A 72,089-nucleotide genomic window follows, 5' to 3' on the forward strand; every position below is an offset into this window, starting at 1 on the left:
GAGGCCTCGGAGGAGTGGTTACACTCCTTCGAGGTCTTAATGCCTTGCGTAATGCTTCGGCTGGTCTGGTCGTTCCCTCATGCGAACTGGCCGTAGCCCGGGTGCACGGTCGGGGCCCAAGTTCTCGGGCTGGTATGTTGACGCTGTCAACGGTTTGGCCGGAGCCGGGTTTGCGAGAGCAGCCCCCGAGCCTCTGCACAGGGCGAGAGGACGATCAGGGATAGACTCAGCTTTTTTACATACGCCCCTATGTCGCCTTTCCGCAAGGAGGAGGGGGGGAGAGCGCCATGTTACCCTCGATGGGCACCGAACATGGTGTCTCCGGTGAGCTGCAAGCGGGTAATCCGAGTGGACGTCCGTGCCCCGTTCGTTGGGGTCGGCTAGGGGCCCAGAGGCACGCCCAAAAGTACCTGCGGGTGATTTGCCGGACCCGGACCCCTGGCGACGGGGTCCGAGGGCTCGATGCCTCCCTCCGATGGGATTCCGTTACAAGATCGTTCCCGCTGGTCTCGGAAATGTCCTAGGGTACCTCGGGAGCGCAGTCCGAGCCTCGGTTATGTATCGAACGTACCCCTGGTCATCCCTCGCTCGGCGTCTGAGGCGACTGTGAACCCTTCGGGGGCCAGCCTTCGAACCCCTGATCAGTAATGGGCACGGAGCCCGAGCGGCCTGAGGCGGCCATGGAGCCCTTCGGGGGGCTGGCCTTCGAACCCCTGACCAGTAGTGGGTGTCGGGCCCACGCGATCTGAGGCGACTGTCGAAACCCCTCGGGGGGCCAGCCTTCGAACCTCTGATCAGTAGGGGGGCTCGGAGCCCAGTTCCTTCACAGAGAAGGATCCTTTTCGGGGTATCCCCCTTTCCCGGTCCCTGTTGCAAGAGATAGAGAAAGAGGACGAAGGAAAAGGATACGAAATCGAACGACGTGGCGTACCTCTTTTGACGCGGTTATTACGGCGAAGGCGAAGCGTCGTCCGCTTCTCCTGCCAGAGGCGCCGCCTGTCCCGCCGCGGAGTTAATGCGACGGGGCGAGTGGTTGGCGGGGCGGCCGTTACGCGTGCGCGAGCCGTTCGAGGAACGGATCACGGGTGCACCGTCTTCACGCCGTGGGAGGAGGCTCTCTTGCTGTCCCAGGATGGGACGTGAGCCTGGCTGACGACGTGACTGCTGCGCCCGCCCGCCTGCCACCGCCATTACTGCCGGCCCACTTTCGGCCGCTTTGACCAACGCGCCAGGCTGGCGCTGCTGGGTCGTGCGCTGGGTCGCCTCGAGTCGCGGCATAGGCTCCGCAACCGAAGAGGTGCGACGGTGGCACAAGTGGCGGTGCGGTTGCTTGCATGCAGCAACTGGCGCGCTGGTTGTGCGACGCGTGGGCCTGGGCCTCCAAGCCGGCGCGTCAGAAGTCGGAGAAGCGCGTCCACCTGGCGCGGTTGCATGCCGCCTGCATGGCTGCCCGCCCCTCCTGCCCGTTGGTCTGGGCAAAAGTGGGGGGTTGCTTGTAACCGCTGGGCGGTTGTGCGCACCACGCGCGGCGGTTTGGCTTCTTCTGCTCTGAGCTGGTTTGCATGACATGCGGGACCCAGCCCCCGAGTCGCAGGGGAGGGCCTTGGAGCGTGTTGGAAGATGCTTGGCCGAGGCCCCAGGGGTAACTGGCCGAGCCGCCTGCTCGGGCCGGATTCCCGGAGGAGTCCCTGGACCGCGTCGCCGTCCGAGGCTGGGTCGGACCTTGCTGAAGGCATCGTTGATGCCGAGGGTGCTACAGCCCCCTTCAGCGTGAAGACCCGAGCCTGCAGGATCAGATTGTCTTGTAGCGTGTGCCTTCTGCGGCCGCCGAGGCCAGAAAACACACCCTCGCTTCGTTGTAAAGCCGCGGCTCCTTTTCCTCTTATTTCGAGCATCTGGACTTTCCGTCGGTAACAGGGATGTTTGTGTGGGCGAGAGTTGCTTCTCGCGGAAGGTGATGAGTGAGGTATCCGTATCCCAGAGGCGTGGGAGTCCCTCGGCTCGGTCGGCCTTGCCGCTTACGCGTACTTTCGCCCGTCCATGAGGCCCTGTCACCGATTCAGTCGAGAAGGCTTGAAGGACTGTCTTGGCAGAAGAGCTTCCGAACGTGAAGACTTGTTCGGTCCGCGGAATCACTTTATCCGAACGCGAGTTACTTATCGCAGAAGGTGATGAGTGAGGTATCCGTATCCCGGAGGCGTAGGAGTCCCTCGGCTCGGTCGGCCTTGGCTGCTTACGTGTACTCCGTCGTTTCCAGGATCCGTTTTTCGAAGTAGTCAAAAAGCACGAAAGAAATTCTGCTAAAAAGAGATCCTTTTTCGAGGAAAAATTCGACGCAGAGGGGGTCTCCCCCCTTTTAGCCCCCGAGGGAGGGTCGGGCTTTGCCGAGGCTAGGCCGACCCTTCCTTGATGACTAAACTTTGCGTGGGTGCGAGGTATATGAACAACTTGAAAACATCTTAAGGGTAGAAGCGACGTAGCTGTTTGATGTTCCAAGCGTTGCCGTAGATCTCGCCTTGGTTGTTGGCCAGCTTGTATGTTCCGGGCTTCAGAACTTTGGCAATGACGAATGGCCCCTCCCAGGGGGGCGTGAGCTTGTGCCTCCCTCGGGCGTCTTGCCGCAGCCGAAGCACCAGATCGCCCACCCGGAGGTCTCGGGACCGGACCCCTCGGGCGTGGTAGCGTCGCAGGGACTGCTGGTACCGCGCCGAGTGTAGTAAGGCCCTGTCTCGAGCCTCTTCCAGCTGGTCCAGCGATTCTTCTCGGCTAGCTTGGTTGCTTTGATCGTTGTAGGCCCTCGTCCTCGGGGAGCCGTATTCCAGGTCGGTGGGCAAGATGGCCTCGGCCCCGTAGACCAGGAAGAACGGCGTGAAACCCGTGGCACGACTCGGCGTCGTCCTTAGGCTCCAGACCACCGAGGGGAGCTCCTTCATCCATCGCTTGCCGAACTTGTTGAGGCCGTTGTAGATCCGAGGCTTGAGCCCTTGTAGAATCATGCCGTTGGCACGCTCTACTTGCCCATTCGACATGGGATGAGCCACGGCGGCCCAGTCCACCCGGATGTGGTGATCCTCGCAAAAATCCAAGAATTTTTTGCCAGTGAACTAGGTACCGTTGTCGGTGATGATGGAGTTTGGGACCCCGAAGCGATGGATGATGTTGGTGAAGAACGCCACCGCCTGCTCGGACCTGATGCTGTTCAGGGGTCGGACCTCGATCCATTTGGAGAATTTGTCGATGGCGACCAGTAGGTGCGTGTAGCCCCCGGGTGCCTTCTGCAATGGACCGACGAGGTCCAGACCCCATACAGCGAAGGGCCAGGTGATGGGAATGGTCTGCAGAGCCTGAGCGGGCAGGTGGGTCTGCTTCGCATAGAATTGGCACCCTTCGCAGGTGCGGACAATTCTAGTGGCGTCAGCCACCGCCGTTGGCCAGTAGAAGCCTTGCCGGAAAGCATTCCCGACAAGGGCTCGGGGCGCCGCGTGATGGCCGCAAGCCCCCGAGTGTATTTCTTGCAGTAGTTCCTGTCCTTCGGCGATGGAGATGCATCGCTGGAGGATGCCCGAGGGGCTGCGATGGTAGAGCTCCTCTTCATCGCCCAGCAAGACGAACGACTTCGCGCGTCGCGCTACCCGCCGAGCCTCGGCTTGGTCGGGGGGTAGCTCTCCTCGGCTGAGATATTGCAGGTACGGGGCCTGCCAATCTCGATCAGGCGTGGCCCCGCTCTGCTCCTCCTCGACGTCCAGTACCTCGGCCTCGGGGGCCGAGGGTACCTCGGGCTGAGCCGAGGGTACCTCGGGCCGAGCCGAGGGTGCCTCGGGCCGAGCCGAGGGTGCCTCGGGCTCGGGCGCGTCGTCGATCTTGACAGAGGGTCGATGCAGATCCCGGGAGAAGACGTCCGGGGGGACCGTCGTTCGCCCCGAGGCTATTTTAGCCAGCTCATCTGCGGTTTCGTTGTAGCGCCGAGCGATGTGGTTGAGCTCGAGCCCGAAGAACTTGTCTTCCAGGCGCCGAACCTCATCGCAGTAGGCCTCCATCTTCGGGTCGCGGCAGTGGGAGTTCTTCATGACTTGGTCGATGACGAGCTGCGAATCACCGCGAGCGTCGAGGCGTCTGACCCCCAGCTCGATGGCGATCCGCAACCCGTTGACCAGAGCCTCGTACTCAGCCACATTGTTGGATGCCGGAAAATGGAGGCGTAGCACGTAGCGCAGGTGCTTCCCGAGGGGCGAGATGAAGAGCAGGCCCGCGCCGGCTCCCGTCTTCATCAGCGACCCGTCGAAAAACATGGTCCAGAGCTCCGGTTGGATCGGAGCCGTCGGCAGCTGGGTGTCGACCCATTCGGCCACAAAGTCCGCCAACACCTGGGACTTGATGGCCTTCCGAGGGGCGAACGAGATTGTTTCGCCCATGATTTCCACCGCCCAGTTTGCGATCCTGCCGGAGGCCTCCCGGCACTGGATGATCTCCCCCAGGGGGAAGGATGACACCACAGTTACCGGATGAGACTCGAAGTAGTGTCGTAACTTCCGCCTTGTCAGGATCACAGCATACAGCAGCTTCTGAACTTGTGGGTAGCGGATCTTGGTCTCGGATAGTACCTCGCTGATGAAGTAGACTGGCCTCTGAACGGGCAGTGCATGCCCTTCCTCTTGCCTCTCGACCACAATCGCGGCGCTAACCACCTGAGTGGTGGCGGCGACGTAGACCAAGAGGGCTTCTCCATCAGCTGGGGGCACCAAGACAGGCGCCTTCGTAAGGAGCGCCTTCAGGTTCTCGAGGGCTTCCTCGGCTTCAGGGGTCCAAGCGAAACACTCAGTCTTCCTTAAGAGGCGGTACAGAGGCAGACCTCTTTCGCCGAGGCGTGAGATGAAGCGGCTCAGGGCCGCGAGGCATCCCATGACCCTCTGTACGCCTTTTAAGTCCTTGATGGGTCCCATGCTGGTGATGGCCGCGATCTTCTCCGGGTTGGCTTCGATGCCTCGCTCGGAGACGATGAACCCCAGGAGCATGCTCCGGGGCACCCCGAAGACACACTTCTCAGGATTGAGCTTGACTCCTTTCGCCTTGAGACATCGGAGTGTCGCTTCAAGGTCGGAGAGGAGGTCAGAGGCCTTCCTTGTCTTGACTACGATGTCATCGACGTAGGCCTCGACCGTGCGTCCGATGTGTTCGCCGAACACATGGTTCATGCACCGCTGGTACGTCGCGCCCGCATTCCTCAAACCGAACGGCATGGTGACATAGCAGTACATGCCGAACGGCGTGATGAAAGAAGTCGCGAGCTGGTCAGACTCTTTCATCCGGATTTGGTGATACCCTGAGTAGGCATCGAGGAAGGACAGGGTTTCGCACCCAGCAGTGGAATCCACGATTTGATCGGTGCGAGGCAGAGGGTAGGGAACCTTCGGACATGCTTTGTTGAGACCAGTGTAGTCTACGCACATCCGCCATTTCCCCCCTTTCTTCCTCACAAGCATAGGGTTGGCAAGCCATTCGGGATGGAATACCTCTTTGATGAACCCTGCCGCCATTAGCTTGTGGATCTCTTCGCCAATCACTCTGCGCTTCTCCTCGTCGAATCGGCGCAGAGGCTGCCTGACGGGTCGGGCTCCGGCCCGGATATCCAGCGAGTGCTCGGCGACATCCCTCGGTATGCCGGGCATGTCCGAGGGACTCCACGCAAAGACGTCGGCGTTTGCGCGGAGAAAGTCGACGAGCACTGCTTCCTATTTGGGGTCGAGCCCGGAACCGATCCGGATCTGCTTGGAGGTGTCGCGCACTGGGGTCGAGTGGGACGGCCTTAACCGTCTCCTCTGGCTCGAAGTTGCCGGCATGGCGCTTCACATCTGGCACCTCCTTGGAGAGGTTTTCCAGGTCGGCGATGAGGGCCTCGGACTCAGCGAGGGCCTCGGCGTACTCCACGCACTCCACGTCGCATTCGAACGCGTGTTTGTACGTGGGGCCGACGGTGATGACCCCGTTGGGGCCCGGCATCTTGAGCTTCAGGTAGGTGTAGTTGGGGACGGCCATGAACTTCGCGTAGCATGGCCTCCCCAGTACAGCGTGGTAAGTTCCTCGGAACCCGACCACCTCGAACGTCAAGGTCTCCCTTCGGAAGTTGGAGGGCGTCCCGAAGCAGACGGGGAGGTCGAGTCGTCCGAGGGGCTGGACGCGCTTCCCAAGGATGATCCCGTGGAAGGGCGCAGCGCCTGCTCGGACGGAGGACAGATCGACGCGCAGGAGCTTGAGGGTCTCGGCGTAGATGATGTTGAGGCAGCTGCCCCCATCCATCAGGACCTTGGTGAGCCTGACGTTGCCGACGACGGGGTCGACGACGAGCGGGTATTTTCCCGGGCTCGGCACATGGTCGGGGTGGTCGGCCTGGTCGAAGGTGATGGGCTTGTCGGACCAGTCTAGGTAGACTGGCGCCGCCACCTTCACCGAGCAGACCTCCCGGCGCTCTTGCTTGCGGTGCCGAGCCGAGGCATTCGCCGCATGCCCTCCATAGATCATGAAGCAGTCGCGGACCTCGGGGAACTCTCCTGCTTGGCGATCCTCGTTCTTGTCGTCGTCGCGGGCCCTGCCACCCTCGGCGGGTGGCCCGGCCCTGTGGAAGTGGCGCCGAAGCATGACGCACTCCTCGAGAGTGTGCTTGACGGGCCCCTGATGGTAGGGGCACGACTCCTTGAGCATCTTGTCGAAGAGGTTAGCACCTCCGGGGGGCTTCCGAGGGTTCTTGTACTCGGCGGCGGTGACAAGGTCCGCGTCAGCGGCGTCGCGTTTCGATTGCGACTTCTTCTTGCCTTTCTTCTTGGCGCCGCGCGGAGTAGACGCCTCGGGAGCCTCTTCCGACGGGCGGCCCTGGGGCCGCCTGTCCTTTCGGAAGATAGCCTCGACCGCCTCCTGGCCAGAGGCGAACTTGGTGGCGATGTCCATCAGCTCGCTCGCCCTGGTGGGGGTCTTGCGACCCAGCTTGCTCACCAGGTCGCGGCAAGTGGTGCCGGCGAGGAACGCGCCGATGACATCCGAGTCGGTGATGTTGGGCAGCTCGGTGCGCTGCTTCGAGAATCGCCGGATGTAGTCCCGGAGAGACTCTCCCGGCTGTTGCCGGCAGCTTCGAAGGTCCCAGGAATTCCCGGGGCGCACGTATGTGCCCTGGAAATTGCCAGCGAAGGCTTGGACCAAGTCGTCCCAGTTGGAGATCTGCCCCGGAGGCAGGTGCTCCAACCAGGCGCGAGCAGTGTCGGAGAGGAACAAGGGGAGGTTACGGATGATGAGGTTGTCGTCGTCCGTCCCACCCAGTTGGCAGGCAAGGCGGTAGTCCGCGAGCCATAGTTCCGGTCTCGTTTCCCCCGAGTACTTCGTGATAGTAGTCGGGGGTCGGAACCGGGTCGGGAATGGCGCCCGTCGGATGGCCCGACTGAAGGCCTGCGGACCGGGTGGTTCGGGCGAGGGACTCCGATCCTCCCCGCTGTCGTAGCGCCCCCCACGCCTGGGGTGGTAGCCTCAGCGCACCCTTTCGTCGAGGTGGGCCCGACGGTCACGTCGATGGTGCTCGTTGCCGAGGTGGCCCGGGGCCGCAGGCGCGGTGTTGCGCGTGCGCCCGGTGTAGACCGAGGCTTCCCGCATGAATCGGGAAGTCGCGGCATGAGGTTCCGAGGGATATCCCTGCCTTTGGGAGGCAGTGCTCTCGGCCCGTCGGGCCGCAGCGCCTTCCAGAAGATTCTTGAGCTCTCCCTGGATTCGCCGACCCTCGGTGGTTGATGGCTCCGGCATCGCGCGGAGGAGCATCGCTGCGGCTGCCAGGTTCTGACCAACCCCGCTGGATGCGGGCGGCGGCCTGACCCTGACATCGTCGGCGACGTGGCGCTGGAGACCTTGGGGGAGGTGACGTATTTCTCCGGCCGGGGGTTGGCCCGCCCATGCCTGCCCGGCGTCCCGATGGATCGGCTCAAGCGCTCCTGTTCCCTCGTTGAGCCTGGCCTGCGCCTCGCGGACTTGCTCGAGTTGTGGGTCGTAACCCCCCGCCGGAACGGGGACCACAGCTAGCTCCCGCGGGATGTCGGCGCGAGGCACCGGCCTAGGAAGATCACCGTCCTCCGGCATGCCGAGATGGTTGCCTTCGGAGGGATCCCCTAGCTCGATGTGGAAACATTCGCGGCTTGGGCCGCAGCCCTCGTCGTCAAGGCTGCGGCTTCCGTCGGAACAGTCGGAGAGGCAATAGTCACATGCGGTCATGAAGTCCCGCATGGCACCGGGGTTGCCAAGTCCAGAGAAATCCCAACAGGTGCTGGGATCGTCATCTTCCTCGGACCCAGAGGGCCCGTAGGTTGAGACGTCCGTCAACCGGTCCCAAGGCGACCGCATACGAAACCCCAGTGGGGTTGCACTCGCCTCAATGAGAGCGCCCGCCAAAGCGAGGTCGCTTGGCGGGTCGAGGCCGAGTCGAAATGACATAAGATGGGAGTTAGTCGGTACCTTTTGGTCGACGAGGAGCGACGTAATCACATCGGGGACTGGTTGCACCGTCATCTCAGGTACGAGGGCGACGTCCTGCAGGCTTTCCGCGAGCGCGCTGGCGTTGTCTTCTTGCTCGGGATCAGCGTGTCGCGGGGGGACGGCGCCTGCCTCCGTCTCGAACGCGAGGTCGACGCCCGGCGTGCCTTCCGTCGGGGCGCTGGGGACGTCGATTCGCTCGACAGCCGACGAAGCGCGGCCTCCCGCTTGGCCTTGGTTGCCTCGCCTCCTCCTCCGTTGGCGGGGGAGAGGACAGAGCGAGCTCGAATGTTGTTCTTCCGCCACGCGGGGAAGATGTCGCCGATTCCGCCGCCGGCGGGCGGGTTGTCGGCCGCCATTGTCGTTGTCGCGCGGCGGTGGAAGAAGTATCATGTCGTAGCTGCCGTCGAAGGACATGAACTCAAGACTCCCAAAACGAAGCACCGTCCCGGGCTGGAGAGGTTGCTGGAGACTGCCCATCTGGAGCTTGACGGGGAGCTGTTCGTCAGCACGCAGCAGGCCCCTACCTGGCGCGCCAACTGTCGGCGTTTCGAGACCGGGGGGTCCCCGAGCCGATGAGTGAGTGTGCTGCGTGCCCCAGCCCAGATGGGTCGAGCGCGTGGGCGAGCGCGAAGGGGGGAAGAGGCGAGGTGGCCGGAGACGGGCGTGAGAGAGGTGGAGATCCCGCGGCCTTCGTGTTCGTCCCGCGCCCAGGTCGGGTGCGCTTGCAGTAGGGGGGTTACAAGCGTCCACGCGGGTGAGGGAAGCGAGCGGCCCCAAGAGAGCGCCTGTCTCGTCCTCGTCCCCGCGCGGCCAACCCTCTCTAAGAAGGCCCTGGTCCTTCCTTTTATAGTCGTAAGGAGAGGATCCAGGTGTACAATGGGGGGTGTAGCAGAGTGCTACGTGTCTAGCGGTGGAAGAGCTAGCGCCCTAGGTACATGCCAATGTGGCAGCCGGAGAGGTCTTGGCACCTTGCTGGCGTGATGTCGTGGCTGTCGGAGGAGCGACGGAGCCTGTCGGAGGGACAGCTGTTGGAGCGGTCGAGTCCTTGCTGACGTCGCCCTGCTTCCGTAAGAGAGCTGAGAGCCGCCGTCGTCACAGAGCTTGTGGGGCGCCATCATTGTCCATCTGGCGGAGCTGGCCAGATGGGACGCCGGTCTTGTTCTCCGTGACCCGAGTCGGCTCGGGGTAGGATGATGATGGCGCTTCTTGTTGACGTGGCGGGCCTGTGCCCTAGGTCGGGCGACGTGGGGGCTCCTCCGAAGCCGAGGTTGAGTCTGTCTTCTGTTGCCGAGGCCGAGTCCGAGCCCTGGGGTCGGGCGAGGCGGAGATCGTTCGGCCGAGGCCTGGGCGGAGTCCGAGCCCTGGGTCGGGCGAGGTGGAGTTCGTCGTCTTCCGGGGCTGAGCCCGAGTCCGAGCCCTGGGGTCGGGCGGAGCGGAGTTCGCCGTCTTCCGGGTCTTAGCCCGAGTCCGAGCCCTGGGGTCGGGCGGAGCGGAGTTCGCCGTCTTCCGGGTCTTAGCCCGAGTCCGAGCCCTGGGGTCGGGCGGAGCAGAGTTCGCCGTCTTCCGGGTCTTAGCCCGAGTCCGAGCCCTGGGGTCGGGCGGAGCGGAGTTCGCCGTCTTCCGGGTCTTAGCCCGAGTCCGAGCCCTGGGGTCGGGCGGAGCGGAGTTCGCCGTCTTCCGGGTCTTAGCCCGAGTCCGAGCCCTGGGGTCGGGCGGAGCGGAGTTCGCCGTCTTCCGGGTCTTAGCCCGAGTCCGAGCCCTGGGGTCGGGCGGAGCGGAGTTCGCTATGGCGCCTTTGGCAAGGCCTGACTGCCTGTTAGACTCACTCTGTCAAGTGGCACTGCAGTCGGAGTGGCGCAGGCGGCGCTGTCCTTCTGTCAGACTGGTCAGTAGAGCGGTGAGTGACGGCGGTCACTTCGGCTCTGCCGGGGGGCGCGTGTCAGGATAAAGGTGTCAGGCCACCTTTGCGTTAAATGCTCCTGCAACCTAGTCAGTCGGCACGGCGATTTTAGTCAGGGTTGCTTCTAAGCGAAGCCAGGGCCTCGGGCGAGCCGGATGTGTGTCCGCCGTTAAAAGGGGGGCCTCGGGCGAGACGGAAGTCTCTCGAGGTCGGCTGCCCTTGGCCGAGGCTAGGCTCGGGCGAAGCGTGATCGAGTCACTCGTGTGGACTGATCCCTGACTTAATCGTACCCATCAGGCCTTTGCAGCTTTATGCTGATGGGGGTTACCAGCTGAGAATTAGGCGTCTTGAGGGTACCCCTAATTATGGTCCCCGACAGTAACCAACGAGAATTTCACATAGCATAAATAGATGGAGCCCATGAGAGTATGGCTCAGAAAATAAGAATGTGACCGGAGTTGAAGCAGAGATTGCTGGCAAAAGAGCATCACATGATAATTTCTTTAACTCAGAGAACTATTTTATGATCATCACGGGGATTATCAGCCAAAGATTGATACGATATTTAATATGAGGATGAACCAACCATGAGATCGAGATTGATAATATTTTAGAGACATGAGAGATCCAAAGATATCAGCAACATCCATTGAACTAAATGGATACGCCGTTTAAAGGTAAAATTGATAAAACAACGTCATGATCCTCGGAGAAGGGGGTATGAGATTGTCCAGAAATGAGAGATTTATGCAGATCAACATCCGATGCTTGAGAACGGGATACAACAAATAACCAGATAATAGGGCAGAATCATTAAAGGATCCAGAGATTCGGATGATTGAGCCACCACATGATTCACAAGGAAAAGATCACCAGATACATGTGAAAGGAGAGGTAGGCAACAAGATCAGTTGGATGATCAACATGAATGCTATGAAGTTTTAGGGGCAATGATTTTATGGAAAGAAACATAGCTTCCATATGGTTTGCGCAACTAGACACAAAAAAAAAATTTGACACGACAAGTGCACAAGGAGACTTGGGTTGATCTAGCGGTCAAGCTATGGGTGTCTATAAGTTGTGCAGGTGCAATTTCAAGTGTAAAACACACAAGGGCTAGAAACACCAAAACAAGCATGTGATTTGATTTTTTTTAGAGTTTCACTCGGGAACCACTAGATTATTTGGGGAAAGGGGGGGTCTTCTTTTATGAACAGAACAAGCAACAAATGTTTTTTTTGCAAAAAGGGTTGAACATTTACAATACCACCTAGATAGCAAGGCAAGAGAAACACATAACACGACCTAACAAGACTTACCAATCTGACACGAGGTAAGGCATTTCTAACATAGCAGTACATCACATTACTCACAAGTTCTTTTCATTGGAATAAAGGTGAGAGAAGCATGTTGATGCACAAAAGACAATTATAATGCGACAATCATGATGCATGCTCATTCTAGTCGTCTCCTCAGACCTAACTAATTTTTCGGGTGCTTATGCAGCATCCTTATTAATAGTAATAGTAGCCTTTATGGCCTAAATAACTAGCCACCTAGCTACCCATCTATTTCCTAAGGCTTCACGTACTAGGTCTATCCTTATCGTCCTGACGATCTATCCAACATTGGTTTCTAGCAAGTTTTACTTTTAGAAAAGGTTGGTAATCATGACTTATTGACTTCTCTGTGATGGTATTCGCTCCGATACCAGCTGTGGCGGAACCGCCCGAATTATTCCAGCTTAAGTGCCCAAGTCGCACCCATAAGGGCAGCAACACACTTAAACAGGAATAACCCATCAGTCCCTCGGATCTAGTCCGATAAAGCCACTTACCAGGATCGAATACCACTAGCTCACACGAAGGTGAGGCCCAGAGAAATACAATAAACATAATACCACAAATTTAATAAGTATCATTAGTGATTACATTATCGGAGTTTCAAAAATAATAACCATAAATTTTAATGCAGCGGAAATAACTAACGAAGAAGAACCGAGTAACATGGCGAAGCCTGGCCACGCTACTCCTCCTGGTCCTCTCCTGCGAAAGCAGTAACCCACTCGACCATCTATCCCGGCGGCAGGGATGGAGGTCAAGTCACACCAGCAACAAATCAACCTAAGAAGTACCTGCAAAAATTATGCCACAAGCAAGGCTGAGTATACTAATACTCAGCTAGACTTACCCGGTGTGAGGAGTCTACTCCTCTACCTCTAGACATGCAGCTGTTTGGCTGAGGGGTTTGGTTTGCCAAAAGCACTAGCTGAGTCTAAAAATCAAGTTTTTAGCTTTTCAAGTTTTAGTATGATCCTTTTAAACTAGATGTGTACCTAGCTAGTCATACATGGTATCAAACATTTTATCAATCAACATCTTTTGCCAGTCAACTCATTTCCACTTATTACTCAAAGTAGCAGCATGGATCAAGCAGTCTCATTAGCTGCGAGAAGCAGACGATTCGAATCGAGTTTTTAAACCTTGCAAGGTAAACCTAAACACACGACATGCAGGGGCACTTAATCCTTATTTCTCGGCATGTGCTTAGTACGTTCAAACGCTTGACTCACGGTACCACACCTTAATCCTTATTCCATTTTCCATCTCGTAAACAATCAATCCCCATGGATTGTTGTCCACCAACTAGTATCATGACAGTGTGAAAGTGGGTACAATCAATTTCCTGATCTCGCGCGAGTGCTAGAAAAATCACTCGTCTTCTACCGAGATCCTAATTAAATAAAGCAACTACTCGACCTGGCATACTAGTATTCATTTCAAAAGGATTCCTGAGATCATGCAACTAGGGTTTCAAACAATTCCTACACTTAAGTGCACAATCAATCCTACAATCATTAAGTGAAGTAAAATAGCATAAATAACAGGTTATGCATAAAACCGGGGCTTGCCTTTAATTTAACACTTAGACAGTGTTTGCTGGGTGGCACTCGCTTGGCGAGCATCCACTGGTCAAGTCCATCCTTCTCTGGGTCGTCCACCAACTGCATCTTGTGGTTGACACCACATCACTTGCACGATCATCATCTCTCGGTCCTAAATGAGATGCAGGATGCATATGTATGAATATGATGAAATATATCACAAGACAATCCCAAAATAGATGGTAGCAAACTAAACATTAAATCGTAAGACACCGTAAACAATCACACACTAGCACTAGTTATCCACACGTCATCGTGCCTACGTAATCAATACCATTAAAAAGACGACAATTACTTTCTAGAATTAACTAGCGCAACACGGCATCACACGTGCAAGCATTTATCACATTCGCTCAAATTTTTCATTAGTTCCTTCATTATTATACTAGTTAAGTACACATAAATTTGCCATGGCTTCTATATAGATAAACTTAGTTAAAAAGGAATAGTCACTTAATCGGGTTTTACAATTGTTCGCAATACTCTAATGCAAGCATACATCCAAGGACACACAAGAAAGTGATAGCCTAATCACACTACTTATTATACTAATCTACTGAGGTTGGTTATTTAGTAGTACTCAGATTAGCAGCACAATTATTAGAAATGGTAACATCTCATTAATTTTGTTTCTCGTCCATAGAGTGACACTTGCTAAACTGACGTTGATCGAAGCTAATTTCTTACTAGACGTCAACCATTTAATTTACTACTGCACTAGTTACTTGTATATCTTCAATTATATAGTCTTCTAATATAGGGATCATGAGATAACACTATCAATCATACTCAAGTAAGACAAGAGAGTAGAGCAATCAACCATAATCAACAAGGTTAGGATAGCAGCACAACATTTACTTGTTTCAGTCGTAACTCACAAGATATTCATCTAAAAATAGTGATCAAATACTTTTGGAAAGTCTAAGAAGTTCTCTACAACTTTGGTATTATCATCTCAAGGTGATTAGACACTTAATAAGGTTAAATAGTGATAAACGATAGCTTTATTCAGATTTGGACAGATTCAGACTTATGCCTTCAAAAATTCATAACTAGAGACTCAGACATCCAAATCATTTGATCTTAAACTTTCTGGAAATATAATTAAATTGTCTACAAATCAATTATAAACAACTCAGGTTGATTTAAAATGTATCGTGGTTAAAAGACACTAGGAAGGCTTTGCTGTCCAGATTTGGACAGATTCAGACTTCACACTTCAAACGCCTATAACTTAATCTTTAGACCACCAAAAAGGGTGATTCAAGACTTTTTGGAAAGATTGGAAAACTTACTACATAACTTTTATAAACACCAAGAAGTGATTCTATATTTAACTAAATCAAACAATACAGTTTTCTAAATCTGTTCTGACAGTGGATAGAATACGGCAATCCTCTTATAAAATTCATAACTCTCAAACTATCAGGTTTATTGTCATGACAATTTAACACAAGTAAGATAAGAATATTATCTACAACTTTCTTATAATTGATAAGGACTGATTCTAAACTGAACTTAAGCAAACAATGCGACCTCCGAAATCTGTACAGGAATTGGACAGATTCAGTTACTAAACTTGCGAAAAGCATAACTTCTAAACGATCAGACTTATGGCTGTCAAATTTTAACACAAGAAAGTTAATAAAGTTATCTACAACTTTCTTGTGACCACCAATAACTGATTTCAACATTAAATTAAGCAACCATTGCAATCTCTGAAATCTGTTCAGAAATTGGACAGATTCAGTTACTGAACTTGTGAAAAGTATAGCTTCTAAACAATCAATTCTTAGCTCATGCATTTTTAGGACAAGCTAGATACACAAGTGAACTATAACTTTTATATAGCACATATCCACAGAAAACATACTTTACTTAACTAGATTAATTGCACAACTAAAACTGTACGTGCAGGAATTACAGTTTGCTATCACAATAGCACTCAACTCAATCATCAATTAAAATCATGGAGAGACACTACCACCAATTTATCAAGTTTAAATCATTATGACTTAGTTATCAAGTTTCAATTTATATTGAGATACTTTAGCATTTCAAAAAAAACATGCACGTTTTTATTTACTTCTAATTTTTCTCTAATTGTTCTTATAATTATAAAATGGGTGTTATTTTAGCACCATATGAAACTACCTAATTTGGGGCTGGCATTTTTATGAAGCATAGGTAATGACAAATCATGACTAATGTATAAATTTCACATGCTCAGATTTTATATTTTATTTACTATAAAAATAACAATTTGTTAATGCAATAAAGCATGTGAGAGCAAGTCAAATCTAAAACTAATTATGTTCTGTGGATGCATGACCATGTTAAGTTTTCTTAGGCTACTATAATATTATGAGAGGACAATGGAACACCATTTTCTATTTTTACATCCATATATTATTTATAAACCATTTGAAACTACTTAAGGTGCATTAAACAAGTTAAATCACTAACTTAATCATACATGCATCACAATTCATGAAATATTTACCAGTCACCAAGCATCAGAACAAGAGTCTACTGTAAAAATTTGAATCTATTTGGAGCACTAGAGCTACAGATCTAAAAATAACAAGAAAACCAATCATCTTTTTCCTATTTAACATGTTTAAATTAACACACCAAGAAAACAGTGAACAACCTACAAGTTTTATATTTTTCTTAGATAGAGTATGACAACATCTAACTAACAAAACAAGTTTCATCATTTTTGGATTTTTATAAATAAAACTATGGAGAGAAGCAAGTTCATTTATTCTCTAAACCAGTTTTTAAATACGAATTTCTACAGAAAAACTTTTCCACTAAAACATACCAACATATAGATCCAATAGTTAGAGCATTTCATAAGGAAGCCAACAAAAAAAGTTTCACGATTTTAGGAGCTCCAAAACTCGAGATATGAATTTTTGAACACAACACCAAAATCTGCAACTTGTATACTCAAATCTCGCCTTGGGCCCACCTGTCATAGGCACTAGGCGTCTTCTTCAACCTTGACGTGAACAACAGGGAGGCTGCCATGGCTGGAATGGAGATGCAGCTCATAGGAGCTCTCTGGGCGCCATGGGAGCCGATCCCTGCTGCCAGAGGTGGAAGAAAGGGGCGCCATGGGGAGGGAGCTCCCTGCTCAGTCGAACAGAGAAGGGAAGGGAGTGGTGTGTGGGAGAAGGGAGAGGGTGGGCTGCCATTTATAGAGCCAAGCTCTAGACATGTCAGACTGCACCAGCAGGTGGCAGGTGCTGCAGTGACGACTTTGGACGACGTGTTTTGGCATTTTCTGCTTGGAATCGGATCTTGGTTGCTGCACAAAATATCTTCCTTGATCTATACTCTACATTTGTTGTAAAGGACTTGAGGTGATTCGGGCACTGGTTAGAGAGTTATAGACCCACGAAAATTGGTTTGTCAGTGGGTTAGAAAACAGTGGAAACTCGTGAAAACTGAATGTCAAAGCATGTCAAACGAAATCGGATGAATGCCATCTTTTACTATGTTGTGCCCCTATTAGTTATTAACAACTTTTGTATTTGGGGAAACTTGAGTTGTTCAATAAAAATTTGGGAACACGAGACGTCGACCCGAACGATGCTGATTTCAGACTTAGAAGAATTCGAATTCAGAAATCAGATTTTTATTCTGTCTTGATGTCACTGTTTGAGATACTTAGAAATTGAATCAAGGCTTGGTTTAAATATAAAATTTGTTGTATTACACAGGTTCTACAATGTTTATTAAAGGTCAAACCTCATATCTTGAATATAAATTAAAGTTTTACTTTGGTCAAGGTAGCATCATTATAGAGCTTCAAATTATATTTTTAAGGCATTCGGGGTATTTTCTTGGCATTTTCTCTACATGAACCCTTAATAACTTTTGTTGTAGAGTTGATATAGAGTTGTTTGAGTAAGATGGCAAGACTTGGTCGAATTTCAAAATTTACATTTGTTCAAACGAGAAGTTTCAAGCAAGTATAGGATTTATCTTTTCACGTGAGTATTTCGTTCAACCTTCTAGAAATCTTTAGAATACACTTGATGGATAGAGATGAATGATGATATATAGAAAACAAGTCGAGTTGCATAAGAATCAATTAGAGGTTCACACAAAGAGATCCTGCGGGAGAATGCGGATTCAGATTAAGTATTTGGACGTAGACCGACTATCGAGACAGCGGATTCGGACATAGATCAGATAATATCACAACTGTCAAGAGTCCGAATAAATGAGTCTGGACAGGAGTTACGGGACGATATTGACTTTCGAATTTGCATTAGCTCCGAGAAATAAAAGTTTTAACAGGCTCCAAATTTGGCTGTTCTCGAGATAGAATAATTCCAAATTTGGTGAAACATTCATGAGTAACTTGATAAATGGAGATAAATGTGATAAAGAGATAGAAATTTTCACTGAGCATCCGAGATTAGGATAAATATCCCGACAAAACGCGAAATAGACACCTGGGGTGTCACATTTCGGGCTTCAGAACTTTGGCGATGACGAACGGCCCTTCCCAGGGAGGTGTGAGCTTGTGCCGCCCTCGGGCGTCCTGTCGCAGCCGAAGCACCAGGTCGCCCACCTGGAGGTCTCGGGACCGGACCCCTCGGGCGTGGTAGTGTCGCAGGGACTGCTGGTACCGCGCCAAGTGTAGTAAGGCCATGTCCCGAGCCTCTTCCAGCTGGTCCAGCGAGTCTTCTCGACTAGCTTGGTTGCTTTGGTCGGCGTAGGCCCTCGTCCTTGGGGAACCGTATTCTAAGTCTGTGGGCAAGATGGCCTCGGTCCCATAGACTAGAAAGAACGGCGTGAAGCCCGTGGCTCGGCTCGGCGTTGTCCTCAGACTCCAGACCACCGAGGGGAGTTCCTTCATCCATCACTTGCCGAACTTGTTGAGGTCATTGTAGATCCGAGGCTTGAGTCCTTGTAGAATCATGTCGTTGGCACGCTCTACTTGCTCATTCGTCATGGGGTGAGCCACGGCGGCCCAGTCCACCCGGATGTGGTGATCCTCGCAGAAGTCCAGGAACTTTCTGCCGGTGAACTAGGTGCCGTTGTCGATGATGATGGAGTTTGGGACCCCAAAACGATGGATGATGTTGGTGAAGAACGCCACCGCATGTTCGGACCTGATGCTGTTTAGGGGTCGGACCTCGATCCACTTGGAGAATTTGTCGATGGTGACCAACAGGTGCGTGTAGCCCCCGGGTGCCTTCTGCAAGGGGCCGACGAGGTCCAGACCCCACACAGCAAAAGGCCAGGTGATGGGTATCGTCTGCAGAGCCTGAGCGGGCAGGTGGGTCTGCCTGACACCCTTCGCAGGTGCGGACAATTCTAGTGGCGTCGGCCACCACCGTCGGCCAGTAGAAACCTTGTCGGAAGGCGTTTCCAACAAGGGCTCGAGGTGCTGCGTGATGGCCGCAAGCCCCCGAGTGTATCTCTCGTAGGAGCTCCTGACCTTCGGCGATGGGGATGCATCGCTGGAGGATGCCTGAGGGGCTGCGGTGGTAGAGCTCCTTCCCATCTCCCAGCAAGACGAATGACTTGGCGCGTCGCGCCAACCGCCGAGCTTCAGCTCGGTCGAGGGGTAGCTCTCCTCGGTGGAGATATTGCAGGTACGGGGTCTGCCAGTTTCGATTAGGCGCGACCCCGCTTCGCTCCTCCTTGACGCGCAGTGCCTCACCCTCGGGGGCCGAGGGTACCTCGGGCTGAACCGAGGGTGCCTCGGGCCGAGCCGAGGGTGCCTCGGGCCGAGCCGAGGGTGCCTCGGACTGAGCCGAGGGTACCTCGGGCTGGGCCGAGGGTGCCTCGGGCTCGGGCGTGTCGTCGATCTTGACGGAGGGTTGATGCGGGTCTCGGGAGAAGACGTCCGGGGGAACCGTTGTTCGCCCCGAGGCTATTTTAGCCAGCTCGTCCGTAGTCTCGTTGTAGCGCCGGGCGATATGGTTGAGCTCGAGCCCGTAGAACTTGTCTTCCAGGCGCCGTACCTCATCGCAGTAGGCTTCCATCTTCGGGTCGCGGCAGTGGGAGTTCTTCATGACTTGGTCGATGACGAGCTGCGAGTCACCGCGAGCGTCGAGGCGTCGAACCCCTAGCTCGATGGCGATCCGCAACCCGTTGACCAGAGCCTCGTACTCAGCCACATTGTTGGACGCTGGGAAATGGAGGCGTAGCACGTAGCGTAGGTGCTTCCCGAGGGGCGAGATGAAGAGTAGGCCTGCGTCGGCTGCTGTCTTCATCAGCGACCCGTCGAAGAACATGGTCCAGAGTTCCGGTTGGATCGGAACTGTTGGGAGCTGGGTGTCGACCCATTCAGCCACGAAATCCGCCAAGACCTGGGACTTGATGGCCTTCCGAGGGGCGAAAGAGATTGTTTCGCCCATGATTTCCACCGCCCACTTTGCGATTCTACCCGAGGCCTCTCGGCACTGGATGATCTCCCCCAGGGGGAAGGATGACACCACAGTTACCGGATGAGACTCGAAGTAGTGTCGCAACTTCCGCCGCGTCAGGATCACCGCGTATAGCAGCTTCTGAACTTGTGGGTAGCGGATCTTGGTCTCGAACAGTACCTCGCTGATGAAGTAGACTAGCCTCTGGATGGGCAATGCATCCCCTCTTCTCGTCTCTCAACCACAATCGTGGCGCTAACCACCTGAGTGGTCACGGCGACGTAGATCAAGAGGGCTTCTCCGGCAGTGGGGGCACCAAAATGGGTGCGTTCGTGAGGAGCGCCTTCAGGTTCCCGAGGGCTTCCTCGGCCTCAGGGGTCCAAGTGAAACACTCGGCCTTCCTTAAGAGGCGGTACAGAGGCAGACCTCTTTCGCCGAGGCGCGAGATGAAGCGGCTCAGAGCCGCAAGACATCCCGTGACTCTCTATGTGCCCTTCAAGTCCTTGATGGGCCCCATGTTGGTGATGGTCACGATCTTCTCCGGGTTGGCTTCGATGCCCGCTCGGAGACGACGAACACCAAGAGCATGCCTCAGGGTACCCCAAGACACACTTTTCGGGATTGAGCTTCAAGCCTTTCGCCTTGAGACATCGGAATGTCACTTCAAGGTCGGAAAGGAGGTCGGAGGCTTTCCTCGTCTTGACTAAGATGTCATCGACGTAGGCCTCGACCGTCCGGCCAATGTGTTCGCCGAACACATGGTTCATGCACCGCTGGTACGTCACACCCGCATTCCTCAAGCCGAACGGCATGGTGACATAGCAGTACATGCCGAAGGGTGTGATGAAAGAAGTCGCGAGCTGGTCGGACTCTTTCATCCTGATTTGGTGATACCCTGAGTAGGCATCGAGGAAAGACAGGGTTTCGCACCCAGCGGTGGAATCCACGATTTGGTCGATGCGAGGCAGAGGGTAGGGAAGCTTCGGACATGCTTTGTTTAGACCAGTGTAGTCTACACACATCCGCCATTTCCCTCCTTTCTTTCTCACAAGCACAGGGTTGGCAAGACATTCGGGATGGAATACCTCTTTGATGAACCCTGTCGCCATTAGCTTGTGGATCTCCTCTCCTATGGCTCTGTGCTTTTCTTCGTCGAATCGGTGCAGAGGCTGCTTGACGGGTCGGGCTCCAGCTCGGATATCCAGCGAGTGCTCGGCGACATCCCTCGGTATGTCGGGCATGTCCGAGGGACTCCACGCGAAAACATCGGTGTTTGCGCGGAGAAAGTCGACGAGCACTGCTTCCTATTTGGGATCGAGCTCGGAGCCGATCAGGATCTGCTTGGAAGCGTCGCTGCTGGGGTCGAGGGGGACGGACTTAACCGTCTCCGCTGGCTCGAAGTTGTCGGCGTGGCGCTTCACGTCTGGCACCTCCTTCGAGAGGCTCTCCAGGTCGGCGATGAGGGCCTCGGATTCGGCGAGGGCCTCGGCGTACTCCACGCACTCGACGTCACATTCGAACGCGTGTCGGTACGTGGGGCCGACGGTGATGACCCCGTTGGGGCCCGACATCTTGAGCTTGAGGTAGGTGTAGTTGGGGACGTGAAAGGGAATTAGGCTTACACCTAGTTCCTATATAATTTTGGTGGTTGAATTGCCCAACATAAATCTTTAGACTAACTAGTTTGCCCAAGTGTATAGATTATACAGGTGTTAAAGGTTCACATTCAGTCAATAAAAAGACCAAGTGTTGGATTCAACAAAGGAGCAATGAGGCAACCGAGGGCACCTCTGGCTGGAGGCACCGGACTGTCCGGTGTGCACCGAACAGTGTCCGGTGCGCCCAGAGGACACCAACTCAAACTCTTCGCCCTCGGGAATTCTTGGAAGCCGGCGCGCTATAATTCACCGGACTGTCCGGTGTGCACCGGACATGTCCGGTGCTCCAAGGAAGCGCGGTCTCCAGAACTCGCCTGCCTCGGGTTCGCGCGGCAGCCGCTCCGCTAAAATTCACCGGACTGTCCGGTGTGCACCGGACTGTCCGGTGTGCCAGCGGAGCAACGGCTCCCTGCAGCGCCAACGGCTCCCTGCGGTGCATTTATTGCGCGCGCAGCGCGCGCAGACGTCAGGCACGCCCATACCGGTGCACCGGACATCAAACAGTACATGTCCGGTGTGCACCGGACACCCAGGCGGGCCCACAAGTCAGAAGCTCCAACGGCTAGAATCCAACGGCAGTGATGACGTGGCAGGGGGCACCGGACTGTCCGGTGTGCACCGGACTGTCCGGTGCGCCATCGAACAGACAGGATTCCCAACGGCCACATTTGGTGGTTGGGGCTATAAATACCCCAACCACCCCACCATTCATTGCATCCAAGTTTTCCCACTTCTCAACCACTTACAAGAGCTAGGCATTCAATTCTAGACACACACAAAGAGATCAAATCCTCTCCAATTCCACACAAGGCTTTAGTGATTAGCGAGAGAGATTTGCCGTGTTCTTTTGAGCTCTTGCGCTTGGATTGCTTCTTTTCTTTCTCACTTGTTCTTGAGATCACAACTCCATTGTAATCAAGGCAAGAGGCACCAATTGTGTGGTGGCCCTTGCGGGGAAGTTTTGTTCCCGGCTTTGATTTGAGAAGAGAAGCTCACTCGGTCCAAGGGACCGTTTGAGAGAGGGAAGGGTTGAAAGAGACCCGGCCTTTGTGGCCTCCTCAACGGGGAGTAGGTTTGCAAGAACCGAACCTCGGTAAAACAAATCTCCGTGTCTCATTTGCTTATTCGCTTGGGATTTGTTTTGCGCCCTCTCTCGCAGACTCGTTTCCTTATTACTAACGCTAACCCGGCTTGTAGTTGTGTTTATATTTGTAAATTTCAGTTTCGCCCTATTCACCCCCCCCCTCTAGGCGACTATCAATTGGTATCGGAGCCCGGTGCTTCATTAGAGCCTAACCGCTCGAAGTGATGTCGGGAGATCACGCCAAGAAGGAGATGGAGACCGGCGAAAAGCCCACTACAAGCCAAGGGAGCACTTCATCGGAAGAGTCCCGCACCAAAAGGAGGGAGAAGAAGAAGAGCTCCTCCAACAAAGGGAAGGAGAAGAAATCTTCTTCTCACCACAAAGAGAAGAAGGAAAAATCTTCTTCCCACAAGCCGCATCGGAAAGGCGACAAGCACAAAAGGATGAGGAAGGTGGTCTATTACGAGACCGACACTTCATCAACATCGACCTCCGACTCCGATGCGCCCTCCGTCACTTCTAAGCGCCAAGAGCGCAAGAAGTATAGTAAGATCCCCCTACGCTACCCTCGCATTTCCAAACATACACCTTTACTTTCCGTCCCATTAGGCAAACCACCAACTTTTGATGGTGAAGATTACGCTAGGTGGAGCGATTTAATGCGATTTCATCTAACCTCGCTCCACAAAAGCATATGGGATGTTGTTGAGTTTGGCGCGCAGGTACCATCCGTAGGGGATGAGGACTACGATGAGGATGAGGTGGCCCAAATCGAGCACTTCAACTCTCAAGCAACAACAATACTCCTCGCCTCTCTAAGTAGAGAGGAGTATAACAAAGTACAAGGGTTGAAGAGCGCCAAGGAGATTTGGGATGTACTCAAAACCGCGCACGAGGGAGACGAGCTCACCAAGATCACCAAGCGGGAAACGATAGAGGGGGAGCTCGGTCGGTTCCGGCTTCACAAAGGAGAGGAGCCACAACACATGTACAACCGGCTCAAGACTTTGGTGAACCAAGTGCGCAACCTCGGGAGCAAGAAGTGGGACGACCACGAAGTGGTAAATGTTATTTTAAGATCTCTCATTTTTCTAAATCCCACTCAAGTTCAATTGATTCGTGGAAATCCTAGATATACTAAAATGACCCCCGAGGAAGTTATCGGGCATTTTGTAAGTTTTGAGTGCATGATAGAAGGCTCGAGGAAAATCAACGAGCTTGGCGACCCATCCGAAGCTCAACCCGTTGCATTCAAAGCGACGGAAGAAAAGAAGGAGGAGTCTACACCAAATCGACAACCAATAGACGCCTCCAAGCTTGACAATGAGGAGATGGCGCTAGTCATCAAGAGCTTCCGCCAAATCCTCAAACAAAGGAGGGGGAAAGACTACAAGTCCCGCTCCAAGAAGGTTTGCTACAAATGTGGTAAGCCCGGTCATTTTATTGCTAAATGTCCTATGTCTAGTGACAGTGACCGAGGCGACGACAAGAAGGGGAAAAGAAAGGAGAAGAAGAGGTACTACAGGAAGAAGGGCGGCGATGCCCATGTTTGTCGCGAGTGGGACTCCGACGAGAGCTCAAGCGACTCCTCCGACGACGAGGACGCCGCCAACATCGCCGTCACCAAGGGACTTCTCTTCCCCAACGTCGGCCACAAGTGCCTCATGGCAAAGGACGGCAAAAAGAAGAAGGTTAAATCCAACTCCTCCACTAAATATGAATCGTCTAGTGATGATAATGCTAGTGATGAGGAGGATAATTTACGTATTCTCTTTGCCAATCTTAACATGGAACAAAAAGAAAAACTAAATGAATTGATTAGTGCTATTCATGAAAAGGATGACCTTTTGGACTCCCAAGAGGATTGTCTAATTAAAGAAAACAAGAAACATGTTAAGGTTAAAAAGGCTTATGCTCTAGAAATAGAAAAATGTGAAAAATTGTCTAGTGAGCTAAGCACATGCCGTGAGATGATTGACAACCTTAGAAATGAAAAAGCTATTTTAAATGCTAAGGTTGATTCACATGTTTGTAATGTTTCAATTCCCAATCTTAGAGATGATAATGTTGACTTGCTTGCTAAGATTGATGAATTGAATGCATCTCTTGCTAGCCTTAGATTAGAAAATGAAAATTTAATTGCTAAGGCTAAAGATTTTGATGTTTGCAAAATTACAATTTCCAATCTTAAAGATAAAAATGATATTCTTCATGCTAAGATTGTGGAACTTGATTCTTGCAAACCCTCTACATCTACCATTGAGCATGTCACTATTTGTGCTAGATGTAGAGATATTGATGTTAATGCTATTCATGATCACATGACCTTAATTGAGCAACAAAATGATCATATAGCTAAACTTGATGCTAAAATTGCCGAGCACAACTTAGAAAATGAGAAATTTGAATTTGCTCGTAGCATGCTCTATAATGGGAGACGCCCGGGCATTAAGGATGGCATTGGCTTCCAAAGGGGAGACAATGTCAAAATTAGTGCCCCTCCTAAGAGATTGTCCAACTTTGTTAAGGGCAAGGCTCCCATGCCTCAGGATAACGAGGGTTACATTTTATACCCTGTCGGTTATCCCGAGAGCAAGATTAGGAGAATTCACTCTAGGAAGTCTCACTCTGGCCCTAATCATGCTTTTATATATAAGGGTGAGACATCTAGTTCTAGGCAACCAACCCGTGCTAAGTTGCCTAAGAAAACTCATACTGCATCAAATGAACATAATCTTTCATTTAAAACTTTTGATGCATCTTATGTGTTAACTAACAAATCCGGCAAGATAGTTGCCAAATATGTTGGGGGCAAGCACAAGGGTTCAAAGACTTGTGTTTGGGTACCCAAAGTTCTTGTGTCTAATGCCAAAGGACCCAAAACCATTTGGGTACCTAAAGTCAAGAACTAAACTTGTTTTGTAGGTTTATGCATCCGGGGGCTCAAGTTGGATACTCGACAGCGGGTGCACAAACCACATGACAGGGGAGAAAAGGATGTTCTCCTCATATGAGAAAAACCAAGATCCCCAAAGAGCAATCACATTCGGGGATGGAAATCAAGGTTTGGTCAAAGGTTTGGGTAAAATTGCTATATCTCCTGACCATTCCATTTCCAATGTTTTTTTCGTTGATTCTTTAGATTACAACTTGCTTTCTGTATCTCAATTATGTCAAATGGGCTACAACTGTCTATTCACTGATGTAGGTGTAACTGTCTTTAGAAGAAGTGATGATTCAATAGCATTTAAGGGAGTGTTAGAGGGTCAGCTATACTTAGTAGATTTTGATAGAGCTGAGCTCGACACATGTTTAATTGCTAAGACTAACATGGGTTGGCTCTGGCACCGCCGACTAGCCCATGTTGGGATGAAGAATCTTCATAAGCTTCTAAAGGGAGAGCACATTTTAGGACTAACCAATGTTCATTTTGAGAAAGACAGGATTTGTAGCGCATGCCAAGCAGGAAAGCAAGTTGGCTCTCATCATCCGCATAAGAACATAATGACGACCGACAGGCCACTGGAGCTCCTACACATGGATCTATTCGGCCCGATCGCTTACATAAGCATCGGCGGGAGTAAGTACTGTCTAGTTATTGTGGATGATTATTCTCGCTTCACTTGGGTATTCTTTTTACAGGAAAAATCTCAAACCCAAGAGACCTTAAAAGGATTCTTGAGACGGGCTCAAAATGAGTTCGCCTTAAGGATCAAGAAAATTAGAAGCGATAACGGGACGGAGTTCAAGAATTCTCAAATTGAAGGCTTCCTTGAGGATGAGGGCATCAAGCATGAGTTCTCTTCTCCCTACACGCCACAACAAAATGGTGTAGTGGAGAGGAAGAATAGAACTCTATTGGACATGGCAAGGACCATGCTTGATGAGTACAAGACTTCGGATCGGTTTTGGGCCGAGGCGGTCAACACCGCTTGCTACGCCATCAACCGGTTATATCTTCACCGAATCCTCAAGAAGACATCGTATGAACTCCTAACCGGTAAAAAGCCCAACATTTCATATTTTAGAGTCTTTGGTAGCAAATGCTTTATTCTTGTTAAAAGAGGTAGAAAATCAAAATTTGCTCCTAAGACTGTAGAAGGCTTTTTACTAGGATATGACTCAAACACAAGGGCATATAGAGTCTTTAACAAGTCCTCAGGACTTGTTGAAGTTTCTTGTGACGTTGTGTTTGATGAGACTAACGGCTCTCAAGTAGAGCAAGTTGACCTTGATGAGATAGGTGAAGAAGAGGCTCCATGCATCGCGCTAAGGAACATGTCTATTGGGGATGTGTGTCCTAAGGAATCTGAAGAGCCTCCAAATGCACAAGATCAACCATCCTCCTCCATGCAAGCATCTCCACCAACTCAAGATGAGGAAGAGGCTCAAGTTGATGAAGAAGAAGATCAATCAAATGAGCCACCTCAAGATGATGGCAATGATCAAGGGGGAGATGCAAATGATCAAGACAAGGAGGATGAAGAGCAAAGACCGCCACACCCAAGAGTCCACCAAGCAATCCAACGAGATCACCCCGTCGACACCATCCTCGGCGACATTCATAAGGGGGTAACAACTAGATCTCGTGTTGCACATTTTTGTGAACATTACTCGTTTGTTTCCTCTATTGAGCCACACAGGGTAGAGGAAGCACTACAAGATTCGGATTGGGTGGTGGCAATGCAAGAGGAGCTCAACAATTTCACGAGGAATGAGGTATGGCATTTAGTTCCACGTCCTAATCAAAATGTTGTAGGAACCAAATGGGTCTTCCGCAACAAGCAAGATGAGCATGGTGTGGTGACAAGGAACAAAGCTCGACTTGTGGCCAAGGGATACTCCCAAGTCGAAGGTTTGGATTTTGGTGAAACCTATGCACCCGTAGCTAGGCTTGAGTCAATTCGCATATTATTAGCCTATGCTACTTACCATGGCTTTAAGCTTTATCAAATGGACGTGAAAAGTGCCTTCCTCAACGGACCAATCAAGGAAGAGGTCTATGTTGAGCAACCTCCCGGCTTTGAAGACAGTGAGTACCCTAACCATGTCTATAGGCTCTCTAAGGCGCTTTATGGGCTCAAGCAAGCCCCAAGAGCATGGTATGAATGCCTTAGAGATTTCCTTATAGCTAATGGTTTCAAAGTCGGTAAAGCCGATCCTACACTCTTTACTAAAACTCTTGAAAATGACTTGTTTGTATGCCAAATTTATGTTGATGATATTATATTTGGGTCTACTAACGAGTCTACTTGTGAAGAGTTTAGTAGGATTATGACACAGAAATTCGAGATGTCTATGATGGGGGAGTTGAAGTATTTTCTAGGATTCCAAGTCAAGCAACTCCAAGAGGGCACCTTCATTAGCCAAACGAAGTACACTCAAGACATTCTAACCAAGTTTGGAATGAAGGATGCCAAGCCCATCAAGACACCCATGGGAACTAATGGGCATCTCGACCTCGACACGGGAGGTAAGTCCGTGGATCAAAAGGTATACCGGTCGATGATAGGTTCTTTACTCTACTTATGTGCATCTCGACCAGATATTATGCTTTCCGTATGCATGTGTGCAAGATTCCAAGCCGACCCTAAGGAAGCTCACCTTACGGCCGTGAAACGAATCTTGAGATATTTGGCTTATACTCCTAAGTTTGGGCTTTGGTATCCTAGGGGATCCACATTTGATTTGATTGGTTATTCGGATGCCGATTGGGCGGGGTGCAAAATCAATAGGAAGAGCACATCGGGGACTTGCCAGTTCTTGGGAAGATCCTTGGTGTCTTGGGCTTCAAAGAAGCAAAATTCGGTCGCTCTTTCCACCGCCGAAGCCGAGTACATTGCCGCAGGCCATTGTTGCGCGCAATTGCTTTGGATGAGGCAAACCCTGCGGGACTATGGTTACAAATTAACCAAAGTCCCTTTGCTATGTGATAATGAGAGTGCAATCAAAATGGCCGACAATCCCGTCGAGCATAGCCGCACTAAGCACATAGCCATTCGGTATCACTTTTTGAGGGATCACCAACAAAAGGGAGATATCGAGATTTCATACATTAATACTAAAGATCAATTAGCCGATATCTTTACCAAGCCTCTTGATGAACAATCTTTTAACAAACTTAGGCATGAGCTCAATATTCTTGATTCTAGGAACTTCTTCTGTTAAAATTGCACACATTGCTCTTTTATATATCTTTGATCATGTCTCTTTCATATGCTATGACTAATGTGTTGTCAAGTCTATTTCAAACCAAGTCATAGGTATATTGAAAGGAAATTGGAGTCTTCGGCGAAGACAAAGGCTTCCACTCCGTAACTCACACTTCGCCATCACTCCAAGCAACTCTCTATTCCTTGGGGAGAAATGAGCATCAAGGAAAAGGACTTCGTCTTTGGTATACTCTTAACTCATTCATTTATGACCAAAGGTGAAGAAAGCACTTCGAGGGCTCTATTGATTCCGTTTTTGGCGATTCATGCCAAAAAGGGGGAGAAATGAGCCCAAAGCAAAACGACCGCACCACCACCCATTTCAAAAACTTAGTGCTTTCCAAAAGTATTTTTCAATTGGTATCCTATTGTGTTCAAAAGGAAAAGAAAGTTAGTTTTTCAAAAATGTATATCAAAACCCTCTTGAACACTAAGAGGTGGATCTCCTTTAGGGGGAGTTTTGTTTAGTCAAAAGAAAAGCATTTGAAACAGGGGGAGAAAATTTCAAATCTTGAAAATGCTTTACAAAAATCTTATTCATTTACCTTTGACTATTTGCAAAAGATCTTCGAAATGGATTTACAAAAAGAATTTGCAAAAACAAAACATGTGGTGCAAACGTGGTCCAAAATGCTAAATAAGAAAGAAACATTCCATGCATATCTTGTAAGTAGTTTTATTGACTCAATTCCAAGCAACCTTTACACTTACATTATGCAAACTAGTTCAATTATGCACTTCTATATTTGCTTTGGTTTGTGTTGGCATCAATCACCAAAAAGGGGGAGATTGAAAGGGAATTAGGCTTACACCTAGTTCCTATATAATTTTGGTGGTTGAATTGCCCAACATAAATCTTTAGACTAACTAGTTTGCCCAAGTGTATAGATTATACAGGTGTTAAAGGTTCACATTCAGTCAATAAAAAGACCAAGTGTTGGATTCAACAAAGGAGCAATGAGGCAACCGAGGGCACCTCTGGCTGGAGGCACCGGACTGTCCGGTGTGCACCGGACAGTGTCCGGTGCGCCCAGAGGACACCAACTCAAACTCTTCGCCCTCGGGAATTCTTGGAAGCCGGCGCGCTATAATTCACCGGACTGTCCGGTGTGCACCGGACATGTCCGGTGCTCCAAGGAAGCGCGGTCTCCAGAACTCGCCTGCCTCGGGTTCGCGCGGCAGCCGCTCCGCTAAAATTCACCGGACTGTCCGGTGTGCACCGGACTGTCCGGTGTGCCAGCGGAGCAACGGCTCCCTGCAGCGCCAACGGCTCCCTGCGGTGCATTTATTGCGCGCGCAGCGCGCGCAGACATCAGGCACGCCCATACCGGTGCACCGGACATCAAACAGTACATGTCCGGTGTGCACCGGACACCCAGGCGGGCCCACAAGTCAGAAGCTCCAACGGCTAGAATCCAACGGCAGTGATGACGTGGCAGGGGGCACCGGACTGTCCGGTGTGCACCGGACTGTCCGGTGCGCCATCGAACAGACAGGATTCCCAACGGCCACATTTGGTGGTTGGGGCTATAAATACCCCAACCACCCCACCATTCATTGCATCCAAGTTTTCCCACTTCTCAACCACTTACAAGAGCTAGGCATTCAATTCTAGACACACACAAAGAGATCAAATCCTCTCCAATTCCACACAAGGCTTTAGTGATTAGCGAGAGAGATTTGCCGTGTTCTTTTGAGCTCTTGCGCTTGGATTGCTTCTTTTCTTTCTCACTTGTTCTTGAGATCACAACTCCATTGTAATCAAGGCAAGAGGCACCAATTGTGTGGTGGCCCTTGCGGGGAAGTTTTGTTCCCGGCTTTGATTTGAGAAGAGAAGCTCACTCGGTCCAAGGGACCGTTTGAGAGAGGGAAGGGTTGAAAGAGACCCGGCCTTTGTGGCCTCCTCAACGGGGAGTAGGTTTGCAAGAACCGAACCTCGGTAAAACAAATCTCCGTGTCTCACTTGCTTATTCGCTTGGGATTTGTTTTGCGCCCTCTCTCGCGGACTCGTTTCCTTATTACTAACGCTAACCCGGCTTGTAGTTGTGTTTATATTTGTAAATTTCAGTTTCCCCCTATTCACCCCCCCTCTAGGCGACTATCAGGACGACCATGAACTTCGCGTAGCATGGCCTCCCCAGTACTGCGTGGTAGGTTCCTCGGAAACCGACCACCTCGAAAGTGAGGGTCTCCCTTCAGAAGTTGGAGGGCGCCCCGAAGCAGACGGGAAGGTCGAGTTGTCCGAGGGGCTGGACGCGCTTCCCAGGGATGATCCCGTGGAAAGGCGCAGCGCCTGCCCGGACCGAGGACATATCAACACGCAGGAGCCCGAGGGTCTCGGCGTAGATGATGTTGAGGCTGCTGCCTCCGTCCATGAGGACCTTTGTGAGCCTGACGTCGCCGATGATGGGGTCGACAACGAGCGGGTATTTCCCCGGGCTCGGCACGTGGTCGGGGTGGTCGGCTTGGTCAAAGGTGATGGGCTTGTCAGACCAGTCTAGGTAGACTGGCGCCGCCACCTTTACCGAACAGACCTCCCGACGCTCTTGCTTGCGGTGCTGAGCCGAGGTGTTCGCCGCTTGCCCGCCGTAGATCATGAAGCAGTCGCGGACCTCGGGGAACTCTCCTGCCTGGTGATCTTCCTTCTTGTCATCATCGCGAGCCCTGCCACCCTCCGCGGGTGGCCCGGCCCTGTGGAAGTGGCGCCGAAGCATGGCGCACTCCTCAAGGGTGTGCTTGACGGGCCCCTGATGATAGGGGCACGGCTCCTTGAGCATCTTGTCGAAGAGGTTGGCACCTCCAGGGGGTTTCTGAGGGTTCTTGTACTCGGCGGCGACGACAAGGTCCACGTCGGCGGCGTCGCGTTTCGCTTGCGACTTCTTCTTGCCCTTCTTCTTGGCGCCGCGCTGAGTTGACGCCTCGGGGGCATCTTCCGGTGGGCGGCCCTGGGGCTGCTTGTCCTTCCGGAAGATAGCCCCAACCGCCTCCTGGCCAGAGGCAAACTTGGTGGCGATGTCCATCATCTCGCTCGCCCTGGTGGGGGTCTTGCGACCCAGCTTGCTCACCAGGTCGCGGCAGGTGGTGCCGGCGAGGAACGCGCCGATGACATCCGAATCGGTGATGTTGGGCAGCTCGGTGCGCTGCTTCGAGAATCGCCGGATGTAGTCCCGGAGAGACTATCTCGGCTGATGTCGGCAGCTTCAAAGGTCCCAAGAGTTTCCAGGGCGCACGTACGTGCCCTGGAAATTGTCGGCGAAGGCTTGGACCAGGTCGTCCCATTTGGAGATCTGCCCCGGAGGCAGGTGCTCCAACCAGGCGCGAGTGGTGTCGGAGAGGAACAGGGGGAGGTTGCGGATGATGAGGTTGTCATCGTCCGTTCCACCCAGTTGGCAGGCCAGCCGGTAGTCCGCGAGCCACAGTTCCGGTCTCGTCTCCCCCGAGTACTTTGTGATAGTAGTCGGGGTTCGGAGCCGGGTCGGGAACGGCGCCCGTCGTATGGCGCGGCTGAAAGCCTGCGGACCGGGTGGTTCGGGTGAGGGACTCCGATCCTCCCCGTTGTCGTAGCGTCCCCCACGCCTGGGGTGGTAGCCTCGGCGCACCCTTTCGTCGAGGTGGGCCCGACGGTCGCGGTGATGGTGCTCGTTGCCGAGGCGACCCAGGGCCGCAGGCGCTGTGTTGCGCGTGCGCCCGGTGTGGACCGAGGCTTCCCGCATGAATCGGGAAGTCGCGGCGCGATGTTCCGTGGGGTACCCCTACCTTCGGGAGGCGGAGCTTTCGGCCCGTCGGACCGTGGCGCCCTCCAGGGAATTCTTGAGCTCTCCCTGGATTCGCCGACCCTCGGTGGTTGATGGCTCCGGCATCGCGCGGAGAAGCATTGCCGCTACAGCCAGGTTCTGGCCGACTCCACTGGAAGCGGGTGGCGGCCTCACCCTGACATCGTTGGCGATGCGGTGCTGGAAGCCCTGGGGTAGATGACGCACTTCCCCGGCCGGAGGTTGGCCCGCCCATTCCTGCCCGACGTCCCGGCGGATCGGGTCAAGTGTTCCTGCTCCCTCGTTGAGCCTGGCCTGCACCCCGTGGATTTGCTCGAGCTGTGGGTCATGACCCCCCGCCTGAACGGGGACCACTGCTAGCTCCCGTAGGATGTCAACGCGAGGCACAGGCCTAGGGAGATCACCGTTCTCCGGCATACCAAGATGGTTGCCTTCGGAGGGACCCCCTAGATCGACGTGGAAACATTCACGACTTGGGCCGCAGTCCTCGTCGCCGAGGCTGCGGCTACCGTTGGAACAGTCGGAAAGGCAGTAGTCGCATGCGGTCATGAAGTCCCGCATGGCACTGGGGTTACCAAGTCCGGAGAAATCCCAACAGAAGTCGGGCTCGTCATCTTCCTCGGACCCCGAGGGCCCGTAGGTCGAGACGTCCGTCAGCCGGTCCCAGGGTGACCACATACGAAACCCCAGAGGGTTTGGACTCGCCTCTATGAGAGCGTCCGCTAAAGCGAAGTCGCTTGGCAGGTCGAGGCTGAATCCAAAGGGCGTGAGATGGGAATCGGTGGGTACCTCTTGGTCGACGGGCGGTGACGAAGTCACGTCAGGGACGGACTGCACCGTCGTCTCAGGTACGAGGGTGACGCCCAGCAAGTCCTTCGCGAGCGTGCTGGAGTCATCCGTCTGCTTGGGATTGGCGCGTTGCGGGGAGACAGTGCTCGTCTTCGTCTCAAACGCGAGGTCGATGCCCGACGTGCCCCCCGTTGGGGCGCCGGCGCTGTCGACTCGCTCGACAGCCGACAAGGTGCCGCCTCCTGCTTGGCCTTGGTTGCCCCGCCTCCTCCTCCGTCGGCGGGGGATAGGGCGGGGTGAGCTCGAATGTTGTTCTTCCACCACGCGGGGAAGACGTCGTCAATTCCGCCGCCGGCGGGCGGGCTGTCGGCCGCCATTGTCGCTGTCGCACGGCGGGGGAAGGAGTATCATGTCGTAGCTGCCGTCGAGGGACATGAACTCAAGACTCCCGAAACGGAGCACCGTCCCGGGCTGGAAAGGTTGCTGAAGACTGCCCATCTGGAGCTTGACGGGAAGCTGTTCGTCAACACGCAGCAGGCCCCTACCTGGCGCGCCAACTGTCGGCGTTTCGAGACCGGGGAGTCCCTGGGCCGACGAGTAAACTGTCGCTGCGTGCCCCAGCCCAGATGGGTCGGCGCGAGACGGAGCGCGAAGGGGGGAAGAAGGCAGCCGGAGCGAGAGAGGGGTGGAAATCCCGCGGCCTTCGTGTTTGTCCCGCGCCCAGGTCGGGTGCGCTTGCAGTAGGGGGTTACAAGCGTCCACGCGGGAGGGGAGCGAGCGGCCTCACGCGAGCGCCTGTCCCGTCCTCTTCCCTGCGCGGCCAACCCTCTGTAAGAGGGCCCTGGTCCTTCCTTTTATAGGCGTAAGGAGAGGATCCAAGTGTACAATGGGAGGTGTAGCAGAGTGCTAACGTGTCTAGCGGAGGAGAGCTAGCGCCCTATGTACATGCCATCGTGGCAGCCGGAGAGGTTTTGGCACCCGGTTCGTGTGGTGTCGTGGCCGTCGGAGGAGCGCTGGAGCCTGGCGGAAGGGCAGCTGTCGGGGCTGTCGAGTCCTTGCTGACGTCCTCTTGCTTCCGTAAGGGGGCTGAGAGCCGCCGTCGTCACAGAGCGTGCGGGGCGCCATCATTACTTGTCTGGCGGAGCGAGCCAGACGGGACGCCGGTCTTGTTTCTCGTAGCCTGAGTCAGCTTGGGGTAGGGTAATGATGGCGCCTCCTGTTGACGAGGTCAGTCCGTGCCCTAGGTTGGGCGATGTGGAGGCTCCTCTGAGGTCGAGGTCGAGTCTGTCTTCCTAGGCCGAGGTCGAGTCCGAGCCCCTGGGTCGGGCGAGGCGGAGACCGTCGGCTGAGGCCAGGGCTGAGTCCGAGCCCTGGGGTCGGGCGAAACGGAGTTCGTCGTCTTCAGGGGCTGAGCCCGAGTCCGAGCCCTGGGTCGGGCGGAGCGGAGTTCGCCGTCTTCTGGGGCTGAGCCCGAGTCCGAGCCCTGGGTCGGGCGGAGCGGAGTTCGCCGTCTTCCGGGGCTGAGCCCGAGTCCGAGCCCTAAGTCGGGCGGAGCGGAGTTCACCGTCTTCCGGGGCTGAGCCCGAGTCCGAGCCCTGGGTCGGGCGGAGCGGAGTTCGCCGTCTTCCGGGGCTGAGCCCGAGTCCGAGCCCTGGGTCGGGCGGAGCGGAGTTTCCTATGGTGCCTGAGGCCGGGCCTGGCTGCCTGTCGGCCTCACTCTGTCGAGTGGCACAGCAGTCGGAGTGGCGCAGGCGGCGTTGTCCTTCTGTCAGGCCGGTCAGTGGAGCGGTGAAGTGACAGCGGTCACTTCGGCTCTGTTCGACTGGAGGACGTGCGTCAGGATAAAGGTGCCAGGCCACCTTTGCATTAAATGCCCCTGTGATTTGGTCGGTTGGCGTGGCGATTTGGCCAGGGTTGCTTCTTGGCGAAGACTGGGCCTCGGGCGAGCCGGAAGTATGTTCGTCGCTGGAGGGGGGCCTCGGGCGAGACGTAGATCCTCCGGGGTCGGCTGCCCTTGCCCGAGGCTGGGCTCGGGCGAGGCGTGATCGAGTCCCTCGAATGGACCGATCCCTGACTTAGTCGCACCCATCAGGCCTTTGCAGCTTTGTGCTGATGGGGGTTACCAGCTAATAATTAGGAGTCTTGAGGGTACCCCTAATTATGGTCCCCGACAAGTAGCGTCCTGTTCCTCCTCTCTACCACACCATTTTGCTGTGGTGTATAGGGAGCGGAGAACTCGTGCTTGATTCCTTCCTCCTCAAGATACTCCTCCACTTGAAGGTTCTTGAACTCGGACCCATTGTCGCTTCTTATCTTCTTCACTTTGAGCTCAAACTCGTTTTGGGCTCACCTGAGGAAGCGCTTGAGGGTCCCTTGGGTTTCAGATTTATCCTGCAAAAAGAATACCCAAGTGAAGCGGGGAAAATCATCAACTATAACAAGACCATACTTACTTCCTCCTATGCTTAGATAGGCGACGGGTCCGAAGAGGTCCATATGAAGTAACTCTAGGGGTCTTGATGTTGTCATCACATTTTTGGCATGATGAGAGCTTCCCACCTGTTTACCTGCTTGACAAGCTGCACAAGGTCTATCTTTTTCAAAAGTTACATTAGTTAGACCTATCACATGTTCTCCCTTTAGAAGCTTGTGAAGGTTCTTCATCCCCACATGTGCTAAACGACGATGCCACAGCCAGCCCATGCTAGTCTTAGCAATTAAGCATGCATCTAGACCGGCCTCCTCTTTTGCAAAATCAACTAAATAAAGTTTGTCGTCTAGTACAACCTTAAAAGCTAATGAACCATCACTTCTTCTAAAGACAGACACATCTACATTTGTGAATAAACAGTTATATCCCATATTACAAAGTTGACTCACAGACAACAAGTTATATCCAAGCGACTCAACTAAGAACACATTAGAAATAGAGTGCTTGGATGAAATAGCAATTTTTCCTAACCCTTCCACCTTGCCTTGGTTCCCATCACCGAATATGATTGAATCTTGGGGATCCTTGTTCTTGACGTAGGAAGAGAACATCCTCTTTTCCCCCGTCATGTGGTTTGTGCATCCGCTGTCGATAATCCAGCTTGAGCCCCCGAATGCATAAACCTGCAAAGCAAATTTAGGCTTGGGTCTTAGGTACCCAACTCATGTTGGGTCCTACAAGGTTAGTTACAATAGTCTTAGGGACCCAAATGCAAGTCTTGTCTCCCTTACATTTGGCCCCTAATTTCCTAGCAATTACCTTCTTATCCTTTCTACAAATAGCAAAGGAAACATTGCAAGCATAATAAATTGTAGAAGGTTCATTCATTACTTTCCTAGGAACATGAACAATATTTCTTCTAGGCATATGATGAACAACATTTTTCCTAGCCAAATTTCTATCATGCATAATAGAAGAACTAGAAGCAATCATGGCATGAGAATCAAAAGCATCATAACTTTTATAAACATTCCTAGAATGTCTTCTATCATGATACATGAAAGCATGGTTCTTTTGAGCACTACTAGCCATAGGGGCCTTCCCTTTCTCCTTGGCGGAGATGGAAGCCTTATGGCTTGTTAAGTTCTTGACTTCCCTCTTGAAGCCAAGACCATCCTTAATTGAGGGGTGTCTACCAATCGTATAGGCATCCCTTGCAAATTTTAATTTGTCAAATTCACTCTTGCTAGTCTTAAGTTGGGCATTAAGACTAGCCACTTCATCATTCAAATTAGAAATTGAAACTAGATGTTCACTACAAGCATCAACATTAAAATCCTTACACCTATTGCAAATTGCAACATGTTTTACACAAGATGTTGATTTATTAGCTATTTATAACTTAGCAGTCAAATCATCATTTATGCTCTTTAAGCTAGAAATAGAGTCATGGCATGTAGACAATTCATAAGAAAGCATTTCATTCCTTTTAATTTCTAAAGCAAGGGATTTTTGTGCCTCTACAAACTTATCATGTTCTTCATACAAAAGATCCTCTTGCTTTTCTAATAACCTATTCTTATCATTCAATGCATCAATTAATTCATTAATATTATCAATCTTAGTTCTATCTAGGCCCTTGAATAAACATGAATAGTCTATTTCATCATCGCTAGATTCTTCATCACTTGAGGAAGCGTAAGTACTAGTATTATGAGTGCTTACCTTCTTTTCCCTTGCCATGAGGCAGGTGTGATGCTCGTTGGGGAAGAGGGCCGACTTGTTGAAGGCGGTGGTGGCGAGTCCTTCGTAGTCGGAGTCGGACGACAAACAATCTGAGTCCCACTCCTTTCCAAGGTGTGCCTCGCCCTTAGCCTTCTTGTAAGCCTTCTTCTTTTCCCTCTTGTTCCCTTGTTCCTGGTCACTATCATTATCGGGACAATTAGCGATAAAATGACCAATCTTACCACATTTGAAGCATGAGCGCTTCCCATTCATCTTGGTCTTGTTGGGATGCTCCTTGCGACCCCTGTGGGAGATAGATATCCCCCGGGTCCACTAAAAGAGTAAAGGACCTCACGAAAGGCCCAAGGGCCCAATAAATCGTAAGGTCATTCTTTCGTGGGCCTGGGGAGAAACAACCGGCAAAGCAGAACGACATGAGGCTGGATTGGTGCAAACCCGGACGGCCCACAGCGTCGAGCGAATGGCTGCAACAGAGATCCGACTTTCCCGCGCTGGAGTCTCCATGCAACGAAGCCATGCGAGGATAAGTCGGCAAGGGTTACGTAGGGATAATCTCAAGAGGTTCACTATCTTTTAGCTACTTGTTGTTATCTTACCCACGTGTACTGCCCCACTAGAGATGGCAATGGGGACCCGATCCCCGATTCCCCGCGGGGAATTCCTCTATGAGGGGACGGGGATGGGGAAATTTCTTCCCCCACGGGGATGTAAACGGGGAAAATTTCTCCCCCGACGGGTAAACGGGGACGGGGATGGGGAAGCATTCCCCATCCCCGTTCCCCGTGGGGACCCGTTAAACTTACATGTAATGATGTTTTCATATAATAGTTAATGATAAAAAATAAATAATTATCTTGCCAAGAGATCATTAGTTGTACAAATACGTTTATTTTTAATGTACACATAATGATTTTTACATCTAACAATGTGTATAAGTGAAAATGTTTTACATTAATAACAAATGAAGTACGATCTAATTATAATTTAAGCGGGGACGGGGATCCCCGAAGGGGATTTATCCCCGCGGGTAACAGGGATGGGGAAGAAATGTCCCCCACAAGCGTTCGTGGGGATCCCCGCGGGGAAGTTTTTTCGTCGCGGGGACGGGGATGGGGAGCCAAAACCCGACGGGGAATTCCCCGTTGCCATCCCTATGCCCCACGGTCGAGTATATAAGGCCTAGGGGCACCCCTTCAGATCGATCGACCCTATCCTACTTAGCCACCCACGTAAACTCTCTGTGCCTTCAACCCAGAGAGCCCTCTTGTAACCACAGCCGAATTCTCATCAGGACGTAGGGTGTTACGCATCTCTAAGCGGCCCGAACCTGTAAATCTTGTTCACTGTCTCTCGTGCGATCGGCACGAACCATTTTGCTACAGTCGTGGACACCGTCCTACTCCTAGAAAACACCTTGAGGGGCAACCCCGGGTGTGCGGTCGGACCCAAAACACCGACAGCTGGCGCGCCAGGTAGGGGGTGTGTCGACGATCCAAGCTAGCTCAATGGCCATCACCTTCCATAGCAAAATCGCCGTGCGTCCCGGATCTGTATTCTGCTTCGGGACAATCTCGTCCGTAGCAGATGAAGAAGGAATTCTACATCGCCTCGCAGATCTGCCGGAACAGAAGTCTCCTCCAACAAACTCCGAAAATGCTGGAAAGACGCTACTTCCGGCTCTTCGGAAAAAGATCGTCTCCGGGGAAGCTGGAGCTAGAAGCTCGCTGACCCGGAAGAGTCCGCTGTCTACTTCCCCAACGAAAGAATGGACACGGGTCGTGAGAAAGAAGGAGACCAGGGAGAGGCAAATCGTTCTTCCCGTTCCTCCGATCTCAAAGGAGAACGGAAAGAAAGTCGTCGCGGCAGCAATGCCGTTCTACCCCGACGTCCTCTTCATCGGGAGAGCAGAGTCGCTCGTCGTCTCCGACGATGAACCGACCGCGCCTGGAGAAGAACCGCCTCAGCGAGAATCCCGCCGACGAAGGAACCAACGCAGGAACGTTCGACGACATCACGCGGCCGGAGAGCGGGATCCGGAGCAGCCTGTCTCGCGAAACGAGGTCTCGGAGGTAGGAGAAACTCCGGAAGAACGCGTCTTCAGGGAACGAAGGAACTCCCGACGACGTGATCGCCGACGGATTCAGGAGCAAGCCGAGCAAGATGCAAGGCAACGCCGGGAGAATCCGCTCTTCGGGCACAACTTGAACCCCGACTTTGCTCGAGCTATGAACACGCCGAGCGAAGTCGGAGGCGTTCTAGCTCGGATAGCTGACGGACTTCCTCGGACTCCCGACGCCGAAGGATACCGACGCCTGTTTACTCAGGCGGCCAACCATCTTCTACCGCTCGCTCACCCGCCGAACGATTTGCGACACACCATCAACAGTCACCGAGACGCGCGAAGCTCCATCAATGCTTCGCGCGAACGGCGGCATGAGAACGAAATTCGCCGTCGGGAGGAGTATGACCGAGATCATGGCTTCCCGACTCAAAGCCAGGCCACCAGGACTGAGTCGGCAACAGCTTCAACTGGCGGTACCACCCGGGGACGATCGAGGGACCGCCACCACCACTCCCCTCCCCGGGACAGACGTCATCCCCGACGACAGGAGGACACGTGCGGAGTATCTGCACTTACTCCACGCCTTAGGGCCATCCAATGGCCTCCCAACTTCAAGGTATCCAATGTTGACAAATATGAACCTAAGCAGGATCCAGGGGGTTGGTTAGCCGTCTACACCACTGCCGCTCGAGCTGCCGAAGCATCCGAAGACGTCATGACCGCATATTTGCCCATCGTCCTTGGGCAAGATGCGCTGCAGTGGCTGCGACATCTACCCCGACACTGCATCGACGACTGGGGAGACTTCAGTCGACGTTTCATCGCCAACTTCCAGTCCCTCTCTGACAAGCCGGCGCAACCATGGGACCTCAAATCCATCAAGCGCCGGGGGGACGAGACTCTCCGATCATACCTTAAAAGGTTCCAGACCATGAGAAACCGCATCCCCGAGGTCACGGAGGCAGCCGTGATCGAGGACTTCTACAGAGGATCCAATGACTCGGTTTTCGTCCGAGCCATACTACAAAAGGCGCCGACTACCTCCGAGGAGCTGTTCCGGGAAGCCGACCTCTACATCACCGCCGACGAGCGGGCCCAAGATCTCATCGGAGGAGCAAAGCCTGCACCAGCAGCGCCACGACGTGACGCGAACCAGCCGTCTGACAAACGCTGGGAGAAGAGGCCTCGAGAAGAAGTACACGCCGCCGGACCACCCGCCTCTCGCGCCCGAGGAGGACCTCGTGGAGGCGAGCGCACGCTGGACGACATCCTCGACGCCCAGTGCCCGTACCACAAGGACATGCGCCACACCCTTCGAAACTGCCGGGATTTCAAGCACTCCGTCGGGCACGGCCGACCCTTCCAACCTCTACCGCCTCCTCCGCCGAGGGGAGGACCTGATGAACCACAACAGCCCCGTCGGCAGGAGGAGGGGGGAGGAGGAGCTTTCCCGCGCGTTGACAGGGAGGTCAACGTCATCTTCGGCGGACATGGGTCGCAGGAGAACAAAAGACAACAAAAGCTCAACGACCGCCAGATACTGGTGGCAACCACCGGACCTCCCGCCCCGTACCGGTGGTCGGAGCACCCGATCACTTTCACTCGGGAGGATCAGTGGCTCAACTTCGACCATCCAGGCAAATACCCGCTCCTCGTCGATCCGGTGATCCGAGAGAGCCGGGTAAAGAAGGTGCTAGTGGACGGGGGGAGCAGCATCAACGTCACCTTCCTCCGTACACTCCAAGGCTTGGGAGTTGACCTCAAAGAGCTCCACGAGTCGGACACTCCTTTCTTCGGCATCGTGCCGACGGAAGGGGAATACCCGCTGGGTCACATCTACATGCCGGTCACCTTCGGAACTCCGGAGAACTACAGAACCGAGTTCCTGAGGTTCGAGGTGGCGAACTTTGACTGCGGGTACAACGCCATCATCGGGAGGCCGGGACTGGCCAAATTTATGGCCATTCCGCACTATACATACATGATACTGAAGATGCCAGGACCACGAGGAATCATAACTGTGCGTGCCGACTTCCAAGGCACTGCAGAGTGTTTCAGAGTGGCCATTCAGGCAGCCCTCACCACCAAGCCGTCGGCGGTTCCTTCTACATCGGCGAACTCTAAGCCTGAGGAAGGCCTCACGGTACCAGCGAATGAAACTCAGGCCGCGACCTCTATGCGGCCGACTGAAGAAACCAAAAGAATCAACCTGGGGTTCGCTGACGAGCGCAAGACGGCTGTCATCAGCTCCAGTTTGAATGACAAATAGGAAAGCGCGCTCGTCCAGTTTCTGCAAGATAATCAGGATGTATTCGCGTGGCAACCTGCGGATATGCCGGGAGTCCCAAGAGAACTGGCCGAGCACAAACTGAAAGTCTACCCCCAGGCGAGGCCGATTCGACAAAAGCTACGTCGTTTTACGCCCGACAATAGAGAAGCCATTCGTGCCGAATTAGCTCGCCTGGTCGCGGCTGGATTTATTAGAGAAGTATTACACCCTGAGTGGTTAGCCAATCCTGTTCTTGTACTCAAAAAGAATAAAGTGGATTGGCGCATGTGCGTCGACTATACCGATCTCAACAAACACTGTCCGAAGGATCCCTTCGAGCTCCCGAGGATAGATCAGGTGGTGGATTCCACCGCTGGATGTTCTGTGTTGTCTTTCTTAGATTGCTATTCCGGGTATCATCAGATTAGTTTGGCAAAAGAAGACGAGGAAAAAACGGCGTTCATCACTCCGTTTGGTGCCTTCTGTTATACCTCCATGCCGTTCGGCCTCAAAAACGCTGGAGCGACTTATCAGAGGGCCATTCAAACATGCCTAGCCGATCACTGGGGCAAGCGTGTGGAGGCTTACGTTGATGACGTGGTGATCAAAACTGAGAATCCAAAAAACTTCATCGAAGATTTACAGCTGGTTTTCAACAGCCTGAGAAGATATAGATGGAAGCTCAATCCTGAAAAATGCGTTTTCGGGGTACCAGCAGGAAAGTTGCTCGGATTTATCGTCAGCCACCGGGGAATTGAGGCTAATCCAGATAAGATTGAAGCTATCATGAAGATGGAAGCTCCTCGGTCACAAAAGAAGGTTCAGCGGCTCACAGGATGTATGGCAGCTCTAAGCAGATTTATATCCAGACTGGGGGAGAAAGGCTTGCCGTTTACAAGCTGCTTAAGAAGGTGGATAAGTTTCAATGGACTTCAGAAGCACAAGAAGCTCTAGATGCACTTAAGAAATTCCTGACAACACCACCAGTACTAAAGCCGCCACGGCGAGCTACGCCAACTCAACCAGCTGAAGATTTGCTGCTATATATCTCTTGCACGACTCACGTGGTAAGCACTGCGTTGGTAGTCGAACGAGTGGAAGAAGGGCATGCTTATCCGGTACAACATCCTGTCTACTTCATCAGTGAGGTTCTGGGTCCATCAAAGAAAAAGTATCCTCAAGTTCAGAAGCTATTATATGCAGTACTTCTAACTGCCCGCAAGCTGCGTCACTACTTTGACGACCACAAAGTCATAGTAGTTACTGGTTTTCCAATAGGAGACATTCTTCACAACAAGGAAGCCATTGGCCGAATAGCCAAGTGGGCATGCGAGTTGGGATCCCATGATATCGAGTTCCGACCTCGCACAGCCGTCAAAACTCAAGCACTGGTTGATTTCGTATCAGAATGGACAGAACAGCAAGTACCGGATAATCCAGAAACCGCAAAAGTATGGCGAATGTATTTTGATGGCTCGCTGAAACTGCAAGGAGCAGGAGCAGGAATTCTCTTCACTGCACCTGGAGGCGAGCACCTCAAGTATGCTCTCCAGCTGCTATTCCCGGCCTCTAACAACGCAGCCGAGTATGAAGCTTTGATACACGGATTAAACATCGCCATATCACTGGGCGTCAAGAGATTGATGGTGTATGGAGACTCTCTGGTAGTCATTAGCCAGATAAACAAAGAATGGGATTGTTCAAGTGATTCAATGGGAAAATATTGCGCTGCCGTTCGAAAGCTGGAAGATAAGTTCGAGGGTCTGGAATTTCATCATGTGGAAAGGGATCGTAACACAGCAGCTGATACACTATCCAAGCTCGGATCCGGTCGAACTCAGGTCCCACCCGGAGTTTTCGTGCAAGAAATTACACGGCCGAGTATCTCAATAGACCAAACAGAAGAGTGCAACATCGTAGATCAACCCGAGTCAGACTCTGATGACTGGAGGAGACCGATCATTAAGTACATAAAGAACGAAGAAGAGCCAGACGACAAGAACTCAGCAGAGCGCATTGCCAGACAGTCGGCTCACTACACACTCATTGGGGAGATATTATACAGAAGGGGTGCATCAGGGGTTCTCATGAAGTGTATTCTCCCGTCCACTGGGAAGCAACTTCTGGAGGAAGTCCATGCAGGGCAATGTGGAATACATGCAGCCTCCAGAACACTAGTCGGGAAGGTCTTCAGGTCAGGATTCTATTGGCCGACGGCGAAGAACGACGCAACCGAGTTAGTTCAGAGATGCGAAGCTTGTCAATACCTGTCAAAGCAACAGCACATGCCAGCACAGCAGCTACAGACCATACCAATAACTTGGCCTTTCACATGCTGGGGATTGGATATGATTGGACCTTTCAAGAAAGCTCAAGGAGGTTATACCCACGTATTGGTGGCAATTGACAAATTCACTAAATGGATAGAGTTCAAGCCCATTGCTTCTTTAACCTCTGCTAAGGCCGTGGAATTCATACAGGATATAATATTCAGATTCGGGATACCAAACAGCATCATCACTGACTTAGGATCCAACTTCACCAGCTCAGAATTCTTTGACTTCTGCGAGCAAAAGAGCATTCAGATCAAATACGCATCTGTGGCGCATCCAAGAGCCAACGGGCAGGTTGAGCGAGCCAACGGAATGATATTGGAGGCACTCAGGAAAAGGGTCTTCGATAAAAATGAAAAATTCGCAAGAAAATGGATAAGAGAACTACCTTATGTCGTTTGGAGCCTGAGAACCCAACCTAGCCGAGCCCTGCATGGAAACACTCCTTTCTTCATGGTCTATGGGTCGGAGGCAGTGATACCTGCTGACCTCAAGTTTGGGGCACCAAGATTGATCTTCGAAAGCATAGCGGAAGCTGAGGCCACCAGGCTGGAGGATATTGATATACTTGAGGAAGAACGACTGAATGCAGTAATCCAATCAGCACGGTACCAGCAGACTCTAAGGCGCTATCACGATAAGGCTGTGCGGCAAAGGTTCTTTTCAGTAGGAGACCTCGTCCTCCGCCGAATTCTAACGGGGGAGGGACGGCACAAGCTATCACCCTTATGGGAAGGACCCTTCATAGTAGCAGAGGTCACTCGGCCCGGATCGTATCGCCTCACCCAGACGGATGGTACAGAAGTCGGGAACTCTTGGAACATAGAGCACCTCAGAAAGTTTTACCCCTAGCTGTATTTCAAAACAGCCGGGGCGACCATGTACTCTGTAAAGTGGAAATATGTCATCAATAAAGATAGATTTCAAAGATACTCGGTTCGTTTATGATTGACTTGCATTCTTACTTAACTCGGGGTGACCACTATGCCCTACAAACGGAGCAATCGACTTAAGTCGGCAACGACTTAAGGCGGTGCAACATGCTCACGCTTACTTAACTCGGGGTGACCACTATGCCCTACAAACGGAGCAATCGACTTAAGTCGGCAACGACTTAAGGCGGTGCAACATGCTCACGCTTACTTAACTCGGGGTGACCACTATGCCCTACAAACGGAGCAATCGACTTAAGTCGGCAACGACTTAAGGCGGTGCAACATGCTCACGCTTACTTAACTCGGGGTGACCACTATGCCCTACAAACGGAGCAATCGACTTAAGTCGGCAACGACTTAAGGCGGTGCAACATGCTCACGCTTACTTAACTCGGGGTGACCACTATGCCCTACAAACGGAGCAATCGACTTAAGTCGGCAACGACTTAAGGCGGTGCAACATGCTCACGCTTACTTAACTCGAGCTGACCACTATGCCCTACAAACGGAGCAATCGACTTAAGTCGGCAACGACTTAAGGCGGTGCAACATGCTCACGCTTACTTAACTCAGGGTGACCACTATGCCCTACAAACGAAGCAATTGACTTAAGTCGGCAACGACTTAAGACGGCGCAACATGCTCACGCTTACTTTACCTAGGGGGACCACTATACCCTACTAACGGGGTTATCGGCTAAAAGTCATTTACGGCTTAAACCGGTATAGCATACTCGCGCTTATGCAGTTCAGGGGATGATTTCCATATCCCACAAACAAACTTCATAATCATCATGTAGCGTTACCACAAATTCGAAATTCGGATACAATAAGAAAATGATGATGTCATTTGAATGATAAGCCGATAACCTCTAGCGAGTACTTGATCATGCTAACTGCGCGCTCAGAGCACGCGAACTGTTTCTCTATTTTCCAATGTCTTTCTCAGGAACGACTGATGAAGAAGGGTGATTCGAAGAATCGGGGGCGGCATGCACATCAGCTTTTATATCTTCAGGAACTACCACTCCGGGTCTTCTCATCAAGATTCGCCCCGCTCGAATAGCCTTGTCCATGGCTTTATCGCGCTGGGCTTTGAGAGTAGCAGCAGTCTCGTCAGCGGTTTTAGCGGCCAGCTGAGCAGTTTCTAACTCCTGGGCAATGGTTTTCTTGGAAGCTCGGAGTTCCTTGATGGTGGCATCCTTCGCTGATATCAATTGCTTAAGGCGGGTCACTTCGTCCACAGATTCTTGTAGCCTACAACGCTGATTGTCCAGTTCCTCCATTGTAAAGCGGTGGCTCCTCTCCAAGATGGTTAGCGAGTTGCTAGAATCTCGATACAATCTGTCCAGATTGTCGCGAGAAGCGGCAAGGACGCGTTTTTCTTCCTACAAGCAAAAAATCAACTCATTCAGAATCCAAGAGCATGATAAGGCGAAGCATGGTTTCGTAAGTTACCTTTTTGGAGTCAAGCCGAGCATGAAGAGAAGAACTCAGAGCGTTGGCGTCATCCAAAGCAGCAGAAACCTGATTCAGTGCAGTCTGGCTCTGAAGATACTTATCCTCGAAGTCAGCACACCGTTGAGCCATTTCAGCTTGATCTCGAGAATGTTTTTCCTCAAGAACTGCGATCTGCCGAGTCATTCCTATCAAGAGATAATCAAATGAAGTGAGGTCAGAAGGTAAAACAATCCACGAGCAAGGGTAAGGAAGAAGAAGAAAGGGCACTAACCAGCATTAGTTGCCTCCAACTCGGATACACGACGATGAAGCAACACTGGATTCCAACGCTCGAGAGATGAAGCCACTTCTAGGGTGGAAGCACCCTGTGTTTTCAGTTGACTAGCCAATCCATTCACCAAAGCCTGACGAGAAGAACAGATGAGCATAATGACAGCAATTCATGCAACATAAAGATCAAACTAAAGCACAGCACAGCACCTGGAGGTTGGAAAAGAACGAAGGGATCCCCAAGTCAGGAGAAATCAGCTGATAGTCAGGTGTCAGACCACCACCCGAAGCAGTTTGCAGTAGACCAGCAGGAACGAGCTCAGTACATTCAGCAGAGCCTAACGCCAGACTAGTGGGGATGCTGCCCTCTAAAGCGACCCCCTGATCTGGAGTTTGAGCCACCACCATGCCGCCAGAGTGTGGAGGTGAACCCACGTGAACGTCCATAGAAGTGCAGGAAGGAGACCCTGCTCGGGCACCCTCGGGGGCTGGGTCACAGTCGGCGCTGCCCACCTGAGCCGGATCATCCCCGGCAACACCCTCGGGGGCTGGGCAGTGGTCTACACTCTTAACCCGAGCTAAGTCACTCCTGACGACATCCTCGGGGGCTGGGCATATATCAGCGCCATTCTTGGGACCCAGGCTCTCTGCCGTGACCACCTCTAAGGTTGACGGGCCTTCAGCTACTTCCATGGGATCAGAACGATCCAGGTCAGCATCCCGACCCTCGAGACCATGCTCTAAGGTCGACGAGGCACGGGATGACCTCAACCCAGCATCTGGCACGGCTGCACAAGTTTATGTCGCATCAGCATCTGCAGGCTCCGATAGCAAGTCTTCTGGGACCATATCCTCTAGAGTTTTATCAAAGTCGGCCATGGACAGCTCTTGCAAGCCAATAAGGGCAGACAAAGCAGGAGAAGGAACTCCACTACTTCCACCGCTAGCAATGAATTGCTGACTGTTTTTCCGAGTTAAAGGAATTTCATCTTCTTCCTCTTCATCCTCTACAGTGGCAACACAAGCAGCACACCCATTGGGATCAACGACAGTTTGGGCACACCCATTGGGATCAACGATAGTTTGGGCACACCCATTGGGTTCAGTATCAGTAAGACCGATAACAGGCACTTCTTCAGCAGCAGGAACTAAAATGCCGGCGTCCTCATCGAAACTGGATACTCGCCGGAGGCGTCTTCTCTTTTTCTTTTGCTCATCAGCAGAAGGCTCGGGACGATTAGCTCGGCTAGGGCGCCTCGGACGAGTGCTGACAGTTTTTGAGACATCCAAAGTTGTATCAACCTCTGGAAGGGGCACCACTGCCAAGGTACCAACAGGAGCAGCATCGGACGAATCCTCAGCTAATAAATCAAGCATATCATTTATGTCAGCATCACTGGGATTCAGAGGCACTTCAAAATAAACCTGCCGTTCATCATCAGAAATCGCCCCGAGCGAAGCAACTAAAGAATTGACTTCCTCAGCAGAGGGTCGCACTCTAAGGCCCAAATTGCTGTCAGTCACAGGCGGATTTGACACAAAAAGGGTGAAATCTTTGGGAGGAGGCAGGTTCCAAGCCGAGTATGCCACTGGAGCACCAACATTCGAAACTTTACCTCTGAGGATCATTTCAAGTCGGCTTACCAAATCAACAGAAGGAATTCTTTTATTGGTAACTCGGGTTGAGTCGGCCAGCCCTCGGTAAAGATATGCCGGATAGGCCCTGTCTTTCAGCGGCTGAATGTTTTTGAAAACGAAATCTGTGACCACAGCTTCGGCAGTCAGACCTCTCTCTTTCAGTAATCCGATTTCAGTAAGCACACACCCGCCTCGGCCACTTCTTGATCCGTGGGAGACTCAGTCCAACTCAGAGTACGAACATCTGGCTGTCTTCCTGAGCGGGGAGGGAGAGAATTTCCATAATTATCAATTATAAACCACTCCAGACGCCAACCTTTAATGCTGTCCTTGAGGGGTATCTCGAGATACTCGGTCTTCCGTCCACGGCGCATTTCCAAACTAGCACCTCCAACCAGCTGATGTTGCCCCCCGGCCATCCCAGGGCGACAATGGTACAGATACTTCCACAAACCAAAATGCGGCAGCACACCGAGGTAGGCTTCGCATAGGTGGACGAAGATGGAGATTTGGAGAATAGAATTAGGGTTCAAATGGGTCAAGTTGATATGATAAAAGTCAAGAAGGCCACGGAAAAAAGGAGAGATTGGAAGGCCGAGGCCGCGGAGAAGGAAAGGAGCGTAAACTACTGATTCGTGGGTATCTTCGGTTGGGACAGTAGTCCCGTGGCAAACTCGCCAAGAGCAGAGTTCCCGCGGAGGGAGAACCCCGATGGAGACAAGACGGAGAAGCTCATCTTCGGAAATTACGGACATGTGGTTACCTGCGAAAGGTAACTGACTGTTGGGGTCGATTGGGGGGATCACCGCAGCAGACGAGCTCGCAGTTTTCCTCTTGGGCGCCATCTTGCTTCTCACTGGCGAAACAGAGTAGGAGGCGAGTAGCAAAGAAGATTCAGATGCGGAAATGCAAGAACTAGGGCACGGAAAGCAAAGGCGGCTAAAAGAGCGACTCTTAAGGGATATTCTTGAGCCAGATACCCTTTTAAAAGTACCCAGTCATCACCCGGCGGTCATCTCCGAAATTCCAGCATGCCACGTAGATATCTGACAGTTATTTCCAAGAGAGCCGACGTGCCACCTCATCACTCGGTTATTTTCCTCAAAATAACTTGTAAAGCTGGCTATCATTCGGCGTTACCTCTAAAACGCCGACAACGTGTTCAATCGCTCGGCATTACTTCTAAAATGCCGATGCCGACCTTCAATCACTCGGCATTACCTTTAAAATGCCGACCATGTGTTCAATCGCTCGGCATTACTTCTAAAATGCCGATGCCGACCTTCAATCACTCGGCGTTACCTCTAAAACGCCGACCACGTGTTCAATCGCTCGGCATTACTTCTAAAATGCCGATGCCGACCTTCAATCACTCGGCGTTACCTCTAAAACGCCGACCACGTGTTCAATCGCTCGGCATTACTTCTACAATGCCGATGCCGACCTTCACTCACTCGGCATTGTTTCTAAAGCGCCGACCCTGTATTCTGTCGCTCGGCATTACTTCTAAAATGCCGATGCCGACTTTCTATCATTCGGCATTGCCTCTAAAGCGCGGATCTTGTGTTCGATTGCTTGGTGTTACTTCTAAAACGCCGATGACAACCTACACATCGCTCGGCGTTGTTTCTACTACATTAAAAGAATCGGTTCAACATTCAGGGAAAGCAACGACAAGTCATCGAAAAGGGGGGATCAACGATAGTTCTTCATTAAAGGGAAGTTAACGAGTTTACAAACCAACTCTTCATGAGTTGGTACCTCCCTACTTCTACTCTACATTATTACTACTACTAAACTACACTAATTACTACTACATTATTCTAACTATACTAAACTATACTAACATCTAAGAAGACCAGTGGCGTCTAGCCACTGGCCCTGCCCCTGCCGCCGCCGCCGCCCTTGGTGCTGCCCTTGCTGCTGCCACCCTTGGTGCTGTCCCTGCTGCCGTCGCCGCCGCCCCTGCCACTGCCGCTGCCGTCACCGTCGCCGTCGTCGTCGTCGTCGTCATCGTCGTTGTCGCCTTCACCCTCGTCGCCGCCGTCCGAGTCCTCCTCATCCGAGGAGTACTCCGACTCATCCGAGCCTTCGAGCCCGGAGCGCTCGACGGCCCGGATGTACGTCCAGACCTCCGCGGCTATCCCCTGGGAGTCGTTCGAGTCATCGGACGACGCCGGGGGAGAGACGGGGGCTGGGGATCCCTCGGACTCAGAGGAGAACTCCTCCTCTGAGTATTCCGAGTCACCGAACTCGTCCGACGGAGGAGTCGGCTCGCGCTTGCGCTTGGTGCCCTTGCCCATGGTGGAAGCAGACAGAAGGGAGGAGAAGAAGGCAGTAAGTAACAGCGAAGAGATGTGAAAAAACCAGAGAAGCAAAGGCGTTATTTATAGAGGGGAAAGCAACCGCTCACTTCCAACCGCGGTCACTGAACAGTCACAAAGCATTCAATAAGCACTCCCACCCATCTGAAGACACGTCAGACAGCGGACGCCGTTTCATGCATCACTACACCCATTGGGACTCCAGTCAACAGCGCAAAGGATATGATTACACTAGTCGTCCCATCGCATTACTACTCAGAGGCAACCGGCTAAAACACTCAGCGTACCAAGCCGTCCCTTGCCCACACCCATTGGGGGGGGACGCCCAAGAATTATCAGTATATTTTTCAAAACGGTCACATCCGTGCAGGGCACACAGTGAATACCTCGAGACAAAAATGAGATATCAACAAGAGTTAGAGGGAAGCCAAATATAGCCAGTAGAGTGCAAAATATGGTCGACAGAAATGACTTGAAGACTAGACAGAGAACGACCATCAAATGTCCAATCAGTCACAGAGCAAATAAATTACACTACCTAGCGAGATATGGATGGATTGTGAACTCGGCTGTAAAAGACAAAATACATGCTGACCTCTGAAGCATAATATTGATGACATAGCGCGGATGACATCATGCCAATTTTTTACAAGCAGAAAGGATAATTTTCAGCAAAAGGACACAGAAGGAAGACCTTCGAGTGGATTATCCTCAAAAATCCACTTGAAGGTCGGGGGCTACACCCATTGGGTGCACCTTCGGTGCACCCCATGGATTATCATTCTAAATCAATATAGTGCCGACCTCTAAGGCGTGGAACAAGATTGGAAAGATCAATCCTCAACTGAGATGCAGGAATGCGAATGGAGATAATCTTTGGAGAAGACCTTTAAGTAGATTATCTTCTAAAATCTACTCAAAGGTCGGGGGCTACACCCATTGGGTGCACCTCCGGTGCACCCAATGAAGTCCAGAATCTTACAATCCAAAATGCTGATTTCTAAGGCACAGGCACAAAACTAAACTTTGGTCGAACAAGTGATCAGAGCAAGAGAAAACAGCAGGGAGTCATTTTTGGACCTTGGATCTTTGAGTTGATTACCTCCAAATCAACCCAAAGATCGGGGGCTTGTGGGAGATAGATATCCCCCGGGTCCACTAAAAGAGTAAAGGACCTCACGAAAGGCCCAAGGGCCCAATAAATCGTAAGGTCATTCTTTCGTGGGCCTGGGGAGAAACAACCGGCAAAGCAGAACGACATGAGGCTGGATTGGTGCAAACCCGGACGGCCCACAGCGTCGAGCGAATGGCTGCAACAGAGATCCGACTTTCCCGCGCTGGAGTCTCCATGCAACGAAGCCATGCGAGGATAAGTCGGCAAGGGTTACGTAGGGATAATCTCAAGAGGTTCACTATCTTTTAGCTACTTGTTGTTATCTTACCCACGTGTACTGCCCCACGGTCGAGTATATAAGGCCTAGGGGGCACCCCTTCAGATCGATCGACCCTATCCTACTTAGCCACCCACGTAAACTCTCTGTGCCTTCAACCCAGAGAGCCCTCTTGTAACCACAGCCGAATTCTCATCAGGACGTAGGGTGTTACGCATCTCTAAGCGGCCCGAACCTGTAAATCTTGTTCACTGTCTCTCGTGCGATCGGCACGAACCATTTTGCTACAGTCGTGGACACCGTCCTACTCCTAGAAAACACCTTGAGGGGCAACCCCGGGTGTGCGGTCGGACCCAAAACACCGACAACCCCTTAGCGCCGTCTTGAAACGCTTAATGATGAGGGCCATCCCTTCCTCATTGAGTCCCGCCGCCTTAACTTGTGCCACCTTGCTAGGTAGCACTTCCTTGCTCCTCATTGCTGTCGGTGTTTTGGGTCCGACCGCACACCCGGGGTTGCCCCTCAAGGTGTTTTCTAGGAGTAGGACGGTGTCCACGACTGTAGCAAAATGGTTCGTGCCGATCGCACGAGAGACAGTGAACAAGATTTACAGGTTCGGGCCGCTTAGAGATGCGTAACACCATACGTCCTGATGAGAATTCGGCTGTGGTTACAAGAGGGCTCTCTGGGTTGAAGGCACAGAGAGTTTACATGGGTGGCTAAGTAGGATAGGGTCGATCGATCTGAAGGGGTGCCCCCTAGGCCTTATATACTCGACCGTGGGGCAGTACACGTGGGTAAGATAACAACAAGTAGCTAAAAGATAGTGAACCTCTTGAGATTATCCCTACGTAACCCTTGCCGACTTATCCTCGCATGGCTTCGTTGCATGGAGACTCCAGCGCGGGAAAGTCGGATCTCTGTTGCAGCCATTCGCTCGACGCTGTGGGCCGTCCGGGTTTGCACCAATCCAGCCTCATGTCGTTCTGCTTTGCCGGTTGTTTCTCCCCAGGCCCACGAAAGAATGACCTTACGATTTATTGGGCCCTTGGGCCTTTCGTGAGGTCCTTTACTCTTTTAGTGGACCCGGGGGATATCTATCTCCCACAAGCCCCCGATCTTTGGGTTGATTTGGAGGTAATCAACTCAAAGATCCAAGGTCCAAAAATGACTCCCTGCTGTTTTCTCTTGCTCTGATCACTTGTTCGACCAAAGTTTAGTTTTGTGCCTGTGCCTTAGAAATCAGCATTTTGGATTGTAAGATTCTGGACTTCATTGGGTGCACCGGAGGTGCACCCAATGGGTGTAGCCCCCGACCTTTGAGTAGATTTTAGAAGATAATCTACTTAAAGGTCTTCTCCAAAGATTATCTCCATTCGCATTCCTGCATCTCAGTTGAGGATTGATCTTTCCAATCTTGTTCCACGCCTTAGAGGTCGGCACTATATTGATTTAGAATGATAATCCATGGGGTGCACCGAAGGTGCACCCAATGGGTGTAGCCCCCGACCTTCAAGTGGATTTTTGAGGATAATCCACTCGAAGGTCTTCCTTCTGTGTCCTTTTGCTGAAAATTATCCTTTCTGCTTGTAAAAAATTGGCATGATGTCATCCGCGCTATGTCATCAATATTATGCTTCAGAGGTCAGCATGTATTTTGTCTTTTACAGCCGAGTTCGCAATCCATCCATATCTCGCTAGGTAGTGTAATTTATTTGCTCTGTGACTGATTGGACATTTGATGGTCGTTCTCTGTCTAGTCTTCAAGTCATTTCTGTCGACCATATTTTGCACTCTACTGGCTATATTTGGCTTCCCTCTAACTCTTGTTGATATCTCATTTTTGTCTCGAGGTATTCACTGTGTGCCCTGCACGGATGTGACCGTTTTGAAAAATATACTGATAATTCCTGGGCGTCCCCCCCCAATGGGTGTGGGCAAGGGACGGCTTGGTACGCTGAGTGTTTTAGCCGGTTGCCTCTGAGTAGTAATGCGATGGGACGGCTAGTGTAATCATATCCTTTGCGCTGTTGACTGGAGTCCCAATGGGTGTAGTGATGCATGAAACGGCGTCCGCTGTCTGACGTGTCTTCAGATGGGTGGGAGTGCTTATTGAATGCTTTGTGACTGTTCAGTGACCGCGGTTGGAAGTGAGCGGTTGCTTTCCCCTCTATAAATAACGCCTTTGCTTCTCTGGTTTTTTCACATCTCTTCGCTGTTACTTACTGCCTTCTTCTCCTCCCTTTTGTCTGCTTCCACCATGGGCAAGGGCACCAAGCGCAAGCGCGAGCCGACTCCTCCGTCGGACGAGTTCGGTGACTCGGAATACTCAGAGGAGGAGTTCTCCTCTGAGTCCGAGGGATCCCCAGCCCCCGTCTCTCCCCCGGCATCGTCCGATGACTCGGACGACTCCCAGGGGATAGCCGCGGAGGTCTGGACGTACATCCGGGCCGTCGAGCGCTCCGGACTCGAAGGCTCGGATGAGTCGGAGTACTCCTCGGATGAGGAGGACTCGGACGGCGGCGACGAGGGTGAAGGCGACGACGACGATGACGACGACGACGACGACGGCGACGGTGACGGCAGCGGCAGTGGCAGGGGCGGCGGCGACGGCAGCAGGGACAGCACCAAGGGTGGCAGCAGCAAGGGCAGCACCAAGGGCGGCGGCGGCGGCAGGGGCAGGGCCAGTGGCTAGACGCCACTGGTCTTCTTAGATGTTAGTATAGTTTAGTATAGTTAGAATAATGTAGTAGTAATTAGTGTAGTTTAGTAGTAGTAATAATGTAGAGTAGAAGTAGGGAGGTACCAACTCATGAAGAGTTGGTTTGTAAACTCGTTAACTTCCCTTTAATGAAGAACTATCGTTGATCCCCCCTTTTCGATGACTTGTCGTTGCTTTCCCTGAATGTTGAACCGATTCTTTTAATGTAGTAGAAACAACGCCGAGCGATGTGTAGGTTGTCATCGGCGTTTTAGAAGTAACACCAAGCAATCGAACACAAGATCCGCGCTTTAGAGGCAATGCCGAATGATAGAAAGTCGGCATCGGCATTTTAGAAGTAATGCCGAGCGACAGAATACAGGGTCGGCGCTTTAGAAACAATGCCGAGTGAGTGAAGGTCGGCATCGGCATTGTAGAAGTAATGCCGAGCGATTGAACACGTGGTCGGCGTTTTAGAGGTAACGCCGAGTGATTGAAGGTCGGCATCGGCATTTTAGAAGTAATGCCGAGCGATTGAACACGTGGTCGGCGTTTTAGAGGTAACGCCGAGTGATTGAAGGTCGGCATCGGCATTTTAGAAGTAATGCCGAGCGATTGAACACGTGGTCGGCATTTTAAAGGTAATGCCGAGTGATTGAAGGTCGGCATCGGCATTTTAGAAGTAATGCCGAGCGATTGAACACGTTGTCGGCGTTTTAGAGGTAACGCCGAATGATAGCCAGCTTTACAAGTTATTTTGAGGAAAATAACCGAGTGATGAGGTGGCACGTCGGCTCTCTTGGAAATAACTGTCAGATATCTACGTGGCATGCTGGAATTTCGGAGATGACCGCCGGGTGATGACTGGGTACTTTTAAAAGGGTATCTGGCTCAAGAATATCCCTTAAGAGTCGCGCTTTTAGCCGCCTTTGCTTTCCGTGCCCTAGTTCTTGCATTTCCGCATCTGAATCTTCTTTGCTACTCGCCTCCTACTCTGTTTCGCCAGTGAGAAGCAAGATGGCGCCCAAGAGGAAAACTGCAAGCTCGTCTGCTGCGGTGATCCCCCCAATCGACCCCAACAGTCAGTTACCTTTCGCAGGTAACCACATGTCCGTAATTTCCGAAGATGAGCTTCTCCGTCTTGTCTCCATCGGGGTTCTCCCTCCGCGGGAACTCTGCTCTTGGCGAGTTTGCCACGGGACTACTGTCCCAACCGAAGATACCCACGAATCAGTAGTTTATGCTCCTTTCCTTCTCCGCGGCCTCGGCCTTCCAATCTCTCCTTTTTTCCGTGGCCTTCTTGACTTTTATCATATCAACTTGACCCATTTGAACCCTAATTCTATTCTCCAAATCTCCATCTTCGTCCACCTATGCGAAGCCTACCTCGGTGTGCTGCCGCATTTTGGTTTGTGGAAGTATCTGTACCATTGTCGCCCTGGGATGGCCGGGGGGCAACATCAGCTGGTTGGAGGTGCTAGTTTGGAAATGCGCCGTGGACGGAAGACCGAGTATCTCGAGATACCCCTCAAGGACAGCATTAAAGGTTGGCGTCTGGAGTGGTTTATAATTGATAATTATGGAAATTCTCTCCCTCCCCGCTCAGGAAGACAGCCAGATGTTCGTACTCTGAGTTGGACTGAGTCTCCCACGGATCAAGAAGTGGCCGAGGCGGGTGTGTTGCTTACTGAAATCGGATTACTGAAAGAGAGAGGTCTGACTGCCGAAGCTGTGGTCACAGATTTCGTTTTCAAAAACATTCAGCCGCTGAAAGACAGGGCCTATCCGGCATATCTTTACCGAGGGCTGGCCGACTCAACCCGAGTTACCAATAAAAGAATTCCTTCTGTTGATTTGGTAAGCCGACTTGAAATGATCCTCAGAGGTAAAGTTTCGAATGTTGGTGCTCCAGTGGCATACTCGGCTTGGAACCTGCCTCCTCCCAAAGATTTCACCCTTTTTGTGTCAAATCCGCCTGTGACTGACAGCAATTTGGGCCTTAGAGTGCGACCCTCTGCTGAGGAAGTCAATTCTTTAGTTGCTTCGCTCGGGGCGATTTCTGATGATGAACGGCAGGTTTATTTTGAAGTGCCTCTGAATCCCAGTGATGCTGACATAAATGATATGCTTGATTTATTAGCTGAGGATTCGTCCGATGCTGCTCCTGTTGGTACCCTGGCAGTGGTGCCCCTTCCAGAGGTTGATACAACTTTGGATGTCTCAAAAACTGTCAGCACTCGTCCGAGGCGCCCTAGCCGAGCTAATCGTCCCGAGCCTTCTGCTGATGAGCAAAAGAAAAAGAGAAGACGCCTCCAGCGAGTATCCAGTTTCGATGAGGACGCCGGCATTTTAGTTCCTGCTGCTGAAGAAGTGCCTGTTATCGGTCTTACTGATACTGAACCCAATGGGTGTGCCCAAACTGTCGTTGATCCCAATGGGTGTGCTGCTTGTGTTGCCACTGTAGAGGATGAAGAGGAAGAAGATGAAATTCCTTTAACTCGGAAAAACAGTCAGCAATTCATTGCTAGCGGTGGAAGTAGTGGAGTTCCTTCTCCTGCTTTGTCTGCCCTTATTGGCTTGCAAGAGCTGTCCATGGCCGACTTTGATAAAACTCTAGAGGATATGGTCCCAGAAGACTTGCTATCGGAGCCTGCAGATGCTGATGCGACATAAACTTGTGCAGCCGTGCCAGATGCTGGGTTGAGGTCATCCCGTGCCTCGTCGACCTTAGAGCATGGTCTCGAGGGTCGGGATGCTGACCTGGATCGTTCTGATCCCATGGAAGTAGCTGAAGGCCCGTCAACCTTAGAGGTGGTCACGGCAGAGAGCCTGGGTCCCAAGAATGGCGCTGATATATGCCCAGCCCCCGAGGATGTCGTCGGGAGTGACTTAGCTCGGGTTAAGAGTGTAGACCACTGCCCAGCCCCCGAGGGTGTTGCCGGGGATGATCCGGCTCAGGTGGGCAGCGCCGACTGTGACCCAGCCCCCGAGGGTGCCCGAGCAGGGTCTCCTTCCTGCACTTCTATGGACGTTCACGTGGGTTCACCTCCACACTCTGGCGGCATGGTGGTGGCTCAAACTCCAGATCAGGGGGTCGCTTTAGAGGGCAGCATCCCCACTAGTCTGGCGTTAGGCTCTGCTGAATGTACTGAGCTCGTTCCTGCTGGTCTACTGCAAACTGCTTCGGGTGGTGGTCTGACACCTGACTATCAGCTGATTTCTCCTGACTTGGGGATCCCTTCGTTCTTTTCCAACCTCCAGGTGTTGTGCTGTGCTTTAGTTTGATCTTTATGTTGCATGAATTGCTGTCATTATGCTCATCTGTTCTTCTCGTCAGGCTTTGGTGAATGGATTGGCCAGTCAACTGAAAACACAGGGTGCTTCCACCCCAGAAGTGGCTTCATCTCTCGAGCGTTGGAATCCAGTGTTGCTTCATCGTCGTGTATCCGAGTTGGAGGCAACTAATGCTGGTTAGTGCCCTTTCTTCTTCTTCCTTACCCTTGCTCGTGGATTGTTTTACCTTCTGACCTCACTTCATTTGATTATCTCTTGATAGGAATGACTCGGCAGATCGCAGTTCTTGAGGAAAAACATTCTCGAGATCAAGCTGAAATGGCTCAACGGTGTGCTGATTTCGAGGATAAGTATCTTCAGAGCCAGACTGCACTGAATCAGGTTTCTGCTGCTTTGGATGACGCCAACGCTCTGAGTTCTTCTCTTCATGCTCGGCTTGACTCCGAAAAGGTAACTTACGAAACCATGCTTCGCCTTATCATGCTCTTGGATTCTGAATGAGTTGATTTTTTGCTTGTAGGAAGAAAAACGCGTCCTTGCCGCTTCTCGCGACAATCTGGACAGATTGTATCGAGATTCTAGCAACTCGCTAACCATCTTGGAGAGGAGCCACCGCTTTACAATGGAGGAACTGGACAATCAGCGTTGTAGGCTACAAGAATCTGTGGACGAAGTGACCCGCCTTAAGCAATTGATATCAGCGAAGGATGCCACCATCAAGGAACTCCGAGCTTCCAAGAAAACCATTGCCCAGGAGTTAGAAACTGCTCAGCTGGCCGCTAAAACCGCTGACGAGACTGCTGCTACTCTCAAAGCCCAGCGCGATAAAGCCATGGACAAGGCTATTCGAGCGGGGCGAATCTTGATGAGAAGACCCGGAGTGGTAGTTCCTGAAGATATAAAAGCTGATGTGCATGCCGCCCCCGATTCTTCGAATCACCCTTCTTCATCAGTCGTTCCTGAGAAAGACATTGGAAAATAGAGAAACAGTTCGCGTGCTCTGAGCGCGCAGTTAGCATGATCAAGTACTCGCTAGAGGTTATCGGCTTATCATTCAAATGACATCATCATTTTCTTATTGTATCCGAATTTCGAATTTGTGGTAACGCTACATGATGATTATGAAGTTTGTTTGTGGGGTATGGAAATCATCCCCTGAACTGCATAAGCGCGAGTATGCTATACCGGTTTAAGCCGTAAATGACTTTTAGCCGATAACCCCGTTAGTAGGGTATAGTGGTCCCCCTAGGTAAAGTAAGCGTGAGCATGTTGCGCCGTCTTAAGTCGTTGCCGACTTAAGTCAATTGCTTCGTTTGTAGGGCATAGTGGTCACCCTGAGTTAAGTAAGCGTGAGCATGTTGCACCGCCTTAAGTCGTTGCCGACTTAAGTCGATTGCTCCGTTTGTAGGGCATAGTGGTCACCCTGAGTTAAGTAAGCGTGAGCATGTTGCACCGCCTTAAGTCGTTGCCGACTTAAGTCGATTGCTCCGTTTGTAGGGCATAGTGGTCACCCCGAGTTAAGTAAGCGTGAGCATGTTGCACCGCCTTAAGTCGTTGCCGACTTAAGTCGATTGCTCCGTTTGTAGGGCATAGTGGTCACCCCGAGTTAAGTAAGCGTGAGCATGTTGCACCGCCTTAAGTCGTTGCCGACTTAAGTCGATTGCTCCGTTTGTAGGGCATAGTGGTCACCCCGAGTTAAGTAAGCGTGAGCATGTTGCACCGCCTTAAGTCGTTGCCGACTTAAGTCGATTGCTCCGTTTGTAGGGCATAGTGGTCACCCCGAGTTAAGTAAGAATGCAAGTCAATCATAAACGAACCGAGTATCTTTGAAATCTATCTTTATTGATGACATATTTCCACTTTACAGAGTACATGGTCGCCCCGGCTGTTTTGAAATACAGCTAGGGGTAAAACTTTCTGAGGTGCTCTATGTTCCAAGAGTTCCCGACTTCTGTACCATCCGTCTGGGTGAGGCGATACGATCCGGGCCGAGTGACCTCTGCTACTATGAAGGGTCCTTCCCATAAGGGTGATAGCTTGTGCCGTCCCTCCCCCGTTAGAATTCGGCGGAGGACGAGGTCTCCTACTGAAAAGAACCTTTGCCGCACAGCCTTATCGTGATAGCGCCTTAGAGTCTGCTGGTACCGTGCTGATTGGATTACTGCATTCAGTCGTTCTTCCTCAAGTATATCAATATCCTCCAGCCTGGTGGCCTCAGCTTCCGCTATGCTTTCGAAGATCAATCTTGGTGCCCCAAACTTGAGGTCAGCAGGTATCACTGCCTCCGACCCATAGACCATGAAGAAAGGAGTGTTTCCATGCAGGGCTCGGCTAGGTTGGGTTCTCAGGCTCCAAACGACATAAGGTAGTTCTCTTATCCATTTTCCTGCGAATTTTTCATTTTTATCGAAGACCCTTTTCCTGAGTGCCTCCAATATCATTCCGTTGGCTCGCTCAACCTGCCCGTTGGCTCTTGGATGCGCCACAGATGCGTATTTGATCTGAATGCTCTTTTGCTCGCAGAAGTCAAAGAATTCTGAGCTGGTGAAGTTGGATCCTAAGTCAGTGATGATGCTGTTTGGTATCCCGAATCTGAATATTATATCCTGTATGAATTCCACGGCCTTAGCAGAGGTTAAAGAAGCAATGGGCTTGAACTCTATCCATTTAGTGAATTTGTCAATTGCCACCAATACGTGGGTATAACCTCCTTGAGCTTTCTTGAAAGGTCCAATCATATCCAATCCCCAGCATGCGAAAGGCCAAGTTATTGGTATGGTCTGTAGCTGCTGTGCTGGCATGTGCTGTTGCTTTGACAGGTATTGACAAGCTTCGCATCTCTGAACTAACTCGGTTGCGTCGTTCTTCGCCGTCGGCCAATAGAATCCTGACCTGAAGACCTTCCCGACTAGTGTTCTGGAGGCTGCATGTATTCCACATTGCCCTGCATGGACTTCCTCCAGAAGTTGCTTCCCAGTGGACGGGAGAATACACTTCATGAGAACCCCTGATGCACCCCTTCTGTATAATATCTCCCCAATGAGTGTGTAGTGAGCCGACTGTCTGGCAATGCGCTCTGCTGAGTTCTTGTCGTCTGGCTCTTCTTCGTTCTTTATGTACTTAATGATCGGCCTCCTCCAGTCATCAGAGTCTGACTCGGGTTGATCTACGATGTTGCACTCTTCTGTTTGGTCTATTGAGATACTCGGCCGTGTAATTTCTTGCACGAAAACTCCGGGTGGGACCTGAGTTCGACCGGATCCGAGCTTGGATAGTGTATCAGCTGCTGTGTTACGATCCCTTTCCACATGATGAAATTCCAGACCCTCGAACTTATCTTCCAGCTTTCGAACGGCAGCGCAATATTTTCCCATTGAATCACTTGAACAATCCCATTCTTTGTTTATCTGGCTAATGACTACCAGAGAGTCTCCATACACCATCAATCTCTTGACGCCCAGTGATATGGCGATGTTTAATCCGTGTATCAAAGCTTCATACTCGGCTGCGTTGTTAGAGGCCGGGAATAGCAGCTGGAGAGCATACTTGAGGTGCTCGCCTCCAGGTGCAGTGAAGAGAATTCCTGCTCCTGCTCCTTGCAGTTTCAGCGAGCCATCAAAATACATTCGCCATACTTCTGCGGTTTCTGGATTATCCGGTACTTGATGTTCTGTCCATTCTGATACGAAATCAACCAGTGCTTGAGTTTTGACGGCTGTGCGAGGTCGGAACTCGATATCATGGGATCCCAACTCGCATGCCCACTTGGCTATTCGGCCAATGGCTTCCTTGTTGTGAAGAATGTCTCCTATTGGAAAACCAGTAACTACTATGACTTTGTGGTCGTCAAAGTAGTGACGCAGCTTGCGGGCAGTTAGAAGTACTGCATATAATAGCTTCTGAACTTGAGGATACTTTTTCTTTGATGGACCCAGAACCTCACTGATGAAGTAGACAGGATGTTGTACCGGATAAGCATGCCCTTCTTCCACTCGTTCGACTACCAACGCAGTGCTTACCACGTGAGTCGTGCAAGAGATATATAGCAGCAAATCTTCAGCTGGTTGAGTTGGCGTAGCTCGCCGTGGCGGCTTTAGTACTGGTGGTGTTGTCAGGAATTTCTTAAGTGCATCTAGAGCTTCTTGTGCTTCTGAAGTCCATTGAAACTTATCCACCTTCTTAAGCAGCTTGTAAAACGGCAAGCCTTTCTCCCCCAGTCTGGATATAAATCTGCTTAGAGCTGCCATACATCCTGTGAGCCGCTGAACCTTCTTTTGTGACCGAGGAGCTTCCATCTTCATGATAGCTTCAATCTTATCTGGATTAGCCTCAATTCCCCGGTGGCTGACGATAAATCCGAGCAACTTTCCTGCTGGTACCCCGAAAACGCATTTTTCAGGATTGAGCTTCCATCTATATCTTCTCAGGCTGTTGAAAACCAGCTGTAAATCTTCGATGAAGTTTTCTGGATTCTCAGTTTTGATCACCACGTCATCAACGTAAGCCTCCACACGCTTGCCCCAGTGATCGGCTAGGCATGTTTGAATGGCCCTCTGATAAGTCGCTCCAGCGTTTTTGAGGCCGAACGGCATGGAGGTATAACAGAAGGCACCAAACGGAGTGATGAACGTCGTTTTTCCTCGTCTTCTTTTGCCAAACTAATCTGATGATACCCGGAATAGCAATCTAAGAAAGACAACACAGAACATCCAGCGGTGGAATCCACCACCTGATCTATCCTCGGGAGCCCGAAGGGATCCTTCGGACAGTGTTTGTTGAGATCGGTATAGTCGACGCACATGCGCCAATCCACTTTATTCTTTTTGAGTACAAGAACAGGATTGGCTAACCACTCAGGGTGTAATACTTCTCTAATAAATCCAGCCGCGACCAGGCGAGCTAATTCGGCACGAATGGCTTCTCTCTTGTCGGGCGTAAAACGACGTAGCTTTTGTCGAATCGGCCTCGCCTGGGGGTAGACTTTCAGTTTGTGCTCGGCCAGTTCTCTTGGGACTCCCGGCATATCCGCAGGTTGCCACGCGAATACATCCCGATTATCTTGCAGAAACTGGACGAGCGCGCTTTCCTATTTGTCATTCAAACTGGAGCTGATGACAGCCGTCTTGCGCTCGTCAGCGAACCCCAGGTTGATTCTTTTGGTTTCTTCAGTCGGCCGCATAGAGGTCGCGGCCTGAGTTTCATTCGCTGGTACCGTGAGGCCTTCCTCAGGCTTAGAGTTCGCCGATGTAGAAGGAACCGCCGACGGCTTGGTGGTGAGGGCTGCCTGAATGGCCACTCTGAAACACTCTGCAGCGCCTTGGAATTCGGCACGCACAGTTATGATTCCTCGTGGTCCTGGCATCTTCAGTATCATGTATGTATAGTGCGGAATGGCCATAAATTTGGCCAGTCCCGGCCTCCCGATGATGGCGTTGTACCCGCAGTCGAAGTTCGCCACCTCGAACCTCAGGAACTCGGTTCTGTAGTTCTCCGGAGTTCCGAAGGTGACCGGCATGTAGATGTGACCCAGCGGGTATTCCCCTTCCGTCGGCACGATGCCGAAGAAAGGAGTGTCCGACTCGTGGAGCTCTTTGAGGTGAACTCCCAAGCCTTGGAGTGTACGGGGGAAGGTGACGTTGATGCTGCTCCCCCCGTCCACTAGCACCTTCTTTACCCGGCTCTCTCGGATCACCGGATCGACGAGGAGCGGGTATTTGCCTGGATGGTCGAAGTTGAGCCACTGATCCTCCCGAGTGAAAGTGATCGGGTGCTCCGACCACCGGTACGGGGCGGGAGGTCCGGTGGTTGCCACCAGTATCTGGCGGTCGTTGAGCTTTTGTTGTCTTTTGTTCTCCTGCGACCCATGTCCGCCGAAGATGACGTTGACCTCCCTGTCAACGCGCGGGAAAGCTCCTCCTCCCCCCTCCTCCTGCCGACGGGGCTGTTGTGGTTCATCAGGTCCTCCCCTCGGCGGAGGAGGCGGTAGAGGTTGGAAGGGTCGGCCGTGCCCGACGGAGTGCTTGAAATCCCGGCAGTTTCGAAGGGTGTGGCGCATGTCCTTGTGGTACGGGCACTGGGCGTCGAGGATGTCGTCCAGCGTGCGCTCGCCTCCACGAGGTCCTCCTCGGGCGCGAGAGGCGGGTGGTCCGGCGGCGTGTACTTCTTCTCGAGGCCTCTTCTCCCAGCGTTTGTCAGACGGCTGGTTCGCGTCACGTCGTGGCGCTGCTGGTGCAGGCTTTGCTCCTCCGATGAGATCTTGGGCCCGCTCGTCGGCGGTGATGTAGAGGTCGGCTTCCCGGAACAGCTCCTCGAAGGTAGTCGGCGCCTTTTGTAGTATGGCTCGGACGAAAACCGAGTCATTGGATCCTCTGTAGAAGTCCTCGATCACGGCTGCCTCCGTGACCTCGGGGATGTGGTTTCTCATGGTCTGGAACCTTTTAAGGTATGATCGGAGAGTCTCGTCCCCCCGGCGCTTGATGGATTTGAGGTCCCATGGTTGCGCCGGCTTGTCAGAGAGGGACTGGAAGTTGGCGATGAAACGTCGACTGAAGTCTCCCCAGTCGTCGATGCAGTGTCGGGGTAGATGTCGCAGCCACTGCAGCGCATCTTGCCCAAGGACGATGGGCAGATACGCGGTCATGACGTCTTCGGATGCTTCGGCAGCTCGAGCGGCAGTGGTGTAGACGGCTAACCAACCCCCTGGATCCTGCTTAGGTTCATATTTGTCAACATTGGATACCTTGAAGTTGGGAGGCCATTGGATGGCCCTAAGGCGTGGAGTAAGTGCAGATACTCCGCACGTGTCCTCCTGTCGTCGGGGATGACGTCTGTCCCGGGGAGGGGAGTGGTGGTGGCGGTCCCTCGACCGTCCCCGGGTGGTACCGCCAGTTGAAGCTATTGCCGACTCAGTCCTGGTGGCCTGGCTTTGAGTCGGGAAGCCATGATCTCGGTCATACTCCTCCCGACGGCGAATTTCGTTCTCATGCCGCCGTTCGCGCGAAGCATTGATGGAGCTTCGCGCGTCTCGGCGACTGTTGATGGTGTGTCGCAAATCGTTCGGCGGGTGAGCGAGCGGTAGAAGATGGTTGGCCGCCTGAGTAAACAGGCGTCGGTATCCTTCGGCGTCGGGAGTCCGAGGAAGTCCGTCAGCTATCCGAGCTAGAACGCCTCCGACTTCGCTCGGCGTGTTCATAGCTCGAGCAAAGTCGGGGTTCAAGTTGCGCCCGAAGAGCGGATTCTCCCGGCGTTGCCTTGCATCTTGCTCGGCTTGCTCCTGAATCCGTCGGCGATCACGTCGTCGGGAGTTCCTTCGTTCCCTGAAGACGCGTTCTTCCGGAGTTTCTCCTACCTCCGAGACCTCGTTTCGCGAGACAGGCTGCTCCGGATCCCGCTCTCCGGCCGCGTGATGTCGTCGAACGTTCCTGCGTTGGTTCCTTCGTCGGCGGGATTCTCGCTGAGGTGGTTCTTCTCCAGGCGCGGTCGGTTCATCGTCGGAGACGACGAGCGACTCTGCTCTCCCGATGAAGAGGACGTCGGGGTAGAACGGCATTGCTGTCGCGGCGACTTTCTTTCCGTTCTCCTTTGAGATCGGAGGAACGGGAAGAACGATTTGCCTCTCCCTGGTCTCCTTCTTTCTCACGACCCGTGTCCATTCTTTCGTCGGGGAAGTAGACACCGGACTCTTCCGGGTCAGCGAGCTTCTAGCTCCAGCTTCCCCGGAGACGATCTTTTTCCGAAGAGCCGGAAGTAGCGTCTTTCCAGCATTTTCGGAGTTTGTTGGAGGAGACTTCTGTTCCGGCAGATCTGCGAGGCGGTGTAGAATTCCTTCTTCATCTGCTACGGACGAGATTGTCCCGAAGCAGAATACAGATCCGGGACGCACGGCGATTTTGCTATGGAAGGTGACGGCCATTGAGCTAGCTTGGATCATCGACACACCCCCTACCTGGCGCGCCAGCTGTCGGTGTTTTGGGTCCGACCGCACACCCGGGGTTGCCCCTCAAGGTGTTTTCTAGGAGTAGGACGGTGTCCACGACTGTAGCAAAATGGTTCGTGCCGATCGCACGAGAGACAGTGAACAAGATTTACAGGTTCGGGCCGCTTAGAGATGCGTAACACCCTACGTCCTGATGAGAATTCGGCTGTGGTTACAAGAGGGCTCTCTGGGTTGAAGGCACAGAGAGTTTACGTGGGTGGCTAAGTAGGATAGGGTCGATCGATCTGAAGGGGTGCCCCCTAGGCCTTATATACTCGACCGTGGGGCAGTACACGTGGGTAAGATAACAACAAGTAGCTAAAAGATAGTGAACCTCTTGAGATTATCCCTACGTAACCCTTGCCGACTTATCCTCGCATGGCTTCGTTGCATGGAGACTCCAGCGCGGGAAAGTCGGATCTCTGTTGCAGCCATTCGCTCGACGCTGTGGGCCGTCCGGGTTTGCACCAATCTAGCCTCATGTCGTTCTGCTTTGCCGGTTGTTTCTCCCCAGGCCCACGAAAGAATGACCTTACGATTTATTGGGCCCTTGGGCCTTTCGTGAGGTCCTTTACTCTTTTAGTGGACCCGGGGGATATCTATCTCCCACAATTGCTTTGAGAGCAACGGTTTGAGGCTCGTGGATTGGGTCATTCAACGCATCGTCAACGTATCTTGCCTCCTTGATCATCATCCGCCCGCTTACAAACTTTCCAAATATCTCCTCGGGCGTCATCTTGGTGTACCTAGGATTCTCACGAATATTGTTCACAAGATGTGGATCAAGGACAGTAAAAGACCTTAGCATTAGGCGGACGACGTCGTGGTCTGTCCATCGCGTGCTTCCATAGCTCCTTATTTTGTTGACGAGGGTCTTGAGCCGATTGTACGTTTGGGTTGGCTCCTCGCCCCTGATCATTGCGAATCTCCCAAGTTCGCCCTCCACCAACTCCATCTTGGTGAGCATGGTGACGTCGTTCCCCTCATGAGAGATCTTGAGGGTGTCCCAAATCTGCTTGGCGTTATCCAAGCCGCTCACTTTATGGTATTCATCCCTGCACAATGAAGCTAGAAGAACAGTAGTAGCTTGTGCATTTTTGTGAATTTGCTCATTAATGAACATGGGACTATCCGTACTATCAAAGTGCATTCCATTTTCTACTATCTCCCATATACTTGGATGGAGAGAGAATAAGTGGTTACGCATTTTGTGACTCCAAAATCCGTAGTCCTCTCCATCAAAGTGGGGGGTTTACCGAGGGGAATGGAAAGCAAATGAGCATTGGAACTTTGCGGAATACGAGAATAATCAAAGGAAAAGTTTGAATTAACCATCTTCTTTTTCTCGTAGTCGTTGTCGTCGTCCTTTTGGGAAGAGGAAGATTCGTCGCTGTCATAGTAGACTATCTCCTTGATGCGCCTTGTTTTCTTCTTCCTCCCGTCTTTTCTTTTGTGGCCCGAGCCTGAGTCAGTAGGCTTGTCATCCTTTGGATCATTGACGAAAGACTCCTTCTCCTTATCATTGACCACCATCCCCTTGCCCTTAGGATCCATCTATTTGGGCGATTAGTCCCTTTCTTGAAGAGAACGGCTCTGATACCAATTGAGAGCACCTAGAGGGGGGGTGAATAGGTGATCCTGTAAAAACGTGAAACTTAATGCCACAAAACTTGATTAGGAGTTAGCACAATAAAGCCAAGTGGCTAGAGAGGAGTTCTTGCAAAACACAATAACCACAAAGAGATTAACACAGAGATGGCACAGTGGTATATCCCGTGGTTTGGCCAAGTCCAACACTTGCCTACTCCACGTTGTGGCATCCCAACGGACGAGGGTTGCACTCAACCCCTTTCAAGCGATCCAAAGACCCACTTGAATACCACGGTGTTTTGCTTTCACTTTACTATATCCCGCTTGCGAGGAATCTCCACAACTTGGAGCCTCTCGCCCTTACACTTTGATTATCACAAAGAACCACAGAAGTAAGGATGGGATGAGCAACGCACACAAGACAAAAATCAGAGCAACAACACGCACACAAGTCACAACACGAGCTCTCAACACAACTCAAAGAGTTCTCTACTCAAATGGAGCTCTAGTTGCTATCACAAAGAATCGAATGCGCGGAATTGGAGTCTTGGTGCTTAGGAATGCTTAGAGAATGCTTGGTGTACTCCTCCATGCGCCTAGGGGTCCCTTTTATAGCCCCAAGGCAGCTAGGAGCCGTTGAGAGCATTCCAGGAAGGCGATTCTTGCCTTCTGTCGCCTGGCGCACCGGACAGTCCGGTGCACCACCGGACACTGTCCGGTGCGGATTTCTTTCCTTCTTTGGTGAAGCCGACCGTTGGAGATTCAGAGTCGTTGGCGCACCGGACACTGTCTGGTGCACACCGGACAGTCCGGTGCCACCTTCTGACCGTTGGCTCTGCCACGCGTCGCGCGTGGATTACGCGGCCGACCGTTGGCCCGGCCGACTGTTGGCTCACCGGACAGTCCGGTGCACCACCGGACAGTCCGGTGATTTATAGTCGTACGCCGTTGATCGCTTTCCGAGAGCAGCTAGTTGACAGTCGCCAGCCTGGCGCACCGGACACTGTCTGGTGCACCCAGACTGCGCAGAGTCTTGGCTGCTTAGCCAAGTCTTTTCCAAATTGGTCTTTTCCTGTTTCTAGTACTTAGACACAATACATTAGTCTCCAAAACAATGTACTAAGTCTTAGAAACATACCTTTACTCTTGTCTTGCACTTTGTCCATCAATTGGCATAGATTAACACTTAAGCACTTATGTTGGCACTCAATCACCAAAATACTTAGAAATGGCCCAAGGGCACATTTCCCTTTCAGTCTGGTGGTGCACCACCCGACAGAAGGCAACTTTGGCCTTCCTTGTTGGCCTCCAACGGCTCCTAGCTGCCTTGGGGCTATAAAAGGGACCCCTAGGCGCATGGAGGAGACACCCAAGCATTCACTAAGCATTCTAAGTCTCCCACACTCCGTCTCCGCGCACTTGATCGATTGTGTTAGTGATTTGAGCTCCGTTCTAGTTGTGAACTCTTTGTGCTTCATTTTGAGCTCAAGTCTTGGCTTGTGTGCGTGTGTGTGTTGCGGATTTGTGTGTGTTGCTTCCCAACCTTACTCTTGTGCTTTCATTGTGATCTTTGTTGTAAGGGTGAGAGATTCCAACTTGTGGAGATTCCTCGCAAACGGGAAAAAGAGATAGGGAAGAAAAGCTGTGGTATTCAAGTTGATCATTGGATCACTTGAAAGGGGTTGAGTGCAACCCTCGTCGATTGGGACGCCACAACGTGGAAGTAGGCAAGTGTTACTTGGCCGAACCATGGGATAAAATCGCGTGTCTCTTGTGATTGTTCCTTCTTTGATTGTTTGTGTTCGCAAGAGCTCGTCACATTGTCTTGATTAACCCGCACTAATATTTTTATAATCAAGCATGTTGGAATTTAATGTTGAATTCTACAGGATCACCTATTCACCCCCCCCCCCCTCTAGGTGCTCTCAATTGGTATCGAAGCCGTTCTCTTCATGTAAGGGACTAATCGTCCGAAGAGATGGATCCTAAGGGAAAGGGGATGGTGGTCAACGACAAGGAAAAGGAGTCCTTCCTCAACGAGCCTAGAGACGACAAGCCCACTGACTCTGGCTCGAATCACAAGAAGAAGGACGGGAAGAAGAAGAGGCGCATCAAGAAGATCGTCTACTACGACAGCGATGAATCTTCTTCTTCGCCAAGAGACGACGACAATGACGATTCTTCTTCAAAGAAAAAGACGGTTAATCAAAATTACTCTTTTGACTATTCTCGCATGTCGTACAATACAAATGCACATTTACTCTCTATTCCACTAGGAAAACCTCTACACTTTGATGGAGAGGACTACTCATTTTGGAGTCATAAAATGCGTAGTCATCTATTTTCTCTCCATCCTAGCATTTGGGAAATAGTGGAAAATGGGATGCATTTTGATAGCACTGATAACCCTGTATTCATTAATGAACAAATTCATAAGAATGTCCAAGCTACTACTGTCTTGTTAGCTTCGCTTTGCAGGGATGAATACAATAAAGTTAGTGGCTTGGACAACGCCAAGCAAATTTGGGACACCCTCAAGATCTCACATGAGGGCAATGATGCTACAATGATCACCAAAATGGAGTTGGTGGAAGGCGAATTGGGAAGATTTGCCATGATCAGGGGAGAAGAGCCAACACAAACCTACAATAGGCTCAAGACCCTGGTCAACAAAATTAGAAGCTATGGAAGCACAAGATGGACGGACCACGACGTCGTCCGACTCATGCTCAGGTCCTTTACCGTCATTGACCCTCATCTTGTAAACCTTATTCGTGAGAATCCCAGGTACACCAAGATGATGCTCGAGGAGATTCTTGGGAAGTTTGTGAGTGGGCGCATGATGGTGAAGGAGGCTCGATATGTGGACGATGCACTAAATGGTCCACTACCTGTCTACGAGTCTCAACATGTGGCTCTTAAGGCTACTAGCAGTAGGGAGGCGCTTCCAAGCAAGGTGGCACAAGTGGAGGCTACTGGCCTCAACGAGGATGAGATGGCGCTTATCATCAAGCGCTTCAAGACCGCACTTAAAGGACGCAAGGAGTACCCCAACAAGAACAAAGCAAGGGGAAAGCGCTCTTGCTTCAAATGCGGTAAGACTGATCACTCTATTGCTCAATGTCCCGATAATGAGAATGACCAGACATAAGAAAGACACAGCAAGAGTGAAAAGAAAAAGAACTACAAGAAGGTGAAGGGCGAGGCGCACCTTGGAAAGGAGTGGGACTCTGACTGCTCTTCATCAGACTCCGACGATGGGGGACTAGCCGCCTCAGCCTTCGACAAATCTTCACTCTTCCCCAACGAACGCCATACGTGTCTCATGGCCAAGGAGAAAAAGGTAAGAGTTCGAAATACCTCTAAGTATACTACTAGCAATGATGATTCTAGTGATGATGAAGTAGATTATACTGATTTATTTAAGGGCTTAGATAGAGCTAAAGTAGATAAAATCAATGAGTTGATTGATGCTCTAAATGAAAAAGATAGATTGTTAGAAAAGCAAGAGGATATTTCATATGAGGAACATGATAAGTTTGTTAGTGTGCAAAAATCTCTTGCTTTAGAGATTAAAAGGAATGAAATGCTATCTTCTGAATTATCTGCATGCCATGAAACTGTGTCTAGTTTAAAGATTGTAAATGATGATTTAAATGCTCAGCTAGAGGAAGCAAATAAATCTAGTTCATGTGTAGAGCATGTTAGTATTTGTAATAGATGTAAGGATTTTGATGTTGATGCTTGTGATGAACACCTTATGTCTATTACCAAATTAAATGATGAGGTGGCAAGTATTAATGCTCAACTTAAGACTTGCAAAATTAATTTTGATCAATTAAAATTTGCTAGGGATGCCTACACCGTGGGTAGACACCCCTCTATTAAGGACAGGCTTGGTTTTCAAAAGGAAACCAAGAACTTAATAAGCCAAAAGGCTCCTGTTCTCAACAAGGAGAAAAGGAAGGCTCCTATGGCTAGTAGTTCTAAAAAATATCATGCTTACATTTATGATAGAAAATTTTCTAGGAATGCTCATTATAATAGGAGTTATGATGTGTTTAATTCACATGCTATGTTTGCTTCTAGCTCTACTTTTGTGCATGGTAGAAGTAAGCCTAGGAGAAATCATGTTGTGCATCATGTGCCTAGGAGAGTATGTAATGAACCTTCTACTATTTACCATGCTTGCAACACTTCTTTTTCAATTTTTTGTAAGAATGAAAAAGTAATTGCTAGGAAGTTGGGATCCAAATGCAAGGGAGATAAAACTTGTATTTGGGTTCCAAAGGCTATTGTGACTAACCTTGTAGGACCCAACAAGAGTTGGGTACCTAAAACCCAAGTGTAAATTACCTTGCAGGTTTATGCATCCGGGGGCTCAAGCTAGATTATCGACAGCGGATGCAC

This window comes from Zea mays, chromosome 2 (genome assembly GCF_902167145.1).
Source record: "Zea mays cultivar B73 chromosome 2, Zm-B73-REFERENCE-NAM-5.0, whole genome shotgun sequence".
NCBI classification, from domain to species: domain Eukaryota; kingdom Viridiplantae; phylum Streptophyta; class Magnoliopsida; order Poales; family Poaceae; genus Zea; species Zea mays.